The sequence below is a fragment of the Bufo bufo genome, chromosome 2 (genome assembly GCF_905171765.1).
Source record: "Bufo bufo chromosome 2, aBufBuf1.1, whole genome shotgun sequence".
Taxonomy (NCBI): Eukaryota; Metazoa; Chordata; class Amphibia; order Anura; family Bufonidae; genus Bufo; species Bufo bufo.
In genome coordinates, this window is record NC_053390.1 from 442,901,202 (window position 1) to 442,973,290 (window position 72,089).

General features: G+C 43.5%; 1 protein-coding gene and 1 long non-coding RNA gene across 2 annotated transcripts; both read right to left on the minus strand.

Annotated features, from left to right (window-relative positions):
• Positions 1-8,240: 8,240 nt before the first annotated feature.
• LOC120989414 (guanine nucleotide-binding protein subunit alpha-11) lies at positions 8,241-50,063 on the minus strand. Its single transcript, XM_040417497.1, has 7 exons — positions 49,928-50,063; positions 25,126-25,310; positions 22,809-22,963; positions 21,556-21,684; positions 12,350-12,479; positions 11,255-11,408; positions 8,241-9,606 (listed from the first exon to the last, which is right to left on the minus strand). The coding sequence occupies exons 1-7, from the start codon at positions 50,061-50,063 to the stop codon at positions 9,416-9,418; spliced, it is 1,080 nt and encodes a 359-aa protein (XP_040273431.1). The 3' UTR covers positions 8,241-9,415.
• On the minus strand, positions 45,090-45,768 carry LOC120989416. Its single transcript, XR_005776262.1, has 2 exons — positions 45,736-45,768; positions 45,090-45,181 (listed from the first exon to the last, which is right to left on the minus strand). It is a non-coding gene; the product is annotated as an uncharacterized LOC120989416 (long non-coding RNA).
• Positions 50,064-72,089: the final 22,026 nt, after the last annotated feature.

The window sequence follows — 72,089 nt, forward strand, 5'->3', positions numbered from 1 at the left end:
AGCGCACGGCGTCATAGCAACCAATGACGCCGTGCGCTCCTGCTCTGAACAGGAATCCAGCCCGGCATACCACGGACCGCTCTTGGCCGCAGCACATAGCCATGTGCATTCGGCCTAACTTGCACAATGTAAGGATAACATTATATGGTTAGAAATTCCTCCTGTGTAAAGAAAACTTGTTGGGAACTTGGGAAGGCAGGGCAACACTTCCTTTAGTGTCAATGCCCTGGTACTGTAAAGTATACCTGCACAATGCCAACTCTTTCACATGCTCTGTACAGGCACTGAGCCACTCCCTTTTGTCAATGCCATGCTAGACCAAAATTGGTCCCCTGCCCTGCTAGGTTAGAACTTAAACTGCTATCTATATCAGCTTGCAGTTGTTTTGTACAGCTAAAAACTGTATAAACAATTTTTATACTCATGCTTTTTTTTTTCTAGTTTCTCCGACTTTAAAACCAAATTTTTTACTGCTTCATCATATTCTAACAGCCATAACATTTTTATTTTTCCCACCAAAGCAGCTGTGTACGGGCTTATTTTTTTAGCAGAATGTGCTGTGCTTTATATTGGTACCAGCAGGGGTTTCTATATGGCTTTTTTATCACTTATGTCATATTTGGAGAGGTGAGGCAGACAAATAATAGAAACTGTCAGTTTTCAAGTGTTAGGGGGGTTGACCATGGGGTTTAATTTACATCATAGCTTACTCTGATGTGACGATCCATAACTTTTTTTTTTGTTGCCTAAGCTGTACAAGTGCTTTTCTTTTTTGTGGGACGAGATGTAGCTTCCATTGGTACAATTCTGGAGTATAATTGTCATTGTGACCACTTTTCCTCCCAAATAATGGAATAAAAAGTGTCCAAATAATAGCAATTATGTCAATGTTTTTATATGGTTCAACATGCACGGTAAGCAATATGACGATTGGACAGCTTGTGGCCATTGTTGTCCAACTAACCATACCTTTTCATTTCATGTCAGATAAACACTATATGCTTAAAAAAAAAAAAAAAAGCCACAGCAGTTCCTCAATATGCTCAGGCATGCCATTGCCAATAATATATAAATTGACAAATGGTTACCTCCTCAGCAGCTGCTTTTGTCCAGAATCTTTCTTCACTAACACAGACCATCATTGTGCTCAGGCCTCCTTCATATGAATTAAGGGTTATGTGCCCGTGCTGCGGTCCTCAATGCAAGGGCAGCGGCCGTGTGTGTACTCTGTGATGTGGACCCATTGGGTCCATGATCCGCAAGATAGGACATGTCCTATCTTTTGCGGTACAGACACGAAAGCCCTTACAAGTGTTTCAGATCCGTGCCTCAGCTATGCAAACATAGGACATGTTCTATCTGTCGCCATATCTTGCAGATCCCAGACCCATTCAAGTCAATGGGTCTGCATCTGCAGCACGGAGTGCACACGGCCGGTGCATTGCGGACTGCTATTTGCGGTCTGGCACATGAGCCCTTAGATTACAAGATTAAGGAAGAGGGAAACTTATTCTGTGCTAATGAGGAGCAAACAAGGGAGAAACATCAATTTCTAGCTAGGTGTTGCCATTGTGGGTGATAACCCGAGTTTAGGTGGCACTTGGCCATGACAATTTCATCCTTTCTAAAGGAAAGCTATTTGACAAGGCCAATCAACGAAACATGAAAGAGGGGCTAGGTAAGCCTTAATCAAGCTTTCCCTTACTGGAAATGTGTAAAATTGACCTGAGATGTATACAATATAGAAAAAGCCCACAATGAAAATCTCACAACACTATAGAAACAAATAAATTCCAATTTCAAACAATTTATTTTAAGGAGCACAGTATGAAAATCAAATTCCAGTGTGCATCTGGCCAATAGGGAGCACATGGGACACAAACCAAAGCATTTAGGAAAAGTGAAAATAAGACAAGGATGGGGGGGGATCATCAAGTGGCTAACAAAAATCAAATCTGTATGCGTTAATTTTAAATTAGCTGCAAAATTCTGTTGTTTTATGCCAAAAAGGAAGAAATTTGTGCAAGTTCTTGCCCAGAAAAGTCCTCTTTCTCAGAGGTTATCAAGAACTTTGCCAGTCTGGAAGTTCTGACAGTCTTTAATGGAGACGGCTTCAAATTTGTTGTAGATATAACAAGTGACCCGTATCACATATATATATACACACTCCACAAAACATCAATATTTCTGCCAGGCTTGAAATGGGTAATCAGCCTTGTGCCCAGTTACATGAAATACTATGCCAATATTTTTATGAAATAACTCACTCATTTTCTCCATACAGAAGCCCCCTAACAAAATATTGAAAGAAAAAGGTTGCCTTCACAGAAAAATGCCATGAACACCCCCCCCCCCCTCCCAAAGAAAAAAAATAAAGCAATAGCTACATGTATTATAATAAGATATCTTAGCAAGGATTATAGGATAGAACTGTTGCTTTTGGGAAATAGGAAGTACACTTAGATAGGGGTCTGATAAATATGCAACAGAAGCTAAAGAAAATGGGGATTTCTATAATGAGGAATGTTTAGAAGCATATACAGAAGCCCTCATTGATCCCATTCACTCACATCTTGAAACATAAATTCACAAAAGCAATTAGACTGAATTCATGTATTACATCAAATTCCTTAACAAAGCAGATCAGCTAAACATTTACCAGTGTTCGTGCCTTAACAAAATGAAAAAAACCCGGCAGGCAGGATGAACTATACACATTGGGTGTTCATCCCAGGACCACCACAACTTTGGCACTTTTTACTAAAGTAGAAAAAAAATTAAAAAAAAAGAATGCAATGGCAAAATGTAGTGAGGAATTGGTGAAAATGATGTGGGTAGCAGACGAAGAGCCAGGGCAACAAGAAAAACATTCCACAAGAAAAGCTTTAACTTGGAGCATTTAACAGACACCACTCTCATGCACAAACAGGGATGAAGACCGGGTACTGCATTTATTATTTCATCATTTCTTTACACAGTGCAACAAGAAACTGCAATGTGGGGGAGGGAGCTGGCATTTCACAATAATTACAAGTGCATATTAAAAAACATATATTATATATATATTTATATATATATAATGTACATCATATAAAACAGCTGTGAAACAGAAAACTTATAAGACAAAATGTGATGTCAAAGCCCAAACAGTGCAAACGGGCAGATAGGCAAGTTCTAAAAACATACTTGTGAACATAGTGATCAAATTGGAGGCATTGTTAGTGTTTTAACATTAAGATGTCCCCAACCATTAGCAGGGAGAAAGAATTAAGTGATTGCTTCACAACAAACTGATCACAATGTATCACTGGCCACAAGATATACATGTTGAGCGAGATTTATACTTAAATGGATAAAAACGGAATATTCTAACATAGTCTGGAAGATATGGCTTTAAAAACATTAGCTAAAAAAAAAAAAGTGAATGTAATCGCTAAAATTGTCAAGGACATTCTGCTTCAGACTAACTGGGCTACTGATTATAAAAACAGCTTAGGTCAAAAAATATCTTCTGTACCCTTAAAATGGCCCAATAATGTGTCCTACGGTCTCCTGGCAATGCTCTAGGAGAGAAGAGGCACAGCAAATGTCTACAGCACAAAAGGGTATATGCCTTAAGGTCTTTTACATAGGACAGTCATCGGGGGCGAGTGCTCAAAGGAAAGCTCTTACCCGATAACTAGCTTGTGAAACATGGCACCCAAAAATCGTTCCTGGGCATTATATCGCCCTGCGTAAACAGGGATCTGCTTCCAACAAATGATGAATCGGTATGGGGATGAATGATCACTCCTCCCTACACAGAGGGGATGACTGCTGCCAAGTCAATGAGCTATAACCTCTGCTCAAAGAGCAGTTCATTCCGGATAACTACCTATAAATCGGCCTATGTGAAAAGAACCGTTTGACCTTTAAATATCCAATCTGTGGCTCCCGCCTGTTTTAAAAGGGGTTTCCAGGGCCCAGTGAATCCCACAAACCCATTTTAATTATACAAGGAGTAAGGCTCCATTCACACGTCCGCAAAATGGGTCCGCATCCTTTCCGCAATTTTGCGGAAAGTGTGCGGACCCATTCATTCTCTATGGGGACGGAATGGATGCGGACAGCACACAGTGTGCTGTCTGCAGCCGCAATTGCGGAGCGCGCCCCCGATTTTGGGTACGCAGCTCCGCAAAAAGATAGAGCATGTCCTATTCTTGTCCGCAGCTTGCGGACAAGAATAGGCATTTCAATGGGGGTGACGGGCTGGTGTGTTGCGGACCCGCAATTTGCGGGTCCGCAACACATCACGGACGTGTGAATAGAGCCTAAGTGTGCAATATAGTTACATTTCAGAAGTTGCTTGGGAACCTGGTCAAATGACGCTCTTCTAAAAGCCCAGCTTCTAACAATGTCACACCCTTTTGCAGCTTTCCAGCCTGGGCTATGGACGGGACATTACATCCACCGTTTCCAGAATCAGAACTATTCCTCACCCTGGACAATGCAGAGACAAGTTGGATTCTGGGGTTTGGGTATCTGCCAGGGAGAAGAATAGTTCTGTCTGTCCACAGTAGAATGGAATCCTCATCCATAGCCCAGGCCGGAAGTGTTTTTCCAGAAGAAGTATTTACATGACCGGGTTCCTGTAAGGCTGATCCACGCAACTTTGGACAGATCAGTATATTACAAACTTTGACCTACAGGTGTGTTCTGTGCTATGAATGTGGCTTGGCGGGCCCTGCCGAGTCCTGGAAAACCACCTTAAAACTATAATTTCCAGTATGACCTGACAACTGTGAGGGCATGCAGGGAGATTTGATTTTGGAAAAGTTGGAGAGCCACAGAATAGGAGAACATTGCTTTAGATGTTAAATCAACAGATTATAAATGTGAAGAGTTGACTGGAACAAAGATTTCATAATACAGCTCTGGCTAACCAACTTGACACTTGAGAATTTACAGAAACACTGAGCCATACAGTACGTCCAAATAGAACTATATATATTTGAAGCAGAACTTGCTATCATACATTACTGCCCTCGAAGTGAGAAAAATGACACGTCTAAGGAATAATACTCTTTCCAATTAGATTCATAAGGCACATTAAAACCTTGTAGAAAGTAATAATGTAGTTCAGAACTTGAAGAGCAGTCTTGACCAAATTCAGCAGCAAATCATCAACTTACAGAAAGGTCAGTTCTAGATGGAATAGACAGATATAATGACTTAATTAAAATGGCAACACATTTAATAAGTGCACTAGAGTCCATGGGGTATAGACAGCTCTCCATTGTTCCATGTAGGGAGAGTGGAGTCAGAAAAGCTGCCAGGCTTTCTTACCAAGTACAACTCCTTTAAATGAGCTACAGGGTTCTTAGTTGCAGCAAGGGACACCACATTCATCTAAGCGTGCAAAAGTAGATGCCAGTAGTAAGAAACCATTTTTTATTTAGTGTAAAATAGTGTCTTTGCAAATGTTAAGGTGGCAGTTGTGACACATACAAGGTGAAATAGAAGAAAAAAGGAGAACACTTCTGGATTGAGAATACTCTGTATTTAGTGTTGCAGTATGGTTTCACACATACTGCCTGTTAGTGTTACTGTAAATGGTATGAAAGTGCATTATACAATAGGTATTATCCATCCTGCAGGGTCTGCATTTTGGCAAGTCCTCTGTTTAGTGGCGAACAGGGCAATATGCTGCCTTGAGGCCTATTAATAGGAAGGCCACCCGTTTTATACTGCTCATCTGAGGGCAGCATAAACTAGTAACAGAGACCATGACAGACATGCTAGGTCACTTATTTTTGGGCCGGTTATTCTCTTAAACCACTGGCGAGATTCTCCAGCTTGGCTTGGGCAGAGAACTGGAGTCCCAATAATCATGAGCATCAACTATTCGAACCCTCCAGAGCATGACCGACAGTGTTCTTTCCATATGGTCCTTAGACAAGCTGCCAATAAGCATCGGAGGTGGGTTTGGAGAGAGGTAAGTTCTAAAGAATATATGGACTCTCAAGCTCAGGCATTCTACTGAGCAGACTCCAGCACTCATGACCTCTGCCACCAGTTTAGGCTGCCCTTTAAAGGGAATAATAACTTTACCTAATGCCTGCATTCATACTCAACAGCTCCCCGCCGCTCCGGTTCTCGGTGGTGGCTTACCCATGTCCATATTCCGGTCCTCACAGTGTTTACATCTGGCACCAAATGGGCATAATCATACATGGCACAACATTGCTGGAGCCAGGCTGCAGAGGAGCATGTGACCATGCAGCACTGGATGTAAACACTCTGGGGACCAAAACATGGACATGCGGGAGCCAGAGAGTAGGACCACTGTAGCAGGGAGCAGGCAAGTATGAATAATCTATTTACAGAGGCGGCAGGCATTAGATAAAGTCGTTATTCCCGGAGAACCCCTTTAAGCAAAAAAAATAAAATACAATTTTTTCAAAATGAAACAAAAAAGTGGGCATGGAATGAGTGTATACGATACGTATACACATTACGATACAAACCGCAAAGAGGTAACCGGTCCAAATCGGTCAGTGAAAACTCATGGGATCTCATCAATGTGAAGTAAGTTACCTCAAGAACTATTTCAGCTCTGCTAGATCAGTACATAGTGTTATCTATATCTATTAAGGAATAACGTAGACAGACATCACTGCAAAAAATTAAAAAGGTATTCGTAGCCCTCTATGGCATTGTGCTTTTATGTCACAGAATGCTTTGACAACTTAATATCCTTCTGTATTCAGCATCTACATGCCTCTTTCACACCACGTTTAGTTAAATTGATCAAGTTTTCTTCTCAGGTAGGGCTCATTCACGCGACTGTAGGCAGTCTGCCCGTATTGAGGACCACAAACAGCCATTGACTTGAACGGGTACACAATCTACAAGATACGAAGCCGCGCGAAACGAAGGCATGGATTGGAAGCCCACGGGAAGCTCTTCATAGCACTATGAAGAGCTTCCATGGGCTTTGAGGTCTGTGCTTCTGCACCGCAAAAGATAGGACATGTGCCATCTTAGTGCCCGTGCCCCGCAATTTGCGGTCTGCAGCATGGGGCACACACTTGTGTGAATGAGCCCTTCAGCTGAGGATTTCTGATACATAGGCTTCTATAGAGAATAAAAAAAATAAAAAATAAAATACAAAAATAAAATAAAAACTGATGCAACGCTTTCAGCTTTAATCAGGCAAAAAATAAAAATAAACTAAACTAAAAGGTTATAGGAGAGTCAGGTGAACTGATTACGTACAATAGCATCCATTTTTTTCAATTAGTATAACTTGTCCCTTAAAAAAAAAAAAAAATTCCTCCTAATGATCAAAAAGTCAACCAATCACAGGCCACTTGCCTTGTTCCCCGAGTATATAAAAAAAAAATATAAAATAATAATAATAATAATAATATGGACATACAGATGCTGTCTGCATCCATTTTCCCTGTTCCTGTACTGCACACAAGAATAGGCATTTCTACAATTGTGAGGGATGTGCGAAACGGGAAAGTGCGGGGTGCACACGACTTGCAAAACGGATACGGTCGTGTGCATGAGCCCTAAGTAGAGGGAGTGTCAATACAATACATTCTCCTTAGTATCTAGATAAATCTTCATAAAAATTCAAGAGGAACTGCAAAAATTCTGTATGTCTAGAATACAAAGGCATTGGTCATTTTGTAGCAAAAAAACAAAACCTAAAAGCAAGGAATGTGACGAAATGAAGGGGGGGGGGGGGAGAAAAATAAAAAGGAACCCCACCATTTCAGTGGTCCACGCCACCCTTTAGTTGTCCTGTAATGATTGATGCCTCCAGTCACTGGCTTCAGTAGCCACAGGCATGTACAGAACATCATTGCTTCAGTAAAGAGAACAAATACCAGAAGGACCAGATTATTTATAACTTCTAGCAGGAATAATAAAGGAATGGCACAGCATACAGTCATAAGAATAGATGTTCCAGAACTGGCATAGGGGATGCAAGTAATTACTAAAACAGACATGTCAGGAGAGGGGACAGGTCCTCTTTAAGATCACGAGAAGTGTGACAATCTCTGTTGCTGGCTGAAAATGTACCTCCCATTTCTGCCTCTTAATTTGAAACTCCACCTTTGAGCAACATATGCCAAGTGAGACACTTAAGCTAACAGCAGCTCGTCGGTGGTTGCTGGACGTCGAGATGATGATGGGACAAAGCTGCAACTGCACGTTATAATTTGTAGAAAAAGGTGAACAGATCAATGGTCTGGGAGCAATAATCAGGATGTTAGGACTCTCCCTGCAGCAGCCACCAGTACAATACAGGCTTCAGATCACCGCAGATTACTATAGTGAATCGGGAAAGGCTATTCCCTAAAAGCCTATTTTAGGAACTGCTAGCAAGGCAGAGCTCTAATATAATCTTCAAAAGGGCTCCAAAAACAAGGGCTTTAAGGTAAATTTGGCAAAAACTACTGGAGGTTCTGTCCACAGGAACCAGTACAGCTCAGTGCATATGGCAGAAGCTGTATATGGAGTCCCTGCAGCTCCGAAGTTCTGGTGCACCATTGTTTGTAGGGAAGAATACTTCAGTAAAGGCTCATGCACACATACAACGGATCCACAAAACATGGAGCACATACACATGGCTTCCGGGTGAGATCTATAAAGAAAAAAAAAAATGGAAAAAAAAAAAAATCTAAAAACGGGAAGAGGACCTGTCCTCCTGCTCTGTGTTTTGCAGACTGACCCAAAGACGGTCAGAACACTGCAAAAAGTAGAGATGTGCGCATGAGCCCCCATAACGGCATATCCACAAGAGTACGTTATTTTTACCCGCAAATGTAGCATGGCAGACTGCAGGTTTGAGGTCTTCAATAACACTGCCAAATGTAAGAGTGAAATTACTAGGGAACCAGTTTCCATAGGGGGAAAATATGCACAAAATAAAATTATATATATAAGATACAATATACAAACACATACATACACACACACACAACCGATTCCATCATCCCTAGAAAAAAAAAATACATGTTAGCCCTGTCATTTGTGTAGTCAGTTCTAACCTGCATTGCAATTTAACAGCATTGATAAAACTAAATTATTTCAGTGAGGAATTATGGCAGGGGCAACCCAGTAAAATAAAAGTAGAGAAAAGAACCTGCTGCAGGGAGGGCAGGTAGAAACGGGCATACAGAGGAATGGTCACATTGCCTCTGCTCGCCTCACATATTGAAGACTTTCTGTAGAAACCGGTTAAAATTATATAATGACTTGAATTTCACTACATCTATCAAAGGCAGAGTTACAGCATTATGCTGTATTTACACTAATTTGGCAAAAAAAAAAAAAAAGGGAAGAAAATAAAATGTCAAAATTCTGGTAGTAATAAGGAGGTTACTACGCTGTATAGAGGGAGTTGGAGGGGGTCAGGTCACACCAGGTTGTACTCTTTCAGGTTGAGCTGTAGGATGGTGTCTTTGACAGCAGCGAAAACAAAGCGGATGTTCTCCGTGTCTGTGGCACATGTGAAGTGTGAGTAGATTATCTTATCACTATCGGGATTCAGATCCACAAACATTTTCAGGATGAATTCACGAGCAGTCGTCGCATCTCGCTGAGGACCTAGAGCACAAGAGAAGGAACACAAAGCAGCACATGATTAGAAACCAACTAAATCTCCAACTGATAATGTCTGCACAGAACCTGCCATAGAATTTATAAATGTGCCAAGGCTCCTACCCCAGCCCCTGCCACACCCTCTTTTCGGAAATTGGTGAGGACAGATTAGAAACACCACAATTTAGAGGCAATAGCATTTAACTCCTAGAGGACCTTGTGATTTTCCGTTTTTGTTTTTCACTCCCTGCCTTCCCAGAGCCATAACTTATTTTTCTGTTCACGTAGACTTATAAAAAGGTATTATTTTTTGAGTGACAAGTTGTACTTTCTAATGGCACCATTTTATATTGCATATGAGGTAGTGGGGAGCTGGAAAAAATAAATAAATATAAAATAAAATATACAAATGGGTGTAATTGGAAAAAAACAAAAAAAAAAGCCAGTTTATTTTTTTGTTTTTTAATGGCGTTCCATATGCAGTAAAATTGACCTGTTACCTTCATTTTCCAGGTCAGCACTATTACAAAGAGGCAAGAAAAACTATACAAATGTATTTTAATACTGAAGGAAAAAAAAATAAAAACACACAACCTTGAAAATAAAATAATAATAATAATAATAATAATAATAATAATAATAATAATAAATATATCCATCCCCCTTTCATCGCCATATTCTGACCCTTACAACTTTTTTGTAAAGCTGTATGAGGGCTTATTTTTTGTGGGGCGATCCGTCCCCCATTGACTTTCAATGTAAAGTCTGGACGGATCCGTCTGAACAACTTTCACACTTAGAATTTTTTCTAAACTATAATGCAGACGGGTCCGTTCTGAACGGATCCAAACGTCTGCATTATAGGAGAGGATCCGTCTGTGCAGACAGCAGATGGATCCGCTCTGAACTCAAGTGTGAAAGTAGCCTTAAAAGGGATTCTGTCATGAGATTTTACCCCTATAAACTAAACATATGCTCATGTCCGGAGTAATAATAAAAATCCTAAACTGGCATTATTAAACTACACTGTGGCTCTATTTGCACAAAAAACAGGTTTTTATGACCTGTCAATCACTCACATAAGGTGCAGCGCATCAGGCTGAGCCTAGTGTGCGGGATCTGGCAGAGGGACTGGTAGGCTTGCGGAAGTGGCGGTGGGCACTGCCCGGGCACCCTGTATTAACGGACCTCCCCTTGGGCACCTTATGTGAGTGATTGACAGGTCATAAAAACCTGTTTTTTGTGCAAATAGAGCGACAGTGAAGTTTAATAATGCCAGCTTAGGATTCTTATTATTACTCTGGACATGAGCATATGTTTAGGTTATAGGGGTAAAATCTCATGACAGAATCCCTTTAAGGCTATGCTAATAGGCTGATATGAAGGTATTAGGAAATAAATTTTATACACATTGAGTGCAAGCATACCGGGAATTATATGCAATAAAGTGTAGATTATAACAGCAGCAAAGGTCATGCCAGCTAGCACAACATTGCTTAGCCGAGGTACATACATAGTGGCCAATTATGGGGGATGTCCTTTACAATTTAACAATTGATAGGCATACATCATACTGCATTTAGATGTTTGGGAAAAAATCTTAACCATAATAATTTCTGGAAATGCGGCATTACTTCACTGTTTCTGTACTTACCGTCAAACTCTGGAAAGTAATCTACAAGGTGAGAATACATTATTTTATCTTCAAGAAGGTCCTTCTTGTTTAGAAAAAGGATGACTGAAGAATTTTGGAACCATGGGTAGGTAATTATAGTTCTAAAGAGAGCCTTGCTCTCCTCCATCCGATTCTACAAGGAATTAACGGAATGTCAATAAACATAAATAGTCAGGAATCCAAAGATTAATAAAGTGTACGTAACATTTCATGTCTTGTAATGAGAATAAGTTCAAAATCCTGCCACGGTTCATCTCAGAGGGGTCACAGTACCATTCGCTCTTTCTCTTAGCACAAACATAGTTAATAAATGCCTGCAGCCACCTCTTGGGGGAACTAACTGTATATACCTTTATTTTAATCCGGGAGATCAAAACCCCCTTAAGAACTGGACAATTTTTGTTCTCATTTTTTACTCCCTACCTTTCCAAAGCTATAACTTATTCTTCTATTCCCATAGCCGCATGACAATTTTTTTTGGGGGGGAAAAGTTGTACTTTATCTATCATTTAATATTGTATATGATTTAAAAGGAAGCTGGAACAAAAAAATTTTTTTTTTATTAAATTCCAACAAGTGTGGAATTGGAAAAAAAATAAATAAATCTGAAGAAAAAGAATTTCTTTCGAATACCATAATTTTTTTTAGATTTATGTCTACGGGTCTGTTTTTATTGATAACACTTTAGAGTGTGTATGACCCCCCCCCCCCCTTTAAATTTACTTTTGGGAGGGGAAGTGACCAAAAAGCAAGTTGACTTGAATGGGACCGAGTTGTGTCTAACACATTTGACTGATCAACGTGATTTCACTGGCCCAGGAAGAGGCTGCAGCTCTCACATTAGCTCCACGGCCTCTACAAAACACCAGATCAGCGGGGGATAGACCATTAATATTAAACACCCGGGAAATCACTTCAAGTTTAATGAGAGCTGTAGAAATATGCATCTCGTAGGGGCTTCTAATAGAGGCTAAATTACTTCTTCCATGTGTACTCATTGCCATTGTGCCGGTTCGTGTCTGACTGCTGTTGATAATGTTAATTATAAAAAAAAAAAAAATTATATACACGTACCTCATTATCAGACTCCACAAGGACTTGGTCATATTCACTCAGAGCTACAAGGAACATAATGGATGTGACATTCTCAAAGCAGTGTATCCACTTTCTCCGCTCTGATCTCTGCCCTCCAACATCCACCATTCTTTTAAGCATAAAAAAAAAAAGACATATCAAACCAAAAGTTCACATTACCCCCTTGCCATAAATAAAAAATGTTAACATAATGCCATACATTTTTTTGCTTTGGTACACTCCTCCCCATAACTTTACTTTTCTGTTCACCAGTGAAACTGAATTGCTCTTTGTATTCAGGGGGTCAGTACAATACAGTAATACCAAATGTATCTACTTTCGCTTTACTAGTTGTTGTTTTTTTTATGTTGCTCTGTCACCATATTCATTGACACCTTTAACTGTTTTATTTTTCCATCTACAGAGTTGCATAAGGTTTTTTTGTTTTGTGCAAGTGAGCTGTAGTTTGTATTGGTAACACTTTTTGCTAACTTTTTCATTTTTTTCACAGGGAAAGGTGACCAAAAATGGCATTTAGGCCTTTTAAATTTTCTATTATGGCGTTCACTGTGGCGTGCACGATTGCCAACGGTCTGGAAACTTACAGACAGTCCACAAAAAAGGTGTTTTTTCTGCCCTCTGTAGTGTCTGGCAGAAAAAACACCTGTCATTGACTTACTTTTTCAGTTTCTACTGTGCATGTGCAAATGAGCTCTCAGCAAGCTCTGCCTCTAATGCCACCAGATGTAAAGCAGCTATCCTATAAGTCCATTGCAACATGAAGAGAAGAAATAAAGTATCTTGCGGCACTCACCGAAGTTGAAACAGTGTAAAGCTTTATTCTTCCTCTTTACAGGAAACTTGTGAGCGGGGTGCAGGGGCGGACAGCTGATTACAGATGATCAGCGGCTACGGCCGTTTCGCGCGCAATACCGCGCTTCTTCTGGCCGCTCTAACGTCATCGAGCAAACTTGCGCTTTATAGAGACAACGACCCGTAGCCGTGACTATGAGTAACAGCTGAGCGCCTAAATTAGCGACGTTAAAATCACGTACATGAAAAAGGTTGTTACATACATATTCGTACCATGTTTTTGAATTGTGCAATAATGATGATGCCGACGTGTTCGTTGTGCGGTAATAATACTAAATTAGCAATCTCCACTGGCTACTTAGTATCACATATACAACACTGGTGGACAGAACTATCCAGGAGGGGATCTGCCTCATAAAGGGTCCACTATCTCACCATAACGGAACTTAACATAGGTAGGTTTAGTCATTTCATAGAGGAACACGGACATGTCATTCCTATCATTCAACCCCGCTGCTCCGGTGCGTATGATCCACCTTCCCTCCCTCCGCAGGAGCAGCCGGTGTCAATCCCCTCTCCTGGGGATGGGTCGAACCTGTTCCACTCCTGCAAAGAAAAGGCAGTGCGGGGAGAGAAGGGGCGGACACCTTTTTTGCAGTTTGTGATGAAAAAGATTACATACATGCTATCAGTACCAAAGTCCTGGAATCTAAAATCTTCCAGTTGGCGGATAAAGAAGTAAGACTTTTCTGGACGGTCAAATCTCTTAAATCCTACAAGGACTGTGGACGGGTCCCGAAGGGCCTACGCTTGTTTAAAGAGATAATGCAATATGAAGAGGACCCCACATTTGTTGAAGCGTGGAAAGACACGCATCAACAATTTTCCATGCAAATTATGGATCTTGTGTTGGTACGAGATGAAAAGGAGTATGCGGTCATAACTGATGAATTAAGTAAAGCACGGGAGGAGTTGCAAAAAAGATTAATGGAGTCCCAATTCACCAACTTTGAAAAGAGACTTAACAAGAAACTTTTAGCTACCCAAATGGAGATCAAGGAGAGAAAGAGGGATAAGTTCATAAGGGACAAGTCAACGAGACGGAGACGACAGGTCTCTTGGCGACAGTAGAAACAGAGGGTGAAACGTCCAATACCAATACTATGGACATAGTTGTGAATCTCACCGTATGGTATTTTGTACCGAAAATTCACAAGTCACTGACCCACAGTGGCCGGGATCGGGTCAGTGACAGAGCCACTTTCTGGCTATGTGGACTGGCTCCTTAGACCGCTCCTCTCTAGTACTCCAACATACCTTAAGGACACAGGCGACTTCCTCCGTGCACTCCAGCTCGTCGAGTGGCGGAGGGAGTTTAGCCTGTTGTCCTTGGATGTCGAAAGTCTGTACACGAGGATTCCTCATGATTTAGGACTTCGGGCCATTAATCTCGTACTGAATAAGAGCGACAAGGGAGCCATGTTCAATAGCTTCATTCATGAGGCACTTGACCTAGTTCTTACCAGCAATGTGTTTCAGTTTGAAGGCCAGTGGTACCGCCAGGTACTAGGTACTGCGATGGGCACGCTGGTGTCTTGGACCTTTGCGAACGTGTACCTGGCGGTATTTGAAAAGACATATATATTCACGGTGGGTAACCCCTTCCTGCGGTTTATACATTTATTTTTACGTTATGTCGACAATGTTTTTTTGGTTTGGTCGGGCGGCGAGGAGTTGTGTCGCGAATTCGTGGACTACCTCAACGAGCACAACCGGATGAAGATGCAATTCACTCTGAATTTTGGGGGTGGATCGCTGGACTTCCTAGATGTGCACGTTACAGTAGAGGACGGTGTATTACACACCACAGGCTTTCGTAAGCCCACTGCAACTAACTCGCTGCTCCACCACACCAGCTTTCATCCGCCATCGGTGGTGAAGGGAGCCGTCCCATACAGACAGTTTGTCCGTTTGCGGAGGATCAACGACACCGATGGCGGATTTCATCGGCAAGCCAATGAACTCAGAAATCGCTTGCTGGATCGGGGTTACCCGCCTAGAATAGTCTCGACAGCATTGCAGAGAGCAGCAGCTCTCGATCGAGACACATTGCTGGTTGAGAAAAATAGAAGCATCGAACAACCCCGTTTTGCCTTCGCATTTAAATATAGTCCCGCCGCTGATATTATCAAGCGGGTAATAAATGAAAATTGGGATCTGCTTAAGGGGGATCCTGCCTTGAAGAACCTCACTAGCCAGCGCCCATTGGTTACGTTTAGAAAGTGTTCAACCCTTAAAAAGACAAATTGGTCAGTAGTGTGTTGTACAAACCGACGGCTGAGACATGGCTCACAAGTAGAAAATCAAGAGGAAACTATAAGTGCGGGCACTGCTCTTTTTGCGCATTGAATGTGTGTAGCAAATGGCTACAAATAGGAGGAGTCAAACACGTAGTTAGGGATTTCATGACTTGTCGGACACCCTATGTCTGTCAGTCATTTTTTGTCCATGTAAGAGGTTCTATATTGGCAAGACAATCCGCCCACTCTGAGAGAATACGGGTACATGTCAACTCCATTCGATCGGGCAAGGGATGCCCCCGCTTGATTGAACATATTAGAGCCGCGCATGGCGGCCATCCGCGCTGCCTTTTCTTTGCAGGAGTGGAACAGGTTCGACCCATCCCCAGGGGAGGGGATCGACACCGGCTGCTCCTGCGGAGGGAGGCTAGGTGGATCATACGCACCGGAGCAGCGGGGTTGAATGATAGGAAAGACATGTCCGTGTTCCTCTAAGATATGAATCATGAAATGACTAAACCTACCTATGTTAAATTCCGTTATGGTGAGATAGTGGACCCATTATGAGGCAGATCCCCTCCTGGATAGTTCTGTCCACCAGTGTTGTATATGTGATACTAAGTAGCCAGTGGGGATTGCTAATTTAGCATTATTACCGCACAACGAACACGTCAGCATCATCATTATTGCATAATTCAAAAACATGGTACGAATATGTATGTAACAACCTTTTTCATGTACGTGATTTTAACGTCACTAATTTAGGCGCTCAGCTGTTACTCAGTCACGGCTACGGGGCGTTGTCTCTATAAAGCGCAAGTTTGCTCGATGACGTTAGAGCGGCCAGAAGAAGTGCGGTATTGCGCGCGAAACGGCCGTAGCCGCTGATCATCTGTAATCAGCTGTCCCCCCTTGCACCCCGCTCACAAGTTTCCTGTAAAGAGGAAGAATAAAGCTTTACACTGTTTCAACTTCGGCGAGTGCCGCAAGATACTTTATTTCTTCTCTTCATGTTGTATTGGATTTTACTCTTATACTATTACGGCTTGCTGAGCACCACATACGAAGATTTTGTGCCGTGTCGTACGCATTGGCCTGAGGGGATTGTCTGATATAGTACTCAATGTAATAGCAGTGCCACCGTATTCTGCTCGCATACGAAAATTTATCCTATAAGTCCATGTTCTACCTTTTAGGCTCCATTCACACGTCCGTGGTGTGTTGCGGATCCGCAATTTGCGGGTCCGCAACACACCCGCCCGGTACCCCTATAGAAATGCCTATTCTTGTCCGCAAGCTGCGGACAAGAATAGGACATGTTCTATCTTTTGCGGAGCTGCGGACCTGAAGATCGGGGCAGCGCTCTGCAAATGCGGATGCTGACAACACACTGTGTGCTGTCCGCATACATTCCGTCCCCATAGAAAATGAATTGCGGAAGAATGCGGACGTGTGAATGGAGCCTTAGGGTGCTTTCACACACTGAAAATCAGTTCCATTCACCTGAATGGGGTTTGCAGTAATCCATGCGACTGCTGCCCCATTCAGGTGAATGGAACAGATTTTCAGTTGCGGAAATTTCTGCAACAAAATCTGCAGCACGTGAAGGCAACCTTAAAAGGGCCTCAAGACATGACTTTAATAAGAAAACCAGCACCTCATCTGCAGACAGCTGTTTTGGGGAGATTGCCCCTCATTGGTGCAGAGCAGAGAATACTGGCTTAGGGTGCATTCACAAGACCATATATTTTGCGGTCCATAAAACGCAGATCTCCAAAAAAAATTAAATAAAAAAATATATATGGATGTCGTCTGTGTTGCATCAGTTTTTTTTGCAAATGCATTGCAACAATGTCTATCCTTGTCCGCGAAATGGACAATAGGAAATGTTTCTTTTTTGCGGGGCCGGGGAACGGACATAAGGATGCAGACAGCACATGGTGTGCTGTCCGCTTTTTTTTTTGCAGACCCACTGAGATGAATGGGTCAACAACCTATCCAAAAATAAATGTGGATTGGATGCAGACCAAAAAGAAGGTCAGGATTTGGTGGCACTATATCTCCTTATGGAGAGCGCCTTAAAACAGCATTAGTAATCTGTGCCAAAATTTGACATGGATAGCACAAAACAAGCTCAGCCTTTTCTGCTTTCAGGGGTATGAGTTAGGCCTCAGGCACACAACCCTGGTTTTGGTGCGCATCCAATCCACATTATTAGTGGATCAGATGCGGACCTATTCATTTCAATGGGGCCGCAAAAGATGCGGACAGCACACTGAGCTTAATGCTAGAGATCCGGCAGGTCTCAATATTAAAACTGATGTTACATACTATATCGTACACGCTGATCACAGAATGTCTATAGTCATGCTTCGTGTTTGATCAAGAGTACCTGTTTTATAAGGAGGAGTTTTTCCTCAGGAATGTTTTATGCTATGACTAACAGTGTTGCATGCACTCAAAACATGTAAGCAACATGTCTGATTTTTTAATTATTATATATTTTTTTTAATCTTTTAGCCCCAGTTGATTTTCCATTTTTGTGAGCCATAACTTTGAAATTTTTCCATTCACATATATGTGCCGCAAATATCCGTCCGGGCCTGTGCTGTATGAAATAGCAGAAACCAGGCGGCTATGGTATTCGGTCACGCGTATACAGCAGAGATCACCAAGGATTTCCAGTAGTATATGTTAAAATAATCTATATGTATTTCTCCTGTAACTGAAGTAAAAAAAAGTGTAAAATAAAAATTAAAAAATAAAGAGTTAAAAAAAAAAAAGGGTTCACATGTAAAAAACAAACAAAAAAAAAAACCACCACATTTGGTATTGCCGCGTCCGTGACATTCGGCTCTATAAATATATCACATAATCGACCCAGTTCAATAAACACCATAAAAAAAATATAAATAACTGTAAAAAAAAAAAAGCCATTTTTGTCACCTTACATCACAAAAAGTGCAACACCAAGTGATCAAAAAGGCGTATGTCCCACAAAATGGTACCAATAAAACAGTCACCTCATCCCGCAAAAAATTAGCCCCTACATAAGAAAATCTCAAAAAAAAAAAAAATACAGCTCTCAGAACATGGACACATTAAAACAATTTTTTGGTTTCAAAAATGCTATTATTGTGTAAAACTTTATTAAGAAAAAGTATACATATTAGGTATCGTCACGTCTGTAACAATCTGCTCTATAAATAGGTCACTTGACCGAACCGCTCAGGTGAACGCTGTAAAACTAAATAAATACTGTGCTAAAACAAACAATTTTTTGGTCACCTTGCCCTATAAAGTGTTATAATGAATGATAAAAAAAAAATAAAAAAAAAAAATCATATGTACCCAAAAAATAGTACCAATAAAACTGGCACCTTATACCCTAGTTTCCAAAATGGGATCACTTCTTGGGAGTTTCTACTGTAAGGGTGCATCAGGGGGGCTTCAAATGGGACATTGCATCTAAAAACCATGTGGAGTTTCTTTTCTTCTGCGCCCTGCCGTGTGCCCATACAGCAGTTTATGACCACATGTGGGGTGTTTCTGTAAACCGCAAAATCTGGGTAATAGAGTTTTGTTTGGCTGTTAACCATCGATATGTTAAAGAAAAAATTGGATTAAAATGGAAAATCTGCCAAAAAAGTGAAATATAAAAATTTGATCTCCATTTTCCTTTAATTCTTGTGGAACGCCTAAAGGGTTAACAGTTTGTAAAATCTGTTTTAAGTAACTTGAGGGGTGTAGTTTCTACAATGCGGTCATTTATGGGGGTATCCACTATGTAGGCCCCACAAAGTGACTTCAGGCCTGAACTGGTCGTTAAAAAGTGGGTTTTGGCAATTTTCTTAAAAATTTTAAGAATTGCTTCTAAACTTTTAAGCCTTCTAACGTCCTAAAAAAATAAAATGACATTTCCAAAATGATGCCAACATAAAGTAGACCTATGGGGAATGTTAAGTAATAAATATTTTATGATGTATCACTTTCTGTTTTAAAGGTAGAGAAATTGAAATTTAGAAAATTGCGAACTATTCAAAATTTTTTGTAAATTTGGGATTTTTTCATAAATAAAAGGTGAAATATATTGACTCAAAATGTATGACTATCATGAAGTACAATGTGTCACGAGAAAACAATCTCTGAATGACTTGGATAAGTAAAGGCGTTTCAAAGTTATTACCACATAAAGTGAGATATGTCAGTTTTGCAAAATTAGGCCTGGTCAGGAAGGGGGCAAATGGCCCAGATGGCAAGTGGTTAAGGTCAGTTCGGCACTGCAGCTTCAGTGCAAAAATTTTGCAAACATTAGAAATCTTAGCTTCCTGGACCAATTTGGGAGGGCTGCACCGTGGAGTTAAGCTCTGACTAGGCTGTACAAATACACTATAAACAGCTACAAACAGGCACAGCTCCAGTTTGGGTCAGGTATGAAATCTACAGCAAATACTAACAAAAGACTGAAAGCATAGAAAAGGTTGATACTCCAAAGGTCAAAACTGTAGAAAACTAAACCTTAATATATTCAGTGTACATACACCTGTTTAAAAAAGGATAGAAAAATAATGGAAGTAAGTAGAAAACAAATCCAATGACCAAAGTCATTAGCTCTGATGAACCGAAGTTATTGCTTTGCAAAGTCTGGCGAAACTTTGTACAATAACTGAATTAATTTGTACTGTAAAAAAAATAAAACATTTCCTAACTTGGGGGTTCGGTTCCAAGGGTTCCACTTGGAACCGAACCAGACTTCGGAAAATGTTTTTTTTTACAGTACAAATTCATTTATATTGTAAATTCTCACGAGACTTCGCAAAGCAATAACTTTGGCTCACCGGAGCCAATGCATTCTAATACTGTACAGAGCTCCTGCTCGTACAGTATTAGAACGAAAGTTTTATGCGAATAGACTTCGGTTGTTTCATCCGAACTCGATTCGCTCATCCCTAGAAATCACTGACCAAACAATTAAAGAAGCATTCCAGTTTTTTTTGTTTTTTTTATAGTTGCTCCCATTAGTACAGAGGTACAGAGTAGTGCAGTCAGTCATTTTACCAGCTGCTTTAGTTTAGGTTCACATAGAAATTTCTGGAGGAGTTTTTAAGGCAGATTTTCCTGCAGGTTTTTCAGCCAAAGCAGATTTAAAAAGGAATTAGAAATATAAAGGACTTCTGCTTCTTCCTGCTGGATCCCCTTCTGTCTTTGGCTGAAAAACCTGCCCAAAAAGTTCCTCCAAAAACAATGGGGGTTATTTACTATCTATGCTACTCCAGTTTTTGGCATGAATAAAGTCCAAGACCCTGTTTTGCAGCCATTTGACAAAATAAGTGCGTAAAATAAACAAGTCTATGTGACAATATTTTGTTGCACGGGTGTTTTTGCACTGTGCTTGCCACTTGGGAGAGAAGGGTGCCAAAGGGGCACAAAGACGCTGGTCTTTTTAAGTGACCACCAATCTGTAAAGCTAATGTTATGGTAGAATTATGAACTCCGGTCTGGATCCACAATTACATCACATGACCCGCAGGTTATTTGTGCGGCTATCTGTGACTTTTCCCCGCACACGCCAGTTCTAAAAAGTGGGGGTGGCGGGGATGGGTCGGCAGACCCATCTCATTTATCATCAAGGAAGCTGTCTTACATTTAGACTGGTGCTGGATACGCTGAAGTTATCGTATGTAGAGGCCGGCACCTCTTCATAATTTCGACTGAACCACCACCAGCTATAGGGGTTATTAACAATCGGTCTTAATAAATGACCCCCTCAATTTTAGTTTTCAGATTCAAGTTTGCAAACACTAAAGGGAAAATCCGAGATCCGGGCATAAAACTCCTTTACTGTACAGGATTACATACAACAAAAATTTCACACTGGGCCCTTCATAGGCAAAAGCCAAGTCTAGTCTACGTGTTGTCCGAATGGTTGTGATGCCACTGCCCAAAGAACAGGCCGAGCAAGAATCAGACCACTCTGCGGGAGAATGAATATCCTGCACAAATAGAACGGCTTCCTGAAAAACCCAAATCTCAGAAAAGCACTTTAAATTTTTTTTAAAAAAAACCCACAGTAACAGGCAATATTGCATTCACCTAAAAATAATGTTTTCCAAGTCAAAGGGATACTCAATGATACCAGTAGTTGGCACTCTAACTCTCAGAACATCTTGCTGGGTGGGCAGGTAGCCTGGCTTGGAAATACGATCCACATCTGTCAAGTAACTGGAAGAAGATACAAACAATCATTAAATGCTTTTTGTGGGTATACATGAGGAACAGAAAATGCCACTGGGTCCATGTGCTTTGTTTTTATTTTACAGACAGTACAAAGAAACTTTTGCGGTGAGACTTCCAAACTGACAACTCCAGTCTATGTTGCAAGTTGAAGGGCGGCAGGAGGCCCGTGCCCCTTTCAGAAAAGCTACCAACTATAGATGAGTTAATTGATCTGTACTGATCAATTCATTCATCAAAAAAAAAAAAGGTTCTTGAGCAGCGAGGGGCTGAAGCAGCGACTGTTTATGTGCCGCTATACGGAAGTGTAGCAGTGCATGCACAGTCACTATTCTGGTAGTGACAGCAGAGGCTCTCCCTTTCTGTCGCTAGTCGGAGTAGAGGCGCAGATGAGAGACTGTCAGGGCCGGAAGAGTTGTCCAGCCCTGTCAGTCGTACAGCAGGGGGAAGCCTCTTGAGCGGTGGGGCCAGCCTCTCACTGCTCAGCAACTCTTTTTGATGAGCAAAGCGATCAGTACAAAGCTCTACTGCCAAGATAGAATACATTTCTAGCAAACCTTTGGTAATTAGGTAGAAAGTCTTCAACTTTGGCACAAGTATAGTTAAAGGGGTATTCCCACCTCTAGGATCTAGCGTCCCAACTCTCTCCTAAGGGCAGGTTTTTGGAGAAATAAGAATCTGACCTTACCAATCCTTTCTTCTCACGGTAGATGAGCGGCTGCTAGCTGTCAGTGGCTTATTCTACTCGAATAAGCAGAGTATGCATGTGTATGGCCACCATTAATGCCTACAGCATGAAATTAGATCTAGTTGCACCCACATTGTTCTAGGGCTAGTGAAATTAAGCACGTACGAATGCTGTTCTATAGTTACTCTGCCTAAGATGAGAAATACACTACCAGCTTAACTAACCTGCGTGCCCAGTACATCCTGCGGGGTGACTGGGGGACCATCACAAAACACTCCTTTGTGTGGGGAAATATATATATATATAAATAAATAAATAAATAAAATGGAACTGGGAGATAGATGTTACATTAGGATACTAAAATAAAATCATCAGAAGAAGAAAGCATGTCAATAGTCAAAAGGTAAATTCTACAAGAACGTACTATTTGGTTGAATCTGACAGTTGATATTCCCGTCGCCGATCATAGCATTCCTGGATACCTGGATCATTCCACAGATTTTTGATTGCATTGATATATGGCTGTTCAAAAGTGCAGACCCTTTCCACATCCACTTCTCGTACAAGTTGCGCATAGGCCTGCAGAGAAAGACAACTGTGTGGGAGCATTCAGCACACAACTCCTGACACTCAACAACATACTTCTACCAGTTCTAAATAGGAACACAACTACATACAATTGTTAAGAATACATAAATAGATTTATTTTTGCCTTGTTTTCTCCTCTTCTACGGGTTAATGAGGTGTACAAAAGCAACAGTCAATTTCCAATAATAACCAATCAGGCATAACATTAAAACCACCCGTCTAATGTTATGCAGGTCCTGATCCTGCTTCCAAAACAGCTCTTAATTTGTCTAACACCTCTGAAAGTTCCCCAAAGTTCTTAAAGTTGTTGTCCCATCTCCACATTTATAGCATATCGCTAGGATATGCCACAAATGTAAGACTGGAGTGAGCCCCGACTCTTGGACCTGCTCCAATCTCCAGAATTGGGCCAGCAAGTGAAGGAAGAGCAACCAGACATTTATGGCCACTCTCCAGTCACTGATATGGGAGTTCCAAATATAGCCAAGCTCAGTTATTTCTGGTAGTCCCATAGTGATGAATAGAAACAACGCCACACATGCGTGGTGCACTCTCCTTCACTGTGGAGGCGTCATTCTGGAGATAGGAGCAGGTCCCAGAGGTAGAACCTGCACCCGTCTGACATCTTCTAGCGATATGGCCTAAACATCGAGATGGGACAATCCCATTAAGACCTGTAAATTGTAAGCTGGGGTCTTCATGGCACAGACTTGTTTTTTTCCAGCATATGCTCAATATGTATAAAAAAAATAAATAAATAAATAAATAAATAAAAAAAAAACTGATAGACAAGCAGGGTCCGTAAAAACGTCCCCTAACACATGACATACTTAATGACCCGAATCAATTTAATCTTCCACGAACTGGTTTTATATGAAGGATCTGGATTAAGACTGCTCTATTCTTTATTTCAACCTTCTTATGACATCTCACATATGCGTGATCAAATTAAGATCTAGGGAACCTTGAGACCAGGTCAAGTCCTTGAAGTCTTTGTCTTCCACAAACCATTTCTGAACAATTTCTGGGGCACTGTCCTGCTGAAAGAGGCTGTGCCATCAGGGAATACTGGTACCATAAAGGGCCTTATTTGGTCTGTAAGAATGTTTAAAGAGGACCTTTCATGGAAATTTGCCACCCTAGTTTTTTTTTTTTTTTTAAATACCCCTTGCATTCCCTGCTGTGCCCCCCTGCTGTTTTCATGCCCAGTATGTTAATCCAAGCATCGGTACAGGGAAGAGGAGATGCCAGGGTTTGTCAAGGGGCATCTCCTTCTCCTTGGCCATGCGGCGGTCCAATCACAGCGAAGAGCGTCACCGGAAAAGGTGAGCTTTTTTTTCCCCTGCCTGGCTGTGATGTGCTCCATTGTGATTGGACCGCCCTGTACCAATGCTCAGGATTAACATACTGGGTGCGTTAACAGTTAAGGTTTCAAAGCAGAACATTGTCCAGAGCTTCACACTGCCTCCACTGGCTTGCCCTCTTCTCAAAGCATCCTGGAGCCATATCTTCCCCAGGTGAGGTACACACAGGTGCTTGTTTATGATGGAAAAGGAAACACGATTCATCAGACTAGACCACTTTCTTCATTTGGTCCATGGTCCAGTTCTGATGCTCACATGGCCTTCAGGATGGCCATGGACCAATCCTCAGCTACACAGCACTATATGCAGCAAACTCAATGCACTGTGTGTACTTCTTATCACAGTCAGCAGTAACTTTCTCAGCAATTTGTGCTACGGTAGTATGTTGTAGGATCAGATCTGACTGCCGTCTTCACTCCCACCCACATCAATGAGCCTTGGGGGCTCTTGTGCCCTTTACCAGTTTCACTCCCTTAGACTATATCTACCAAATACTAACCACTGCATACCATGAACACCCGACAAAACCTCCTGTTCTGAAGATGCTCTGACAAAATTGTGTAGCCATCACGATTTGACCCTTTCCAAAGTCTCCGAGATCCTTATGCTTGCCCATTTTTCCTGCTTCAAATCAATGTCAAACACAGGTCACCCACTTGACAAGTGCCACTGTGACAAGATATTATTCATCTCACATTTATGTGCTTTTAATGTTATGGTTGGTGTATTCATCCCATCTGAATTGGTGGGACCTTTATAGGTATATTCTATTTGTCAACCACATCTTACCTTGTTCTGCTCACACTTATAGAGGATTTTCAATGTTTCCATGGCACGAATCATAGACTGCATGGCAGTAAAGATATTCTGAAACACAAGCTTGGTAAAGCCCTTTTTGTCTTCTTCTGAGTAGCCAGAGCCATGGATTATTCTCATCTGTTTAATGAAAGTGCTCTTCCCACTTTCTCCTGTACCTAGAACACAAGAATAAACGAGAGTTAAACACATGTCCATGGGCAATGTCAGTCCACCAGTCACATACATAATTTTCATGCTATAAGATCTGCCCTTGTGAAGGAATTCATGTTGACACATTATTAGGCAATTCTTTCTTACTCCTCTCATGGCTGTCCATTGTGTTATTCCACTACACAACTGTCATTCCAGTGCCAAAGCTACTTGAGAACAGCTGACCAGTCGACATGCGGGGTGTTGGACCCCCACTGATCAGATACTGATGGCCTTGCCTGAGGATAGGCCATCAACATCAAAGCACTGGACAACACCCTTAAAGCACACCTATAATTAAAAAAATAAAAATAAAGAGATTATATCTGATCAGTCAAAGTTCAGATTCTGAGAACCCCTCACAGAAGTGAATGCATCAGAAGAGCTCTCCAAGCAAGCAGTGTACCGATTCACAGAAAGTCCATAAACCTTCATAAATCTGTACATTGTTTGCTCTGCGCTATGAGGAGATGCGAGCAGGGCCAAAACAGGAATGAAGGGACACAGCATTTAGAGAAGTGCTTCTGCCCCTTCATTCCATCAGTGCTGGTCTCAGCGCCTGGAACCACACCAATCAGAACTTCAAACCTGTTAAACAACAGGTACCCTTTAGTACATAAGACTCACTATTTTGGAGTTCAATCCTTGACTAATAAAGGGTCAATTTTATTTGCAGTATAATGGGTCTATTAACAGCGGTGGTAAAGCATGTGATTTTATCCTTCTGACCATGAAAAAAGAAACACCACACCCTGTTTTCTATACTGTACATTTCCTAACACCTTGCCACACTAGGCTCCACCATAGGTAATGAAGAGAATATTCAGAAACGCCTTAGAGTAAAACTGTATTAGAAATGCCAAGATGCAAAACGACACCTAATTTGGAAAAATGAACGGGAACGGTGTGAAACTGGCATGTCTGAATGTTGGCTGTAAATCAAGAGCACATTTAATAACTGTAAAAGAACAGAGGAGGGCAGAAGCCCTCGCACAAAAGCCTTCACTTTCAAAAATCAACTTTCCACCAAAGTGGCCTTGCAAGGTGCAACCCCTAGATAACCTTAGATATTTGAGGTTTATAGCAGAAGATATCACCCTCTTTTCTGACACTTATAACTACCCAGAATGAACCCTGGACATGGAAACAACCATTTAGGGTGGTATTACACACTTGTGGCTGTGTTACAATCACCAATTACCATGCAGCACCGGTATGTTCCACTTGAAACAACGGCAAGTCCTGGTGCAGCCCAGCCATTACAGTATGTGTTACCAGTGGCTAAACTTATGTAACGGCACCCTTACCGTCTGATGGAGGCCAACATTGCAAGATGTTTCCTGCTGGCAAGCTCAAAGTGGGGCCAGTTTAGACTTTAGTGAGGTTATCTCATGGAGACAACAACTTTCACCTTTAAGTTGGCCTAACAATCATCTGATCATCACAGTCACAGCTTCAGAAACCCATGGCAGCCAGCCATACATTTTCCATACAGTGACCATTGGACAAATTGGAAGCAGAACTCAGAAAGGGGGAGGGGGAAGCCCCAAATGCTGCAGAAAGATTTGCATCTTTGCACTTGGAAACCATGGCCCTGATTTATCATGACGGCGTGTGCAGGCCTAGTCACTTCCTATAGAAGTCCGTGCGTCAGACTGGGATCTACTCCAGTCATTTAAACCAGTTTCTGACGCAAGCGATGACTGTGCCAGGCCGATGGCCCTGCCCACACCCATCCTCGCCATGCCCCCTTTTCGGAAGCTGATGAGAGAGTTATAAAAATACCATTTGCGACTAGATTTACTTTTGCAACTTTTTAAATGGCAAAATAAAATCTGGCGTAGGGAGACGATAGGGGAAGTTTTAGGTTTTTAGAGTTTGCTGCATTATTCAGAGACGGCACCATGATCATATTTTGTAGTTTCTACTACTACACATATGCATCACCTCCTCACTGTATTAAATGGAAAACTATGACAAACTGAGACCTGCACAAACATTAGGCCTTTTACAAGGGCCAATAACCAGAAAAATTATTGGGAAGGAGTGTAATCCAGAATGTTACCTGCCCCATGAAAATGTGCTGCTGATCACCAGATGGATGAGCAAGCACTCACTTGCTGGTTGATCGCATCTTTAACACTGAATCAAAAAAACATTCATTTGCCAGCAGCAGTTTCCCGGTTTACACAGGGATGTGCTAGCAAACAATGAATCTATATGAGGATGAGAGATCGCAGCAATGATCATTCAATCCCATACAGAGTGGTTGGTAAATGCAGCTCTCCCCTCTTCTCAACCATCAGGAACAAACGGTTCGTTCTTGCCAACTGCCTTGTTAGTGGACCGGTCTAAGGGGATCTGCACATGGGTGTGGGTTTAGAAACAATATCTGCCCAACCAGCCGCTCTTTTTTTTTTGTGGGGTTCCAAGGGGGATGGGGTCCCCATTCTTGTGATCTTGGGAGTCCCAGGGGTAGGAACCCCATCAATCCTCTAGTTCTCCCCTGTGGATAGGGGATAACTTCACATAACTGGAATACTCCTTTAACATTGAAGTTGCAACACCAAGGACAAGTTGTAAGGCTAGGCAAATTGAGCACCTAGCTCCAATCTGTGGCATGTGGGAGGGGCATAAAAGCCAGATTGAAGGCAAAGTTTTTTAGCTACCTAAAATTCAGATCAAGTTGTGTGGGATGATTTGCGAGCAGGAGACATTGCACAATGTGCCAGATATCGCCACTTGTCACAAACTGATGGACAGAATCCTTGACGACCTGGTTTATCATTCTGCCAGATTGCCAAGCGCCTAGGTTGAGATGTCAGCACTGTTCAATGTTGTGTCTCCTGGTGTTTGGAAGAACAAGGATGAACTGGAATGACAGCAAAAGGTGAGTGGAGTTGAACCTTTGCATGGATTAGGATTAGAATAATGGTGTATAATGATCCATTCTGCAGGTGAAATAGGATGTCACATCCCAAGTAGGGATGAACGAACTTGTGTTTCAAGTTCGGCATACAAGGCTTGGGTTATCTAAAAATTCCGCTATGGATTCTGCTACTAGGGACCATAACTTATGGTTCGTTGTAGCGGAATCCATAATAAAAATTCTTAGATAACCCGAACCTTGCATGCCGAACTTGAAACATAAATTCGCTCGATACTAATCCCAAGCCAAAGGCGGCAAACAGTGAGTTTGTACACAAACCATCAGTAGGCACTTGCACAACATTGGGCTACAAGCCAGACATCCAGCTACAAGTGTTCTACTGACCTCATGTCACCACTCAGAGGCCATCATAACACACAGCAAAATAGCAATGGGGAAAGGGGGGAAATGGAGGTCTGCACTTTTCAGCATTAAGTCTCGCTTTTGTCCAGACAGCCGGAGATTGGTTTGGAGACCATGGGGGCAACTCCATTATGAGGCCTTCACAAGGGATCACACTGGTCCTACTCCTGGGATTATGGTGTAGGGCAACATAATGTACAGTAGCTGGACCCCTGTTGTCTATGTTTTAGGTACACTGATAGCTTGGCGTTAAATTGAATTGCAGTGTTACGGCCATTTCTCCAAAGTGTCCAAGGAACCGGTTTTTCCAACAGGACAACGCCAGGCCGCTTGTTGCTCGTGCTACTGTGAGCAGCCTGCACATAAGACCATGGCCTGCACGACTGGTCATTGGTCTGCAATCACAAATGGAGCTGCCAACAGTGGATCTTGACAATTTGTGTGGCCAAGTGCATACAGCCATTAACCACCTCAGCCCCCAGTGCTTAAACACCCTGAAAGACCAGGCCACTTTTTACACTTCTGACCTACACTACTTTCACCGTTTATTGCTCGGTCATGCAACTTACCACCCAAATGAATTTTACCTCCTTTTCTTCTCACTAATAGAGCTTTCATTTGGTGGTATTTCATTGCTGCTGACATTTTTACTTTTTTTGTTATTAATCGAAATTTAACGATTTTTTTTGCAAAAAAATGACATTTTTCACTTTCAGTTGTAAAATTTTGCAAAAAAAACGACATCCATATAGAAATTTTGCTCTAAATTTATAGTTCTACATGTCTTTGATAAAAAAAAAAATGTTTGGGTAAAAAAAAAAAAATGGTTTGGGTAAAAGTTATAGCGTTTACAAACTATGGTACAAAAATGTGAATTTCCGCTTTTTGAAGCAGCTCTGACTTTCTGAGCACCTGTCATGTTTCCTGAGGTTCTACAATGCCCAGACAGTACAAACACCCCACAAATGACCCCATTTCTGAAAGTACACACCCTAAGGTATTCGCTGATGGGCATAGTGAGTTCATAGAACTTTTTATTTTTTGTCACAAGTTAGCGGAAAATGATGATTTTTCTTCTTTTTTTTTTTTTTTCTTACAAAGTCTCATATTCCACTAACTTGTGACTAAAAATAAAAAGTTCTATGAACTCACTATGCCCATCAGCGAATACCTTGGGGTCTCTTCTTTCCAAAATGGGGTCACTTGTGGGGTAGTTATACTGCCCTGGCATTCTAGGGGCCCAAATGTGTGGTAAGGAGTTTGAAATCAAATTCTGTAAAAAATGACCTGTGAAATCCGAAAGGTGCTCTTTGGAATATGGGCCCCTTTGCCCACCTAGGCTGCAAAAAAGTGTCACACATCTGGTATCTCCGTACTCAGGAGAAGGTGGGGAATGTGTTTTGGGGTGTCATTTTATATATACCCATGCTGGGTGAGAGAAATATCTTGGCAAAAGACAACTTTTCCCATTTTTTTATACAAAGTTGTCATTTGACCAAGATATTTATCTCACCCAGCATGGGTATATGTAAAAAGACACCCCAAAACACATTCCTCAACTTCTCCTGAGTACGGGGATACCAGATGTGTGACACTTTTTTGCAGCCTAGGTGGGCAAAGGGGCCCATATTCCAAAGAGCACCTTTCGGATTTCACTCCTCATTTTTTTCCTGAATTTGATTTCAAACTCCTTACCACACATTTGGGCCCCTAGAATACCAGGGCAGTATAACTACCCCACAAGTGACCCCATTTTGGAAAGAAGACACCCCAAGGTATTCCGTGAGGGGCATGGCGAGTTCCTAGAATTTTTTATTTTTTGTCACAAGTTAGTGGAAAATGATGATTTTTTTTTTTTTTTTTTTTTTTTTCAAACAAAGTCTCATATTCCACAAACTTGTGACAAAAAATAAAAACTTCCATGAACTCACTATGCCCATCAGCGAATACCTTGGGGTCTCTTCTTTCCAAAATGGGGTCACTTGTGGGGTAGTTATACTGCCCTGGCATTCTAGGGGCCCAAATGTGTGGTAAGTAGGTAAATGACCTGTGAAATCCGAAAGGTGCTCTTTGGAATGTGGGCCCCTTTGCCCACCTAGGCTGCAAAAAAGTGTCACACATCTGGTATCTCTGTATTCAGGAGAAGTTGAGGAATGTGTTTTGGGGTGTCTTTTTACATATACCCATGCTGGGTGAGATAAATATCTTGGTCAAATGCCAACTTTGTATAAAAAAAATGGGAAAAGTTGTCTTTTGCCAAGATATTTCTCTCACCCAGCATGGGTATATGTAAAATGACACCCCAAAACACATTCCCCAACTTCTCCCGATTACGGAGATACCAGATGTGTGACACTTTTTTGCAGCCGAGGTGGGCAAAGGGGCCCATATTCAAAAGAGCACCTTTCGGATTTCACAGGTCATTTTTTACAGAATTTGATTTCAAACTCCTTACCACACATTTGGGCCCCTAGAATGCCAGGGCAGTATAACTACCCCACAAGTGACCCCATTTTGGAAAGAAGAGACCCCAAGGTATTCGCTGATGGGCATAGTGAGTTCATGGAAGTTTTTATTTTTTGTCACAAGTTAGTGGAATATAAGACTTTGTATGAAAAAAAAAAAATAAAAAAAAAAAATAAGCATTTTCCACTAACTTGTGACAAAAAATAAAAAATTCTAGGAACTCGCCATGCCCCTCACGGAATACCTTGGGGTGTCTTCTTTCCAAAATGGGGTCACTTGTGGGGTAGTTATACTGCCCTGGCATTTTCCAGGGGCCCTAATGTGTGGTAAGTAGGTAAATGACCTGTGAAATCCTAAAGGTGCTCTTTGGAATATGGGCCCCTTTGCCCACCTAGGCTGCAAAAAAGTGTCACACATGTGGTATCGCCGTATTCAGGAGAAGTTGGGGAATGTGTTTTGGGGTGTCATTTTACATATACCCATGCTGGGTGAGAGAAATATCTTGGCAAAAGACAACTTTTCCCATTTTTTTATACAAAGTTGGCATTTGACCAAGATATTTCTCTCACCCAGCATGGGTATATGTAAAATGACACCCCAAAACACATTCCCCAACCTCTCCTGAGTACGGCGATACCAGATGTGTGACACTTTTTTGCAGCCTAGATGCGCAAAGGTGCCCAAATTCCTTCTAGGAGGGCATTTTTAGACATTTGGATACCAGACTTCTTCTCACGCTTTGGGGCCCCTAGAATGCCAGGGCAGTATAAATACCCCACATGTGACCCCATTTTGGAAAGAAGACACCCCAAGGTATTCAATGAGGGGCATGGCGAGTTCATAGAAATTTTTTTTTTTTGGCACAAGTTAGCGGAAATTGATATTTTTAATTTTTTTCTCACAAAGTCTCCCGTTCCGCTAACTTGGGACAAAAATTTCAATCTTTCATGGACTCAATATGCCCCTCACGGAATACCTGGGGGTGTCTTCTTTCCGAAATGGGGTCACATGTGGGGTATTTATACTGCCCTGGCATTCTAGGGGCCCTAAAGCGTGAGAAGAAGTCTGGAATATAAATGTCTAAAAAATTTTACGCATTTGGATTCCGTGAGGGGTATGGGGAGTTCATGTGAGATTTTATTTTTTGACACAAGTTAGTGGAATATGAGACTTTGTAAGAAAAAAAAAAAAATAAATTCCGCTAACTTGGGCCAAAAAAATATCTGAATGGAGCCTTACAGAGGGGTGATCAATGACAGGGGGGGTGATCAATGACAGGGGGGGTGATCAATGACAGGGGTGGTGATCAATGACAGGGGGGTGATCAGGGAGTCTATATGGGGTGATAACCACAGTCATTGATCACGCCCGTGTAAGGCTTCATTCAGACGTCCGGATGCGTTTTGCGGATCCGATCCATCTATCAGTGCATCCGTAAAAATCATGCGGACATCTGAATGGAGCTTTACAGGGGGGTAATCAATGACAGGGGGGTAATCAATGACAGGGGGGTGATCAGGGAGTCTATATGGGGTGATCACCACAGTCATTGATCATGCCCCTGTAAGGCTTCATTCAGACGTCCGGATGCGTTTTGCGGATCCGATCCATCTATCAGTGCATCCGTAAAAATCATGCGGACATCTGAATGGAGCTTTACAGGGGGGTGATCAATGACAGGGGGGTGATCACCACAGTCATTGATCATGCCCCTGTAAGGCTTCATTCAGACGACCGGATGCGTTTTGCGGATCCGATCCATGTATCAAGGCATCCGTAAAAATCATGCGGACATCTGAATGGAGCTTTACAGGGGGGTGATCAGGGAGTCTATATGGGGTGATCACCACAGTCATTGATCATGCCCCTGTAAGGCTTCATTCAGACGTCCGGATGCGTTTTGCGGATCCGATCCATCTATCAGTGCATCCGTAAAAATCATGCGGACATCTGAATGGAGCTTTACAGGGGGGTAATCAATGACAGGGGGGTAATCAGGGAGTCTATATGGGGTGATCACCACAGTCATTGATCATGCCCCTGTAAGGCTTCATTCAGACGTCCGGATGCGTTTTGCGGATCCGATCCATCTATCAGTGCATCCGTAAAAATCATGCGGACATCTGAATGGAGCTTTACAGGGGGGTAATCAATGACAGGGGGGTGATCACCACAGTCATTGATCATGCCCCTGTAAGGCTTCATTCAGACGACCGGATGCGTTTTGCGGATCCGATCCATGTATCAGTGCATCCGTAAAAATCATGCGGACATCTGAATGGAGCTTTACAGGGGGGTAATCAATGACAGGGGGGTAATCAATGACAGGGGGGTAATCAGGGAGTCTATATGGGGTGATCACCACAGTCATTGATCACGCCCCTGTAAGGCTTCATTCAGACGTCCGGATGCGTTTTGCGGATCCGATCCATCTATCAGTGGATCCGTAAAAATCATGCGGACGTCTGAATGGAGCTTTACAGGGGGTTGATCAATGACAGGGGGGTAATCAATGACAGGGGGGTGATCAGGGAGTTTATATGGGGTGATCAGGGGTGATTAGGGGTGATCAGGGGCTAATAAGGGGTTAATAAGTGACGGGGGGGGGGTGTAGTGTAGTGTAGTGGTGCTTGGTGCTACTTTACTGAGCTACCTGTGTCCTCTGGTGGTCGATCCAAACAAAGGGGACCACCAGAGGACCAGGTAGCAGGTATATTAGACGCTGTTATCAAAACAGCGTCTAATATACCTGTTAGGGGTTAAAAAAAACACATCTCCAGCCTGCCAGCGAACGATCGCCGCTGGCAGGCTGGAGATCAACTCTCTTACCTTCCGTTCCTGTGAGCGCGCGCGCCTGTGTGCGCGCGTTCACAGGAAGTCTTGCGTCTCGCGAGATGACGCGTATATGCGTGACTGTGCGCAGCGCTGCCACCTCCGGAACGCGATCCTGCGTTAGGCGGTCCGGAGGTGGTTAATAACCACACTGATAACATGCCAAGGTGTGTAAGTGCATGTATTTCTGCGCATTGCACTTATACTCAATACTGAAAATCCAGATGGTATGAATATTTTGTTTCCATTTTTTATGATTAGCATGTCTATTGATCCAGTGATCTCCATAATTCCATGACTTTTCCTTCTTGGTGTTGCAATTTCAATGTTCAGGAGTTTATATCACCTGCTCTGTACAATGCTCATAAGTAGTTCAGACAGACATCTGCATGATATTCCCCACTTATACTCCGAGTCCTAACCACCTGAATGGCCGCCATGTCACAAAACTTCCCCCCTGGCTGAAAACAGCTTCCAAAAAAAAAATCTGCCATTTGCCATGCATGTCAGGAGCCGGATCTGACCTCTCCAGCGACCTCATTCTAATGACACAACCTCTTCAAAGGGTTATCCTGGTGACAGACTGCCTAAAACTAGTACACCACTAAACAGCATCTTAAGGAGCAAAACCACTGACTGAAGCCTCTTTCACACGAACGTGTGCGCTCCGACGCCTTATGGCGGGCCACATTTGCGGATCTGCTATAGACGGGCACCGTTCCGTGTGCATTCCGCATCACAGATGGTAACCATTCACTTCAATGGGTCCACAAATCCAGAGATGCGGAACGGAACACTATGGAACCACTACAGAGTGCCTCCATGGGGTTTTGTCCCGTACTTCCATTCCACAAAAAGATAGGAAATGTTCTATCTTTTTGCGGAATGGCCGGATCGCGGACCCATTGAGTGAATGTGTCCGCTGCAGCTGCCCCACGGTGGGTATTTGTGCATTGTGGCCCGCAATTTGCAGGCCGCAGCAGGGCCACAGGGCGCACACATTCGTGAGCCTTTAACCGCTTAGGGATTGGATATTTAACCAGTTCTCTATACATTCTCTCAGGTTCAACAAAGGTGAGCCTAAGCTCTAATGTCCCAGGGCTCAGCAGAAGTTTACCCTAAATGTATTCAGCAGCAAAGTAAATCACAAATAGGAAGATAAATGTGGGATGCCTGGCTGTCAAGGTCTGCATCATGCTGTCAGTGTCAGTAAGGCTACATGCACATGGCAGAGTAGTTTATGTGAATTTTTCTGCAGATTTCGCTATGTTTCCACAACAATCTGCAGATTTTATTGCGGACTTGCCCCAGATCTTCCCCTTTGCAAAGGGTGAAATTTCCACTGCAAATCTATACAAACAATTGATATGCTGTAGATTGCAATATCCTCAACATAGGTTATTTACCTCACCATGTAAATGAGACTTGGACATTTTTTAGCAGACCTGATGCAGAGCCAGTCACTTCAATGGGGCTGCAGAACACCATGTGCTCTCCACATCCATATGCTCAGCGGCCTAGCAAAAATTAGAACACACCCTATTCTTGTCTGTTTTTTGGACAAGAACAGGCATTTGTAAGAAAAAGGCAGGACGTGCTGATCCGCAAAATGCACACAGCTGGTATCCGTGTTTTACAGCACCGCAATTTGCAGACCGCAAAATGGATATATTCTTACGAATGTACCCTCAAGCTCAGGATTTTCTGTGTGTAAGGCTACATCATACGTGCGCGTGACAGCCATTGGACTTCAAACCGTGGATCCACAAAAACATGGCCACTGGCAGTGTGTACTCCACATCGCAGTGCGAATCCGCGATCCTATCCATTGTGGCACAGAGGCACAAACCCGGAAGAACATAGAAGGGCTTCCGGGTCTGGACATTTGCATCACCAAATCTAGGAAATGTCCTATCTTTCGTCGCATCTTGCAGACCCATTGAAGTCAATGGGCCCGTACCACAATGTGGAGTGCACACGGCCGGTGCCCATGTTTTGCGGGCATAGCTGTGCCACGGTCATGTGAATGCGCCTTAATACACACACTGTGCTCGTGGCCTAAAGCTGCAGGCACAGTGACAGAACACGCCTGATATATAAGAGCTCTGTGTGCCCCTTCAACATGTAAAAAGGGGCTATCCAGGTAAACATAATGACGACCTATCCCAGTGATGGCTACCTCCGGCACTCCAGCTGTGGTGAAACTACGACTCCCAGCATGCTCCATTCATTTCTGTGCAGTTCTGAGAACAGCCAAGCAAGTGTGCATCTTGGGAGTTGTAGTTTTACCACAGCTGGAGTGCCAGAGGTTAGCCATCACAGCCCTATGCTCACAATAGCCAAGCCCCGCGCGTATTGTTATTCTAGCGATACGGATTTGGTGAACACAAGCACCAAATCAAGCTGATTTCACAGCAAATTTAGTTAGTGAAACACTGACGATTTGCCGCAGATTTCACCCTCTGCATTCACCTGGGGCCGCTGATGACATGGAGCCCCTTATGTGCCAAGATTCCACGGTTGCTATTTACTGCGGCATCTAGGGAGTTAAATGGCTGGGATTAGAGTTATTTCCATTACTGAGGAAGTCCTACTACAGTCAGCAACGAGGTCCAGCAGTGATCCGGAAAAGCTGTATCAGTGCAGCCTGGTTCTTGAACCCCTGCCGCCTGCGCAGAGGTTAATGTTGCAGACAGCAAGGACTGAACACACAAGACTGCCCGCACCGATACAGTGCTGGGGGGGGCTGGGAAATAAATAAAAATCAGTGTTCTTTAACATTTAAAAAAAAATAAAAAATTGCCAGACTGAAATGTATAATTCATTACAGCCCGCTTACTACTGAGGACAAGCTCTGTGGAAACTAGTGAAATGTAGTCCCTGAACCCTGTGCCAAGCAAAGAAACACAGCAATTCCATTCATGGTAGTGCCATGCACAGGTATCACAGCACGGATTGCATCACCTTAGTCCTACACAGGTTTCAACAGCTGCCGAGCGAGAATCACAAGCTTTAAAAGGATATATCTAGAATCCAACACTACTAGCCCCTCTGGAAGTGCAAAAATGGCAGCTAGCAAATGTATCTTTATCCAGTCCCACAATCAGGAGTCTGTATGCATTACTGTTATTCCACTGCTCGGCATGATCTGCAATCAAAGTGTAAAATGCACCGACATTCATTTCAATTCCGACATGTGACCCGGATGGTAAGAGGGAGAGGGCAGCAGATACAGGCTGATCTATGGCAGGAGCACCAGGAGACGAACCTAGGAGGAGATGCACAGGTCTGCACAAAACAAAGACCATTCAGAAAGTTCCCCAATTTTAGATTTAGAAAGCAGTTTACAGTATAAAAAAAAAAAAAAAACTGCAAAAGGTGACCATAGTTTTTACATCTAAGGAACAATAAATGGTTTGCCCCTCCTGCACGGCAGCACTGAAATGTTGCAGTGCCGCCAATATTGGTGTGGGTTGGAACTAGTGGGGTCATCTATTGCCCATAGCAACCAGTCAGATTCCACCTTTCAATTTTGACAGCTCCTTTGGAAAATGAAAGGTGAAATCTGATTGGTTGCTATGGGCAACTAAGCCAGTTCTACTTTACACCAGTTAGATAAATGACCCCATACATCTTTAAACCCACTTCAGACAACAGGTTGTCAAACCCCAGGGAATCAGATGGTGATTGCTGATCTGGACGATTCGGTACCAGAAAACCGAAATCTTGTCAAAAATGTAATATCACATACAACAGCCACAATCCATAAAATCAGAGTCACATGTCCAGCCTTAAAGAGGACCTTTCACCAGGATACATGTATTGAAATTGTCATATTACCTTACAGTGTGGCCCCCAGTGATGTCTCTCCGCTTTTTTCTAAGAACCCCACTTTCATCCGCTGTGGTCCCTGTTTGTTTTGGCGCCTTATATGGTAATGAGGCGATTCGGTTCAACTAGGAGGGGACTTGAATTTGTCCTGGGCGCGGTTATCTTCTCCCTGGCTGTGAGCGCATCCAATCAGAGTGCCCCGCTCTTAGCCAGGGAGAAGGAGCTCAAGTTCGGAGAATCACAGTTCCTTCTCCCGCAAGAACTTGAGCTCCTTCTCTCTGGCTAAGAGCGGGGCACTCTGATTGGATGCGCTCGCAGCCAGGGAGAAGATAACCGCGCCCAGGACAAATTCAAGTCCCCTCCTAGTTGAACCGAATCGCCTCAATACCATATAAGGCGCCAAAACAAACAGGGACCACAGCAGATGAAAGTGGGGTTCTCAAGTCCCCATCTAGTTGAACCGAATCGCCTCATTAGCATATGAGGCGACAAAACAAATGGGGACCACAGCAGACGAAAAGGGTGTCCTTTTAAAAAAAAAAAAAAAGGAAAGACATCACTGGGGGCTGCACTGTAAGGTAATATGACTATTTCAATACATGTATCCTGGTGAAAGGTCCTCTCTAAAGGGGTAGTCAACTCAGCCACTGATCGCACATCGCTAGGAAATGCCATCAATGTCAGACGGGTGCGGGTCCCACCTATCTCCAGAATAGGACCCCAAAAGCAAAAAAAAAAAAGAGCGCACTGTGCAAGCCTACGTACACAATTATGGAAGTTACAAAACTAGCTGAGCACTGGCAGTCCTGTAAAGATGAATGGAGAAGTGGCAGGTCCCAGAGGTGGGATGGCGTATCCTAGAGATGGGTCAACCCTTTAGTCATGCGATTAGAGGTCGACATGGTTGGCTTTGTTTCTAGGGTACTATCCGCACCCAGACTTGCTACAGTGAGCGCTCCCTGCTGCCGCTAATGTGTCTCTTTAAGGGCACCCTTGGTGAAGTCCTGTTTTCACTGACCAGTTTACATAATTCACTCATACCAACAACTGCTCAATGGAAATGAAGTATCACTGATCATACGCTGATCGACTGTGCAGCTGATATCAGTATATGTTACTTGTAGGCAATGCTGCTTAGCATACATTTCTTCTCAGAACCATCACTGGACAACAATGATGATCTTCACAGCGATCATCAGATCCTCGTCTGTTGGTGGTTTAAAAATTCGTCCTGTGTAAAGGGACACTAGAGTCCTCAATAAATACTTCATCCAGCTTCAGAGAATGGTGGAGTTTGGAAATACACTGCTCAAAAAAATAAAAGGAACACAAAAATAACACATCCTAGATCTGAATTAATTAAATATTTTTCTGAAATACTTTGTTCTTTACATAGTTGAATGTGCTGACAACAAAATCACACAAAAATTAAAAAATGGAAATCAAATTTTTCAACCCATGGAGGTCTGGATTTGGAGTCACACTCAAAATTAAAGTGGAAAAACACACTACAGGCTGATCCAACTTTGATGTAATGTCCTTAAAACAAGTCAAAATGAGGCTCAGTAGTGTGTGTGGCCTCCACATGCCTGTATGACCTCCCTACAATGCCTGTGCATGCTCCTGATGAGGTGGCGGACGGTCTCCTGAGGGATCTCCTCCCAGACCTGGACTAAAGCATCTGCCAACTCCTGGACAGTCTGTGGTGCAACGTGACGGTGGATAGAGCGAGACATGATGTCCCAGATGTGCTCAATTGGATTCAGGTCTGGGGAACGGGCGGGCCAGTTCATAGCATCAATGCCTTCGTCTTGCAGGAACTGCTGACACACTCCAGCCACATGAGGTCTAGCATTGTCTTGCATTAGGAGGAACCCAGGGCCAACCGCACCAGCATATGGTCTTACAAGGGGTCTGAGGATCTCATCTCGGTACCTATATAGCAGTCAGGCTACCTCTGGCGAGCACATGGAGGACTGTGCGGCCCTCCAAAGAAATGCCACCCCACACCATTACTGACCCAATGCCAAACCGGTCATGCTGGAGAATGTTGCAGGCAGCAGAACGTTCTCCACGGCATCTCCAGACTCTGTCACGTCTGTCACATGTGCTCAGTGTGAACCTGCTTTCATCTGTGAAGAGCACAGGGCGCCAGTGGCGAATTTGCCAATCTTGGTGTTCTCTGGCAAATGCCAAACGTCCTGCACGGTGTTGGGCTGTAAGAACAAACCCCCACCTGCGGACGACGGGCCCTCATATCACCCTCATGGAGTCTATTTCTGACCGTTAGAGAAGACACATGCACATTTGTGGCCTGCTGGAGGTCATTTTGCAGGGCTCTGGCAGTGCTCCTTCTTGCACAAAGGCGGAGGCAGCGGTCCTGCTGCTGGGTTGTTGCCCTCCTACGGCCTCCTCCACGTCTCCTGATGTACTGCCCTGTCTCCTGGTAGCGCCTCCATGCTCTGGACACTACGCTGACAGACACAGCAAACCTTCTTGCCACAGCTCGCATTGATGTGCCAACCTGGATAAGCTGCACTACCTGAGCCACTTGTGTGGGTTGTAGACTCCATCTCATGCTACCACTAAAGTGAAAGCACCGCCAGCATTCAAAAGTGACCAAAACATCAGCCAGGAAGCATAGGAACCGAGAAGTGGTCTGGGGTCACCACCTGCAGAACCACTCCTTTATTGGGGGTGTCTTGCTAATTGCCTATAATTTCCACCTGTTGTCTATCCCATTTGCACAACAGCATGGGATATTGATTGTCACTCAGTGTTGCTTCCTAAGTGGACAGTTTGATTTCACAGAAGTGTGATTGACTTGGAGTTACATTGTGTTGTTTAAGTGTTCCCTTTATTTTTTTGAGCAGTGTACTATGCAATGGTTTATATCAGCAGACCTCAGACATATCTCCTGGAAAGTTGGTCACCCTTAGTGCATTTTTCAAGGTTAGGCTACTTTCACACTAGCGTTTTTCTTTTCCGGCATAGAGTTCCGTCCTAGGGGCTCTATACCGGAAAAGAACTGATCAGGCATACCCCCATGCATTCTGAATGGACAGTAATCCGTTCAGGATGCATCAGGATGTCTTCAGTTCAGTCATTTTGACTGATCAGGCAAAAGAGAAAACCGTAGCATGCTACGGTTTTATCTCCGGCGAAAAAAAACGGAAGACTTGCCTGAATGCCGGATCCGGCATTTTTTTCCATAGGAATGTATTAGTGCCAGATCCGGCATTCAAGATACCGGAATGCCATATCCGTCCTTCCGGTCTGCGCATGCGCAGACCTTTAAAAAAATGAGAAAAAAATAAATACCGTTTTGCCTGATGACACCAGAAAAACGGATCCGGTATTGCAATGCATTTTTCTGACTGATCAGGCATTTTTCAGACTGATCAGGATCCTGATCAGTCTGAAAAATGCCTGATCAGTCAGAAAAATGACATGCGTTTGCAACGGAACTGCCTGCCGGAATCAAACAACGCAAGTGTGAAAGTACCCTTAGATGTCAGACCAGGGAGGCAAATCTCCCTCTGGGTTGATAATGACCACTTCTGAACCTAAAAGGTGGCCATTCACAGATAGGAGTTGGATGGTTGAACAAACATCTGGTAAACGTTTACTTTACAGATGCCGCCATACACATTTTGGTCCATATTGGCCATTACAGATGTTCAAACTGCCTATACATCTTCAATGAAAAAAAAGGGGGGGGGGGGGGGGTTAGTCAGCACATCCCAATGCGTAGGTGCACGTCGCTATGGCTGAAAACAAACAGAACAACACAGTGCAACAGCACTCTACAAACCAAATAAAGTACAAAGACATATTACACTGCAAGTGCTATGCTAATAAATTAGAGATGCTTGGCAAATTATATTTTGTACAAAATTATTTCGGCCCGTCCGCCGCACGCCAAGGCGATCTCTATAAGACGGGTTCTAACACTAAACTCACCTGTTATGTGCCATGACAGCGACCATGAAATTCAGGAAGTGTAGGTCCCACATGCATGCTGGGCCCCTTTTGGTTTATATCTCTGTGGTGCCAGAATGGCCTCCATTGAATCCATGGACTACAAATACCAACATGCATGCTGAGCAAACTATGTACTCATGCTAATTAAAATCAGCCTGTGAGGCAAAACAGGCTCAGCATGCATGTTTATATTTGTAGTCCCTGGATTCAATGGAGGCCATTTTGGCACCACAGAGATACAAACCAAAAGGGGCCCAGCATGCATGTAGAACCTACACCTCCTGAACTTCATGGTCGCTGTCATGGCACATAACAGGCGAGTTTAGTGTTAGATTCCCGTCTTATAGAGATCGCCTTGGCGTGCGGCGGAGGGGCTCAAATAATTTTGTACAAAATATAATTTGCCAAGCATCTCTAATTTATTAGCATAGCATTTGCAATATAATAGGTCTTTGTACTTTATTTGGTTTGTAGAGTGCTGTTGCACTATGTGTTGTTCTATATACATCTTCAATGAATCCAAGCGACAGCCGACTTGTTTTCAAACGATATAAGTCTACCATCTATTGACTAAAATGATTGTTCATTGTTAAAGTGCAACCGACGAACATTTGTTTTAGTTGAAATCATCCATTTTTGATCAACTTTAGACTAATGTGTATGGCCACCTCAAGTGCTCAACAATTAACGCCCCTCCAATGCACGGCCTGATTGCACTAGCATTCATTCTTCATGATCCTGCATCACTTAATCACACCCTGGCATCCATGGAAGGCTTGAAGTACCTCCTTTATAAAGGAAATATCCACATAACTAACGATCGGCCGCATACATATAATACGGAGAGTTATTTTTGTTGGGATCATTCGTTAGACTGAGCTCTTTGTATTAAGGAATCTTAGAGTGGGTGCAGATGTTGGATAAATGTCAGATTTTTTTTTTTTTTTTTTTTTTTTTTTTTTACAGATTTTAAAAGTCTTGTTCTATCACTTAAAATGTGGGGATGATGAACCTGTCCCCACTCCTGACATGCCCGTTTTAATAGCTTTGTGCATTCCCCATGTAATAACAATTCTGGAGTATCTAGTGTTATGGCTCTATGTTGTGCCATTCCTTTATTATTGCTACTAGAAGTTGGGAATGAATTGCTAGCAGTCTGCAGTAAGGGTACTGAGGGGTGGTAACCAGTTGGGGTGTGTACCTGCACAGACTCACTCTATCCAATCAGTGCTGCCATTCTCCGACTGTGCAAGGACACATCCCCAACTGGTTACCACCCCTCTGTACCCTTACTGCAGACTGCTAGCAATTCATTCATTACTTCTAGTAGGAATAATAGAGGAATGGCACAACATACAGACATAAGAAAAAGATGTTTCAGAATTGTTATAACATGGGGAATGCATGAAGCTATTAAAACAGACAGGGGAGGTGAAAGGTCCAACACGCCCATCTTTATGATGGATACAAAATTGTAACATACAACACTAAACATTATAAAAATAATAATAATAATAATAATAATAATAATAATAATAATAATGATCCCGCTTCTAATTTACATGAAGGAGACTGGCTGGTCGTCAGAGGAACAAGGTGTTCTACAAGCACACTTTTCTAAATTAGCAGGCCCCGATTCAGCTTGGGGACGCAGTTAGTGGGCGCTATAAGTTTAGGCTACTTTCACAAAGCTCTTGGTACATACATCATATGTATCCATTAACTTGGCGGCCCAAAGCATCCTTTTAGCCTCTTTCAGCCCTGTATATATCAGGTTTTTTTCTGTATGGAGTAGCACAGCACACCGCACTAGTCAATAAAAATGCAGCAAGCAAAAATAAAAAGTATACTGAATGGTATCATTTTTTTTCTAAAATGGGAGCCTATAAGCAATAAATTCAACTGCAGAGGTACAACCAGGAAGTCCTCTCAATAGATACCTCCAAAAACACTTAAAGGGGTTGTCCGGGATTGGGGACATTGTTGTATTAGTACCAGAGTGACATACATATGTCACACATGCAAGTCCTACCTGCACCACATATTTCTGAAGCCCCGTTTTGATACTGCAAATTATTGGCCGGAAGTGACTATTTTTGTAAAATGAGTGACGTACCGGGTCCCTTGCAGGCGAGCGAAGCCTCTTCTTCCGGCTTCGCAGGGAGCCCGGTGACGTCACCGTCAGCCTAAGTCATTATGCAGAGCGCACGGAGGGGCGGTAACTAGGCTTGCAGACATGGTGTTAAGCCACGCCCCTCCGGTCCGGTGACGTCACCGGGCATGGATCTTTCTACTGAATGGAGGCAGAATGAAGACAGAGCTAGGAGGAGTTTATGGGTGTAAATATGGGGGAGGAATATGTGCTGCTGGAGGCGGGATATGTAGGAGGGGCGCGGATCGATGAGGGAGAGGACGATGTGCAGCAGGAGAATATGTATGAGGGGGCGGGTGCAGGGACGAGTTGAAAGACAGTAGAAACCAGGAGATGCCGCGCTGCGCTGGGACCCACAGTGCAGTGCGGCAGGAAGTCGTCACAGAAATAAACATCCATGTCAACAATCTGTGGGGGACCGTAGGAGCCATGCAGCAGGTTAAAAAATACATAAAAACATCGGGGGAATCTTGACTCGCCTAGTAATAGTGATTAAACTATATTTGAAAAAATTATTTTGATCCCGGACAACCCCTTTAAGGGGGCTCTACACACACACACACACACATCTGCAAGTCACCTTGGGGGGGCTCTAAAAACACAATAACCAAATACTTTGTTTGCAAAATACGCCCCAAAAGGTGGGGCAAGTGGGCAGTGTATTTTCCCACTAGCGTTTACATGCCGTTTTTCCCCTAGAGAAAGTGATGTAAGAACACCCTTTTACAAAAAAAAAAAAAAAAACACATTCCCCATAGACCTTCAGCTAACATCTGGAGCTAATGTTTTTACAGCACAAAAAATCTACATGCGAATTCTCCCCTAGGCTATATTCACACAAAGTTGAAGATAAAAACGGTCAATTTTCAAGGCCATTTTGCATCCATGTGTCACAAATAGGGATGAGCAAAACAACTTCAGGTGAAACAGCCGAAGTCGATTCGCATAAAACTTCATTCCAATACTGTACGGAGCAGGAGCTCCGTACAGTATTAGAATGTATTGGCTCCGATGAGCCAAAGTTATTGCTTAGCAAAGTCTTGTGAGACTTCGGGTAATAACGTAATAAATTTATTTCTACAAAAAAAAAAAAAAAAAAAAAAAAAAAAAAAAAACATTTCCCCGAACTCGGGTTCTGTTCCAAGTGGTACCTTGGAACTGAACCAGAGTTTGGGAAATGGTTCTTTACAGTACAAATAAATTTATTAAGTTCTTACCCAAAGTCTCAAGACTTCGCAAAGCATTAACTTCGGCTCATCGGAGCCAATACATTCTAAGGCCTTATGCACACGACCGTTGTTTGGGTCCACATCCGAGCCGCCGTTTTGGCGGCTCGGGTGCAGACCCATTCACTTCAAAGGGGCCGCAAAAGATGCGGACAGCACTCCGTGTGCTGTCCGCATCTGTTGCTCCATTACGCGGCCCCACAAAAAAAAAAAATATAACATGTCCTATTCTTGTCCGCGCTTTGCGGACAAGAATAGGCATTTATATTGCCGGCGCCCGTTCCGCAAATTGCAGAAGGCAACACGGGCGGCTTCTGTTTTTGGCAGATCCGCGGTTTGCGGACCGCAAAAAACGTCACGGTCGTGTGCATGAGGCCTAAGGGTTCATTCACACGTCAGCAGTGTTTTTCAGATCCGCAAAAAACCGGACCAGCACCCCAATAGAAATGCCTATTCTTGCCCAAAGCTGCGGACAAGAATAGGACTGTGTGCTGTCTGCATCTTTTCCGTCCCCATTGAAAATGAATGGGTCTGCACCAGTGAGTGCTGTCTGCACCAGTTCCACATAATTGGGGAACGGATCCGGACGTCTGAATGGAGCCTTATACTGTACGGAGCTCCTGCTCAGTACAGTATTAGAATGAAGTTTTCGCTCATCCCTAGTCACAAACTTTCATTTCATCCATTTCCCAGCCGTCTAAGGGCTGTTTCACACAAGCGGATGCCGTGCGTGACATCCGCTCCGTGAATGACAGCCAAGACCCGATGCAGACTGCAGAAGCACAGAGCATTAACATGATTGATAGTGCTCCGTGCCTCTCTGTGACCTCTTTACTACGAAATCACAGGGAGATAAAGTTGTCACTGTGATTTCGTAGTAAAGAGATCACAGAGAGGCACGGAGCATTATCAGTCATGTTAATGCTCCGTGCTTCTGCAGTCTGCATCGGGTCTTGGCTGTCATTCACGGAGCGGATGTCACGCACGGCATCCGCTCGTGTGAAACAGCCCTAACAGTTTTAACGGCCATCTATCCACTCACCATTCATTTTCAACTGCCTTTAAAAAAAAATAATATAATATTTCATGGGCCTTTTCTCTCTCCCGACAACACATACAGGATGGTAACATGATGGGCCAGCCACCATTTTATCTGGCTTCTACAGCATAGGGGGGTATCTTTCTGCCTCTCCTCAGCATTTTCTAGCAACCAACCTGTTTTTAACTGTCGTCAGACGGACGCCATTATGTAGAACGGCCTTTAAAAAGTAGTCCATTGACCATTATAATAGGGTTTGTCATAAATTGGGCACCTCCCATTTTTTGGCAGGTAGTATTCGCAGTCAGTTGCACCACAGCCCATAGACACGTGGCCAGTCATGCGATTATAGTCTTAGAGCAGGGATCAGCAACCTTTAGCGCGCCAGCTGTGGTAGAACTACAACTCCAAGCATGCACAGTTGCTCGGCTGTACACAGAACTCCTATAGAAATTAATGGAGCATGCTGGGATTTGTAGTTTCTTAACAGCTGGAGTGCCGGAGGTTGCTGAACCCTTGCAGCTTTGGTAAGCAAACACATTTTAGGAATATTTTAGAAATTCCCCTTCAAAAACGTCTATCCGAATGCTCCCAATGACAGAGCAGAGCAGTAAAAGGACATCCCCTCTCCACCCCTCGATCCATCACAAGGGAAGACATAAGAGAAAGTAGATTCCCCAGCGTAAAGTGTAGGCCCAGAGAGGAGGAATCTGGGACCTTCTGTCAGTCTGACATTTGTCGCGCGACATTTTGTTGCACTGCAACATGCTGCGACTGCGACGCAACAGTCGATTCGATTGCATGTTGCAGTGCGACACCATAGACTGCCATTATAAAAATTGTCGCGTGACATTAGTGCAACAAAATGTTGCGCTACAAATGTTGCAGTGTAGTTGTGCCCTATCTGTCACGCGACAACTGTCGTCGTGTAGACGTAGCCTAAGGCCCTGTGTGAACTGGGACAGGCTCTGCTACTCTCACATAACCGGCTCGGAGGTGTAGTCCTACCCACGTAATAACGGATTAGCTCATTTATTTTATCAGATACAACAGGTTTCTTGATTACACAGACCATCTCCGAACAATGAGAATATCCTCGACAGCGGGTTGGATGGCAAATGTCCTTTTGGAGCCATAATTATTACCGCCATTGAAGGGCAATAATCATGGATTAGGATCCTGGTCACACCACCCAAATCTCCTCTGGTCAGAAGTTTTGTGTTCAGTGGAGTGTTGGCCCCTGAATTGTGACAGAATACAATACCGTCACAACACACTTACCTCTGCTCCACCACTTACATGTGAGCAGCGCCAGTCTACATTACGTATGGAAAACCCACCTTATAATACTGTAGTGCATACAAACCTCATGTTACACATTACCTTTTACGAGCCCTGCCCGTAGCAAGTCAATCATTTCTGCAGATTTTGGGGAGGATTTTGCCCTTTACAAGGCAAAGGATGAAATCGGGGAAAAACCGCATCAAAATCGGCAAGCGAAATGTTTTTGGTGAGAATTTGTGCCCACAATGGTACTACAGCAGGAACTTGATCATTACCCAATAGATGCCAACAGCAAAGGCTAGGGGGTTTCCCTAGAGCAGTGTTGGCGAACCTATGGCACGAGTGCCAGAGGCAGCACTCAGAGCCCCCTGTGAGGGCCCCCACGCCCTATGGTGTACCAATATGCCTTAGACTTTTCCTGCCATTCATCAGCGGAGGGCGCACTATGAACAGCACACTGAATGCAGGCAGGATATTATAGCTAAATGATAAAGTACATGGAAGATATACTATATTTGTATTCAGGGTAAATTGCCATGTTGGCACTTTGCGATAATTAAGTGGGTTTTGGGTTGCAGTTTGGGCACCTGGTCTCTAAAAGGTTCGCCATCATTGGTCTAGGGTATGGAGGTTATTTTAGGGATGGGTCGGGTAGGGGGTCCCTTATAGCATGGAGGTTATTTTAGGGATTAGTCTGGTAGGGGGTCCCTTATAGCATGGAGGTTATTTTAGAGATGGGGCTGGTAGGGGGTCCCTTATAGCATGGAGGTTATTTTAGGGATGGGGCTGGTAGGGGGTCCCTTATAGCATGGAGGTTATTTTAGGGATGGGGCTGGTAGGGGGTCCCTTATAGCATGGAGGTTATTTTAGGGATGGGGCTGGTAGGGGGTCCCTTATAGCATGGAGGTTATTTTAGGGATGGGGCTGGTAGGGGGTCCCTTATAGCATGGAGGGTATTTTAGGGATGGGGCGGGTAGGGGGTCCCTTATAGCATGGAGGTTATTTTAGGGATGGGGCTGGTAGGGGGTCCCTTATAGCATGGAGGTTATTTTAGGGATGGGGCTGGTAGGGGGTCTCTTATAGCATGGAGGTTATTTTAGGGATGGGGCTGGTAGGGGGTCCCTTATAGCATGGAGGTTATTTTAGGGATGGGGCTGGTAGGGGGTCCCTTATAGCATGGATGTTATTTTAAAGATGGGGCTGGTAGGGGGTCCCTTATAGCATGGAGGTTATTTTAGGGATGGGGCTGGTAGGGGGTTCCTTATAGCATGGAGGGTATTTTATGGATGGGGCTGGTAGGGGTCCCCTATAGCATGGAGGTTATTTTAGGGATTAGTCTGGTAGGGGGTCCCTTATAGCATGGAGGGTATTTTAGGGATGGGTCAGGTAGGGGGTCCCTTATAGCATGGAGGTTATTTTAGGGATGGGGCTGGTAGGGGGGTCTCTTATAGCATGGAGGGTATTTTAGGGATGGGGCTGGTAGGGGGTCCCTTATAGCATGGAGGGTATTTTAGGGATTAGTCTGGTAGGGGGTCCCTTATAGCATGGAGGGTATTTTAGGGATTAGTCTGGTAGGGGGTCCCTTATAGCATGGAGGGTATTTTAGGGATGGGGCTGGTAGGGGGTCTCTTATAGCATGGAGGGTATTTTAGGGATGGGTCGGGTAGGGGGTCCCTTATAGCATGGAGGTTATTTTAGGGATGCGGCAGTTAGGGGGTCCCCTATAGCATGAGATTTTAGAGATTTGGGGGGGGGGGGGGTTGAGGGTGTCCCCCTATAGTATGGAGGTTATTATAGGGATGGGCACTGGTAGGGGGCCCCCCTATATTATGGAGGTTATTTTAGGGATGGGCGCTGGTAGGGGGTCCCCCTATAGTATGGAGGTTATTTTAGGGATGGGCGCTGTTAGTGGGTCTCCCTATAGTATGGCGGTTATTTTAGGGATGGGAGCTGGTAGGGGGTCCCCCTATAGTATGGCGGTTATTTTAGGGATGGGCGCTGGTACGGGGTCCCCCTATAGTATGGCAGTTATTTTAGGGATGGGCGCTGGTACGGGGTCCCCCTATAGTATGGCGGTTATTTTAGGGATGGGCGCTGGTACGGGGTCCCCCTATAGTATGGCAGTTATTTTAGGGATGGGCGCTGGTACGGGGTCCCCCTATAGTATGGCGGTTATTTTAGGGATGGGCGCTGGTACGGGGTCCCCCTATAGTATGGCAGTTATTTTAGGGATGGGCGCTGGTACGGGGTCCCCCTATAGTATGGAGGTTATTTTACGGATGGTGTGACTGGTAGGGGGTTGTACGGAGGTAATTTTGGGATGAGGGCTGGTAGGGTGTCCCCCTTATAGTATAGAGGTTATTTTAGGGTTAGGGGCTGGTAGCATGGAGGTTAAGCATTAGCCCTCCCCATGCCCAGGATGGGCAGTGCACACCTCAGCTCCCACATATGTCACCTTCGCCCCCGCCCCATAGTACCTAGCAGCAGCAGCTTCAGCTCCCGCCGAGATTCCTTCTTGTCCCTCTTGATTTTCTTCTCGATCTCAGCGTTGATCCTCTTGGATTCCTTCACCTCCTCACTCAGACAGCAGGCCATCATGGAGTCCAGAGTCATCCCTTCCCCCGGCACCAAGGCCCGCACCGGGGGCCTCTCCCACCCGGGGAGGGGGGGGGAAGGGAACACTTACTTACCGCCCCGGTCTCCGAGCCTCCTCACAGGGCGCCTAGCATCCAGCCGAGGATACAGGAGGAGGGAGGGGGCGGACACCAAGCACTTCCCCTCCCAGCCTGGCCGTGACCGGGGTTTCCGCTTTCTGAGCCCCGGAGCAGCCACAACCTAACTTCTCTGTCAGAAAACAGGCCGTAAAAGGCAGCCGAAGCGACCAATCAGCGAGCCGGTTGTCACACGACGTCAGGCTGGGGGGAACGTCCCGCACGTCAGGCTTGGTTGTTCTCTTCCCGTAGATGCTGGGGCGTGGGTGCGGGGAATTCTGGGTAGCGTAAGGATGGCGCTGTACTTATACGGTTACCACAGCAACGACGGCCTAGCATTTTGGCCTAGCCTAGCTTTTCATTAGGGTCTCCCATTCCCCTCCTTCTGGAGGAATAACCCCCTTCTCCACTGGGCATGAGGGGCAGTGGAAAGATGTGGTACACAAAGTGTGCCATGACAAGTGGTTTCAGATAGGTAACCCCACACCTGGGCAATGTTTACCTGATCCAGACAATTCTCATGCTAGTCAAGGCAGGTTGTAGCCAAAATATGGCCCTGGGCACCACAGAGATTAATTGTGGCCTTGTATCTGTGTTGACATATGGGCACGTTTACCAATTGTTTAGGAATTTCCAGAAAGGATGTCTGCTAGACACCAAGAGCCAGGCAATTGCCCCTGGCACCAAATCGGAAGGAGGTGCCCGGCTGCCAGGGCACTGTTACTCACTGTGTCACAGGCAGCTCACTGCACGCATCCATTGCATTTTCAGTGACTGAGTCACTAAATGATGATGGCTGGATGCACACACAGAGTGAATGGCATTCACCCAGTCGCATGTGACACACTGCACGCAGACTGGCACATGCTTACGGACTACGAGAGCGCCATCAGAGGGCACACCTAGCTCTGTGGTAGGCTGTGCTCCTGTCCACAGTCCAAGAGCAATGCTTAGTTTCTGAAGGAAATTGAATATGGATTGGGATTCACCTGATAATGGAACGTTATTACTGTGGGGGCTTAACTGGTGATGGCCCATGGGAATTTTAATAGTACTAGTCAGAGTCTAACCTTTCCCAATTTTATGTTCCACTAGTTTAAAATGTGCCTGCAGAGATTATTCCTAGGATGCCAACTGGAAGTATCTCTGACGAATCCAGTCAATCTAAGGTTGCACCCATTCTAAGGCTCCATTCACACGTCCGCAAAATGTGTCCGCATCCGTTCCACAATTTTGCGGAACGGGTGCGGACCCATTCATTCTCTATGGGGACGGAATGGATGCGGACAGCACACAGTGTGCTGTCTGCAGCTGCAATTGCGGAGCGCGACCCCGATTTTGGGTCCGCAGCTCCGCAAAAAGATAGAGCATGTCCTATTCTTGTCCGCAGCTTGCGGACAAGAATAGGCATTTCTATGGGGGTGACGGGCTGGTGTGTTGCGGACCCGCAATTTGCGGGTCCGCAACACACCACGGACGTGTGAATGTAGCCTAAGTCCTTATTCAGATATGAGTGAAAATGTGAGATTTCTAGCATCATTTTATGATGTATGAAATCTGCTGCACCCAGTAGTAATATCAATTTTGCCACGATGTGTAGAATTCCAGAGGACTAACTTATAGAATTAGTTAAAATATAGAGAGTTTTCTCATATTGGTGAGATTTGGAAAATGTAGTCCAATGTAGAGCTGGGGATTTAATGCATAGGGAAGATCATTGAGTCTGGGAGGAAGCATTTAGGGGATTAGCCTGTCACATTGTCTGAATATGCATCAGAGGACGGAACAGAAAGTGTGGAAAAAGTTTTCACTAGACTCCAGGAAAGTTGGGTGGATTTGGATTTTTGAGCTTACCTTAGATATGCATGAGAAAATCCTAAATGCTGCCTTTGTGGATGGTCTTAAGAATCATCTAGAAAGGTCTAGTATAAGCTAGGCCTAAGTAAAGTTCATTTTGTCCCTCTATGTTGTTAAAGGTGTATTGAACAAAGGCCTAAAGCGGGCATGGCTGCCTATCAGTCCTCGCCACTAGAGGGGGGAAGGAAGACTTTGTATGTACTTGCCCACTTCCTCGTCTATGGGAGGAGCTACAAATGTTCAGCCTTCAAATGCAACGCCCATAGGCAATTAACAATCCAGAATCAAATGCTGGATCCCTATTATCTATACAATCCTTAGGATCTAATTCCATTGCCTTTATAGCAGACATGTTCCATGATCTCTCATGGCTAAGGGTAGTATCACATGTGTAGGAGTAGATAGTAATGCAATTCTTACTCCTCTTACCAATTAATCACCGTCTTAAGGGTGTACAAAATTAGATCCGACTACTCTGCTGCGGCTGGAGGGGGGAGGGACTAGTAGTGCTTTCCCACCTCTATGCAGGAGGAGTAGTAGTAGTAGGGCCTTCTGGGAGTAGTAAATAAAAATACTTTCCCACCTCTGATAATAAAAATAAAAAGTGCTTTCTGGAAGTAGTAAATAAAAATTCAAATTTACCTGACTGTCTCCGTAAATAAAAATTCAAATTTACATCACTGTCTCCAATTAATAACCAAATTTTTAAGTTTATGGTAGATAATTTCAGGTTCTTGGAAGATGGATCATCTCGGACAGGATATGCTGTTCCTACTTAATCTGATGTTGTCAAGAAAGAACCACTCCCTCCAGCAATGTTAGTGCAGGAGACAGAGCTGAAGACACTTGCTGAGGTTTGTAAGATGGCTGAGGGTAAGGCCTCATGCACATGACCGTTGTGTGCATCCGTGGCCGTTGTGCCGTTTTCCGTTTTTTTTTTTCGCGGACCCATTGACTTTCAATGGGTCCGTGGAAAAATCGGAAAATGCACCTTTTGCAGCTGAGACCGTGATCCGTGTATCCTGTCCGTCAAAAAAATATGACCTGTCCTATTTTTTTGACGGACAACGGTTCACTGACCCATTCAAGTCAATGGGTCCGTGAAAGAACACGGATGCACACAAGATTGGCATCCGTGTCCGTGATCCGTGGCCGTAGGTTACTTTTATACAGACGGATCCGAAGATCCGTCTGCATAAAAGCTTTTTCAGAGCTGAGTTTTCACTTCGTCAAAACTCAGAACCGACGGTATATTCTAACACAGAGGCGTTCCCATGGTGATGGGGACGCTTCAGGTTAGAATATACTAAAAGAACTGTGTACATGACTGCCCCCTGCTGCCTGGCAGGTGCTGCCAGGCAGCAGGGGGCAGCCCCCCCCCCCCCCTCTGTAGTTAACACATTGGTGGCCAGTGTGGCCGGCCCCCCCCTCCCTCCCCTGTAGTTAACTCATTGGTGGCCAGTGGGCCCCCCCCTCCCCTGTAGTTAACTCATTGGTGGCCAGTGCGGCCGGCCCCCCTCCCTCCCCTGTAGTTAACTCGTTGGTGGCCAGTGGGCCCCCCCTCCCTCCAATGTAGTTAACTCGTTGGTGGCCAGTGGGCCCCCCCTCCCTCCAATGTAGTTAACTCGTTGGTGGCCAGTGGGCCCCCCCTCCCTCCCCTGTAGTTAACTCGTTGGTGGCCAGTGGGCCTTCTCCCCTCCCTCCCCCTCCTAATTAAAATCTCCCCCCTATCATTGGTGGCAGCGGAGAGTACCGATCGGAGTCCCAGTTTAATCGCTGAAGCTCCGATCGGTAACCATAGCAACCAGGACGCTACTGCAGTCCCGGTTGCCATGGTTACTTAGCAATTTGTAGAACATAGAAACATAGAAATATAGAATGTGTCGGCAGATAAGAACCATTTGGCCCATCTAGTCTGCCCAATATATCTGAATCCTATGAATAGTCCCTGGCCCTATCTTTTATGAAGGATAGCCTTATGCCTATCCCATGCATGCTTAAACCCCTTCACTGTATTTGCAGCTACCACTTCTGCAGGAAGGCTATTCCATGCATCCACTACTCTCTCAGTAAAGTAATACTTCCTTATATTACTTTTAAACCTTTGCCCCTCTAATTTAAAACTTTGTCCTCTTGTGGTAGTTTTTCTTCTTTTAAATATGCTCTCCTCCTTTACCGAGTTGATTCCCTTTATGTATTTAAAAGTTTCTATCATATCCCCTCTGTCTCTTCTTTCTTCCAAGCTATACATATTAAGGTCCTTTAACCTTTCCTGGTAAGTTTTATCCTGCAATCCATGTACTAGTTTAGTAGCTCTTCTCTGAACTCTCTCTAGAGTATCTATATCCTTCTGGAGATATGGCCTCCAGTACTGCGCACAATACTCCAAGTGAGGTCTCACCAGTGTTCTGTACAGCGGCATAAGCACTTCACTCTTTCTACTGCTTATACCTCTCCCTATACATCCAAGCATTCTGCTGGCATTTCGTGCTGCCCTATTACATTGTCTTCCCACCTTTAAGTCTTCTGAAATAATTACTCCTAAATCCCTTTCCTCAGATACTGAGGTCAGGACTGTGTCAAATATTCTATATTCTGCCCTTGGGTTTTTACGCCCCAGGTGCATTATCTTGCACTTATCCACATTAAATTTCAGTTGCCAGAGTTCTGACCATTCTTCTAGTTTTCCTAAATCCTTTTCCATTTGGCGTTTCCCTCCAGGAACATCAACCCTGTTACATATCTTTGTGTCATCAGCAAAAAGACAAACCTTGCCATCGAGGCCTTTTGCAATATCACTTATGAAGATATTAAACAAAATTGGTCCCAGTACAGATCCCTGTGGAACCCCACTGGTAACATGACCTTGTTTTGAATGTTCTCCATTGACTACAACCCTCTGTTGTCTGTCACTCAGCCACTGCCTAATCCACTCAACAATATGGGAGTCCATGCTCAATGACTGCAGTTTATTGATAAGTCTTCTATGTGGGACAGTGTTAAAAGCCTTACTAAAATCTAGATATGCGATGTCTACTGCACCTCCACCGTCTATTTTTTTAGTCACCCAGTCAAAAAAATCTATAAGATTTGTTTGACATGATCTCCCTGAAGTTAACCCATGTTGTTTTTCATCTTGCAATCCATGGGATTTTAGATGTTCCACAATCCTATCCTTTAATAGGGTTTCCATTAATTTGCCTACTATTGATGTCAGACTCACTGGTCTATAGTTGCTCGATTCCTCCCTACTATCTTTCTTGTGAATGGGCACGACATTTGCCAATTTCCAATCTTCCGGGACGACTCCTGTTACTAATGATTGGTTAAATAAATCTGTTAGCGGTTTTGCCAGCTCACCACTAAGCTCTTTTAATAATTTTGGGTGTATCTCATCAGGCCCCTGTGACTTATTTGTCTTCACCTTAGACAGCAAACTTAGAACATCTTCCTCTGTAAAGATACATGCATCAAATGATTTATTAGTCATCCTTTCTAGTGGAGGTCCTTCTCCTTTTTCTTTTGTAAAAACTGAACAGAAGTATTCATTAAGGCAGTCAGCTAGCCCTTTATTCTCTTCTACATACCTTCCGTTCTTTTCTTTTAATTTAGTTATTCCTTGTTTTAATTTCCTTTTTTCATTTATATATCTGAAGAATGTCTTATCCCCTTTTTTCATAGACTGAGCTAGTTTTTCTTCTGCCTGCGCTTTAGAAGTTCTTATAACTTGCTTGGCCTCTCTCTGCCTAATCTTGTAGATTTCCTTATCTTCATTGCTCTGTTTTTTTTTATAATTACAAAATGCTAGCTTTTTATTTTTAATGATTTGGGCCATTATACTTACCTGCGAGCTGCGATGTCTGCGTCCGGCCGGGAGCTCCTCCTACTGGTAAGTGACATGACCTGTCACTTACCAGTAGGAGGAGCTCCCGGCCGGACGCAGACATCGCAACTCACAGGTAAGTATAATGGTTCTACAAATTGCTAAGTAACCATGGCAACCGGGACTGCAGTAGCGTCCTGGTTGCCATGGTTACCGATCGGAGCCTCAGCGATTAAACTGGGACTCCGATCGGTACTCTCCGCTGCCACCAATGATAGGGGGGAGATTTTAATTAGGAGGGAGGGGAGAAGGCCCACTGGCCACCAACGAGTTAACTACAGGGGAGGGAGGGGGGCCGGCCGCACTGGCCACCAATGAGTTAACTACAGGGGAGGGGGGGGCCCACTGGCCACCAATGAGTTAACTACAGGGGAGGGGGGGCCGGCCGCACTGGCCACCAATGAGTTAACTACAGGGGAGGGGGGGTCCACTGGCCACCAATGAGTTAACTACAGGGGAGGGGGGGGGCGGCCGCACTGGCCACCAATGAGTTAACTACAGGGGAGGGGGGGGGCTGGCCACACTGGCCACCAATGTGTTAACTACAGGGGGGGGGGCCGCACTGGCCACCAATGTGTTAACTACAGGGGGGGGCTGCTGCCTGGCAGCACCTGCCAGGCAGCAGGGGGCAGTCATGTACACAGTTCTTTTAGTATATTCTAACCTGAAGCGTCCCCATCACCATGGGAACGCCTCTGTGTTAGAATATACTGTCGGATTTGAGTTTCACGATGTAACTCAAATCCGACGGTATATTCTAACATAGAGGCGTTCCCATGGTGATGGGGACGCTTCAAGTTAAAATATACCATCGGATTGGAGAAAACTCCGATCCGATGGTATATTAACTCCTGACTTTACATTGAAAGTCAATGGGGGACGGATCCGTTTGAAATTGCACCATATTGTGTCAATGTCAAACGGATCCGTCCCCATTGACTTGCATTGTAATTCAGGACGGATCCGTTTGGCTCCGCACGGCCAGGCGGACACCAAAACGACTTTTTTTTTCCTGTCCGTGGATCCTCCAAAAATCAAGGAAGACCCACGGACGAAAAAACGGTCACGGATCACGGAAAAACGGAACCCCGTTTTGCGGACTGCAAAAAAATACGGTCGTGTGCATGAGGCCTAAGACTGCTAACATCAATATTAAATCCAGGTATGCCTTCGGTATCACTCATTATTATGGTCTAATCTGGTAAAGCAGAGATTTTGTTTGATCCATGGGTAAGCCCATCAATGATGAATGCTGAGTGTATGAAATGTTTAATGCCTTGATGCTGCCTGAGAAGGTAGAGGCTAAACTATTACCTAAAGTCTACGCTAAGTGGAAGTCTGTGTGATACAGGATGGCTTAGGGCCAGTAGACTTCCAAAAAGTTTGTCTTTTTCAGATACAGGCTACTGAGGCTGAAAGGAAACATCAAAGGACAAAGGTAGAAGTGATGATTGGACTCTGGAGAGTTGGTAATAAACTCTTCCTTCAGAGGGCACTCAACCTAAAGAGGATGGATTTAGAACATGGGCAAATCAAGAGAGAGAAGGTGTGATTGGGTTCTGTGGTGGATGGCTCCTGGGTTCAACAATGCTGCCACTAGGTTAGTTGAAGGTGAATGCTGTAATAATGATAGGAGAACTATGGGAGTTCCAGGAAGGCATATGCGAAGGTCATCTTACCCATTTCAAAGACTGCGGATTGACTACATTTAGAACAAAGGTGGAACAGTATCAATGTGTCTGTATTGATCTCGATCCAGGATATTCGGAGATTTGGCCTGTAGCAAAGGCTACAGCTAAAAGATACTGACTGAGGTGAAAGTACCTACCCCTGGGGCTTTTCTCCATCCGCTACACATCTATCCAGAAGATAGGCCTAATTCCTTATGAAGTACTCTTTGGGAATGCCCCTGGATTAGGTCTATTTCCCCAATAGTTCCAGATGCAGCATAGTATTTTCCAAATTATGTCCTCTGTTGCACAAATTGTCTAATGTGTATTTCCAAGTTTTAGTTGTTTCCTAGAATCCAGACTGTATAGAAGCAATTCATTCTTTACAATCAGGAGATTGGGTAGTGGTGAAACAAGAGACATGTGGAAAGTTCTAGAGCTATGGTTTGAAGATCTACATCAAGTCCTGATAATCGCCACCACTGCTGTCGAATCGAAAGAAGGGCCTGATTGGGTCTACGTCTCATATTGCAATCAAATGCCAGGACTATAAGAGCCATGATGTTGTTTCATGCCTTATTGTTCATTCTATATTGCACAGAAGGAAATCATAGTCAAATCAAATTCCAACAGTATTATATTATCAAGATGAGCCAGGAACAACTAAGTTGACTTTTGCAGTATAGTGGACTGTAAGACAGAGGACACATAGGACACTTGGTTTTGGTCTGATAAATACATCTGTGTGACTGGAACTGACCCAGTCTATGGAAATTGTGTTTAGATATGACCATACCAACTATGAATATTGGAGATTAACAGAATGGAGTACTAGTCTGAAGTGTTGGGAATATAAACCAGTGGAAACTACCTCTAGAGTCAGTGAAGGTTTGTCGCAAAGAATGATTGTCCTGAAGGGAACACCACCAAACAGTTGTAAAAATACAAAAAATTAGTGTAGACCTCTGTTCCTGTACATTAGAAATCCTATCCAACAAGATTCGGGGATATATGTTTTAGGAGCATGTGTAAGTGACAAAAATCCCCTAGGCAAATTTAGAATGTTGGTAAGGGAAAAATCTCAAAGTTCAGTTGCATCTGTGGCTCCTACATCCTTATCTATAATTGGCATAAAATATTTGGCAAATTTAAAAATATGACAAACTGGCCTTAGAGACAGGATTATATGCAGGAAAGCCCTTTTGTGTTTTCCCTTCAGGATATTGTTCTTACTTAATTCAGCTAAAGAAGACAAGTAGTGACTCTGATAGTTCCCGACAGTTGGTTTATCAACCAAAATTATCAAAACGCAGATATCTGGTGATTGTGTGGAGATTTGAAACTCCGACCCAGGATGCAGGTAGAATGAAGTGGCCAATGTACCCTGATCGGGTACTAATGCCATTTGTTCTATTCTCATGTCCTGAGTGAGATCAAATCAGTAGGTAAAAACAATGTCCGGTCACGACTAAGGAGGTCCCTCCCTACATCTTTTGACTCACATGTATACATACAGTTGCAAGAAAAAGTATGTGAACCCTTTGGAATGATATGGATTTTTGCACAAATTGGTCATAAAATGTGATCTGATCTTCATCTAAGTCACAACAATAGACAATCACAGTCTGCTTAAACTGATAACACACAAAGAATTAAATGTTACCATGTTTTTATTGAACACACCATGAAAACATTCACAGTGTAGGTGGAAAAAGTATGCGAACCCTTGGATTTAATAACTGGTTGAACCTCCTTTGGCAGCAATAACTTCAACCAAACATTTCCTGTAGTTACAGATCAGACGTGCACAACGGACAGGAGTAATTCTTGACCATTCCTCTTTACAGAACTGTTTCAGTTCAGCAATATTCTTGGGATGTCTGGTGTGAATCGCTTTCTTGAGGTCATGCCACAGCATCTCAATCTGGTTGAGGTCAGGACTCTGACTGGGCCACTCCAGAAGGCGTATTTTCTTCTGTTTAAGCCATTCTGTTGTTGATTTACTTCCATGCTTTGGGTCGTTGTCCTGTTGCAACACCCATCTTCTGTTGAGCTTCAGCTGGTGGACAGATGGCCTTAAGTTCTCCTGCTAAATGTCTTGATAAACTTGGGAATTCATTTTTCCTTCGATGATAGCAATCCGTCCAGGCCCTGATGCAGCAAAGCAGCCCCAAACCATGATGCCCCCACCACCATACTTCACAGTTGGGATGAGGTTTTGATGTTGGTGTGCTGTGCCTCTTTTTCTCTACACATAGTGTTCTGTGTTTCTTCCAAACAACTCAACCTTGGTTTCATCTGTCCACAGAATATTTTGCCAGTACTGCTGTGGAACATCCAGGTTCTCTTGTGCAAACTGTAAACGTGCAGCAATGTTTTTTTTGGACAGCAGTGGCTTCCTCTGTGGTATCCTCCCATGAAATCCATTCTTGTTTAGTGTTTTACGTATCGTAAACTCGCTAACAGGGATGTTAGCATATGCCAGAGACTTTTGTAAGTCTGTAGCTGACACTCTAGGATTCTTATTCACCTCATTGAGCAGTCTGCGCTGTGCTCTTGCAGTCATCTTTACAGGACGGCCACTCCTAGGGAGAGTAGCAGCAGTGCTGAACTTTCTCCATTTATAGACAATTTGTCTTACTGTGGACTGATGAACAGCAAGGCTTTTGGAGATACTTTCCAGCTTTATGCAAGTCAACAATTATTAATCGTAGGTCTTCTGAGAGCTCTTTTGTGCGAGGCATCATTCACATCAGGCAATGCTTCTTGTGAAAAGCAAACCCAGACCAGGTGTGTGTTTTTTATAGGGCAGGGCAGCTGTAACCAACACCTCCAATCTCATCTCATTGATTGGACTCCAGTTGGCTGACACCTCACTCCAATTAGCTCTTGAAGATGCCATTAGTCTAGGGGTTCACATACTTTTCCCACCTGCACTGTGAATGTTTACATGGTGTGTTCAATAAAAACATGGTAACATTTAATTCTTTGTGTGTTATTAGTTTAAGAAGACTGTGATTGTATATTGTTGTGACTTAGATGAAGATCAGATCACATTTTATGACCAATTTGTGCAGAAATCCATATCATTCCAAAGGGTTCACATACTTTTTCTTGCAACTGTAGATGCCATAGGAGTCTGTAGAAGAGTTTCTGACGAATTTAAACTAAAAGTCAGATAGCTGCAGGATTTGAGTCATTAATTCCCACGATTAGTAGTATATAAAAAAAAATGTATATATTTTTTTAATCCAATAAATATTTTATTTTCTTCAATAATAGTAACAAAACATTTAAACAAAGCCGAAAAAAAGAACACACAAAATGGGCTTATACATATATAAAGAAGATATTACTATCGTTTAAACATCATCACAAACCATGACATTAAGTCCAGCTCTGTAAACTCAAGCCTAATACCTTTAATCCCGAATATTCCCCCCCCTTCCCTTGGCTGCTGTTGCTGATAGCCCGAACCCCATACTTCCCCCTCGTACCCGTCCACGTACACAACCCAACAGAGCGAGGTAATCAGTCCACCTCGCTGCTACAGATAGAGGGATATCGCGTACCTTGCCTTCTCCGCCTCTCAATCTCCTCATACAGCTTTATTTGGGACATAATCCGTCTCCACTCCTCAAATGCGGGGGATATGGGGGAACCCCATCTCTTAACTATCAGAACCTTTGCTATCAAGCAGCCCTTCAGCCAGATCAAATGATGTACGGAAGAATTTGGCTTTTTTGGTATATAGGAACCCAAAATCACAGAAATCATATCCGGTACACAAGATTGGGGGGAATCCCCCTGAAGTGCTGTAAATACCTGCTCCCAAAACCGCTTTATTACGCGACATTCCCATAAAAGATGGATATATCCAGCATTGGGGCTGCCACACTTTCGACAAAAAAATTCACAAACTCTGTTATTAGCAAACTTAGCCTGCATTTGCGGTGTATAATATAACCTATGCAAAATTTTAAACTGGATCAATCTAGAACTGGTTGCAGATATTACCTTTTTCGTATTTTGAAAAATCTGTGGCCAGGGGAGGGGGGAAGTTTTCAGTTCCTGCTCCCATTTAGGTATACTTTTAAAAGAAATCACCGTGGACAGTGAAGCTTGCATTTTCGAATAAATCTGTGCCATTTTATTCTTTTTCCCTAAGTGAAAAAACGATAATCAAAAAATGAGTGTTGTTGAGTAATCATATATGTTTTATTAAGTGTAGCTTCGTATGCATGTTTTAAACGTGTATACATAAATTGGTCTAAAAATGAGATATTTGTGAAATTAAAGTCCCCTAAGACTTAAAAACGATCTGCGACAAACAAATGTGCCACTCTAGTGATACCCCTACGACTCCAATAAGTGTGATCAGTTATTTTCAAAAATTCTGGTAAGTTCTGATTCTCCCACAACGGGGTAAAATGAAGCACATGTGACACCTGCAGAGTCGTTTTCAATATATCCCAGACCCTCTGCAGAGTTCTCGGGATTAAACAACTAGTGTCCAAATCTCCAAACTGTGCTGTTTCTAAGTGCATAAAAATATTATCAAGTGACCTACCAGTTATCCTAGTTAAAGGGTTTCTGTCACCCCATTAAACCGTTTTTGTTTTTTTTTCTTTACTAATAATCCCTATAGTGCGATCTCATGATACATAAGCAAATTAATCATTTTGGTTCAGTAGAATTTGCTAAAAATCGATTTTTAAAATATGCTAATTACCTTGCTACCAGCAAGTAGGGCGGCTACTTGCTGGTAGCAGCCGCATCCTCCGATGGTAATGACGCCCCCTCGGCATGCTGATTGACAGGGCCAGGGAAGGGAATCGTTTTTTTTTCGGATCTGCAATTTGCGGACCGCAAGACACATACGGTCGTGTGCATGTAGACTAAAGCAGAGGTATTTGTGGCTGGCTGAGTCAGAGGGGGGATTATCACTTCCTTTCTTTCAAGGGTATTTTTTTTTCTGTGCAGCTACAAAGATGCTGTAATTTTAGAGAGAATGCACTTGGGTAATATTTAAAGGGTTTCTGTCACCCCATTAAACCGTTTTTTTTCTTTTTCTTTACTAATAATCCCTATAGTGCGATCTCATGATACATAAGCAAATTAATCATTTTGGTTCAGTAGAATTTGCTAAAAATCGATTTTTAAAATATGCTATTTACCTTGCTACCAGCAAGTAGGGCGGCTACTTGCTGGTAGCAGCCGCATCCTCCGATGGTAATGACGCCCCCTCGGCATGCTGATTGACAGGGCCAGGGAAGGGAATCGTTCTCTGCTGGCGCTGTTAGAATTTGAAATCTCGCGCCTGCGCCGTACCTGTCTTCAATCGGCGCAGGCGCACTGAGAGGCGGCCGCTCGCTCGAACGGCTCCATCCTCAATGCGCCTGCGTCGATGACGTCATCAAGTACACCCGGAAGAGAAGACGCCGGCATCGCTGGAAGGAGGCGGAGAGTCTGGTGACGTCGCTGGATGCTCGAATCAGGTAAGTATGTACATAATAAGCATGCTGCCACAAAAACCACCAACGAAATGGGAATAAATAATTTTATAAAAATGACAGTTATTAACACTATACCACCAACGATTATTAATAATAAATCTCTTCCGGGTGTACTTGATGACGTCATCGTCATCTTTGTGTGTTATTAGTTTAAGCAGACTGTGATTGTATATTGTTGTGACTTAGATGAAGATCAGATCACATTTTATGACCAATTTGTGCAGAAATCCATATCATTCCAAAGGGTTCACATACTTTTTCTTGCAACTGTAGATGCCATAGGAGTCTGTAGAAGAGTTTCTGACGAATTTAAACTAAAAGTCAGATAGCTGCAGGATTTGAGTCATTAATTCCCACGATTAGTAGTATATAAAAAAAAATGTATATATTTTTTTAATCCAATAAATATTTTATTTTCTTCAATAATAGTAACAAAACATTTAAACAAAGCCGAAAAAAAGAACACACAAAATGGGCTTATACATATATAAAGAAGATATTACTATCGTTTAAACATCATCACAAACCATGACATTAAGTCCAGCTCTGTAAACTCAAGCCTAATACCTTTAATCCCGAATATTCCCCCCCCCCTTCCCTTGGCTGCTGTTGCTGATAGCCCGAACCCCATACTTCCCCCTCGTACCCGTCCACGTACACAACCCAACAGAGCGAGGTAATCAGTCCACCTCGCTGCTACAGATAGAGGGATATCGCGTACCTTGCCTTCTCCGCCTCTCAATCTCCTCATACAGCTTTATTTGGGACATAATCCGTCTCCACTCCTCAAATGCGGGGGATATGGGGGAACCCCATCTCTTAACTATCAGAACCTTTGCTATCAAGCAGCCCTTCAGCCAGATCAAATGATGTACGGAAGAATTTGGCTTTTTTGGTATATAGGAACCCAAAATCACAGAAATCATATCCGGTACACAAGATTGGGGGGAATCCCCCTGAAGTGCTGTAAATACCTGCTCCCAAAACCGCTTTATTACGCGACATTCCCATAAAAGATGGATATATCCAGCATTGGGGCTGCCACACTTTCGACAAAAAAAATTCACAAACTCTGTTATTAGCAAACTTAGCCTGCATTTGCGGTGTATAATATAACCTATGCAAAATTTTAAACTGGATCAATCTAGAACTGGTTGCAGATATTACCTTTTTCGTATTTTGAAAAATCTGTGGCCAGGGGAGGGGGGAAGTTTTCAGTTCCTGCTCCCATTTAGGTATACTTTTAAAAGAAATCACCGTGGACAGTGAAGCTTGCATTTTCGAATAAATCTGTGCCATTTTATTCTTTTTCCCTAAGTGAAAAAACGATAATCAAAAAATGAGTGTTGTTGAGTAATCATATATGTTTTATTAAGTGTAGCTTCGTATGCATGTTTTAAACGTGTATACATAAATTGGTCTAAAAATGAGATATTTGTGAAATTAAAGTCCCCTAAGACTTAAAAACGATCTGCGACAAACAAATGTGCCACTTGATGACGTCATCGACGCAGGCGCATTGAGGATGGAGCGGTCGAGAGAGCGGCCGCCTCTCAGTGCGCCTGCGCCGATTGAAGACAGGTACGGCGCAGGCGCGAGATTTCAAATTCTAACAGCGCCAGCAGAGAACGATTCCCTTCCCTGGCCCTGTCAATCAGCATGCCGAGGGGGCGTCATTACCATCGGAGGATGCGGCTGCTACCAGCAAGTAGCCGCCCTACTTGCTGGTAGCAAGGTAATTAGCATATTTTAAAAATCGATTTTTAGCAAATTCTACTGAACCAAAATGATTAATTTGCTTATGTATCATGAGATCGCACTATAGGGATTATTAGTAAAGAAAGAAAAAAAAAAACGGTTTAATGGGGTGACAGAAACCCTTTAAATATTGCCCAAGTGCATTCTCTCTAAAATTACAGCATCTTTGTAGCTGCACAGAAAAAAAAATACCTTTGAAAGAAAGGAAGTGATAATCCCCCCTCTGACTCAGCCAGCCACAAATACCTCTGCTTTAGGCTACATGCACACGACCGTATGTGTCTTGTGGTACGCAAATTGCAGATCCGAAAAAATAAAAAAAGGATGACGTCCCGTATGGCATCCTTTTTTTTGCGGATCCGTTTTTTTTGGCGGGTCCATTGTAATAATGCCTATCCTTGTCCGCAAACTAGAAAAAAATAGGACATGCACTATTTTTTTTGCGGAACGGACATACTGATGCGGACAGCACATGGTGTGCTGTCCGCGTTTTTTGCGGACCCATTGAAATGAGGTCGAGTGCATGAGGCCTTATACGAACCCTCTTCCTCCCCCAAATTAGGTCGTTTATTAAAGCTTCGAGTCTATAAAAGAAGGCATCCTCTATTCAGATGGGGGAGGCACAGATCGGATATAAAACCAGAGGTAGTATGATCATTTTAACTAATGCCAGTCGATTGGATTGGGATATTAACAATTTTTGCAAGGCTCTGATTTTCCCCTTTACTTTATCTATTACCGGGGAAAGATTTAACTCGTAAAATCTACCTATAGGGACACCTATCTTTATCCCCAGATAGTCCAGAGAGTCATCCAAAGACAACATCCGGACCCAGGAACCCCCTTGGGGGCATTTCGATTTAGCGGGAGGAGTGAGGACTTAGCCCAGTTGATTAAATAACCAGAAAGTAGACTAAACTCCTCTATCACCCGCATAACATAGGGGACAGCTTTCCAGCCCTGATCCAGAAAGAGGATAACATCGTCTGCATAGAGCCTAATTTTATCACTCTCTCCCGCTGCCCCGAATCTGACCATTCAAACGGATCCTACAAGCCAACGGCTCCATAAATAGCGCAAATAAAAGGCGAGAGAGCGGGCAACCCTGTCTTGTACCGCGTTGAAGCTCAATAATAGAGGAATTAACCCCATCAATGTTAACTCGGGCTATTGGTTGAGTATATAACAGTTGAGTCATTGCGATAAAAGTAGTCCCTAATCGAAAATGTGACCACTCCACCCGTGTCAAACGCTTTAGCAGCATCCAGAGACAGGATGGAGTGGTCCGGTCCCCCCCCCCCCCCCCCCCCCCCTACCGACAGGTTCAAATACACCCCATAGAGATTCCCAGGAATAAATCCTGTTTGGTTAGAATGAACCAGGGCTGCAATTACTCGTTTAAGACGGTTTGCTAAAGATTTTGCAAAAATCATATAGTCTGTATTAAAGGATAACTGTCACACTTAGACTCTTATTTCAATTTTCATATATGTAGCTACTAATAACATGATATTCCAGAATCAGTTACTATTAGACTGACTTACCCCATATTTAATAAGATTCAGCCCTTAGCAACCAGTCTGCATAAAACTGCAATTTCACTATTCAGTTAAGATGGCCGCCACTGCCCTCAACCTGAGGCTAATCCCGCCTGCGCTCACTAGCCAGTAACAATAGCCCCCCAAAAGTGTCAGTAACCAGAGCCCTCCCCCTAAAGGGTTAATCTCCTGCAGCACAAAGGGGTCCTCTTACCACATGTTGCTTTCATTTATACACTGAGCAGATGGAAGATCTCCCTTCCCTGGTCTGCGCTGATTCAACTCTACTTCTCCAGCTTTGCTGAGTAAGGGAGCGTCTGCCAAGTGCAGGGACAGGGAGAAGTGCACACAGCCCAGGCACTGTTATCAGCTGCTGGGGAGGACCTGGCTTTAATCATTTACTTACAGTCCCTGGCTGTCAGTAATCTGACCCTGCAGCAGCCTGCTTCTGCGTCCTCAGGACAGACCATGCCTAGCAACCCTATTTTAAGCACAGGTAAAAGTAGGCAGTACAGGGGACAAAAATGTGGAATTAAGGGGTAATTGAATACACAGTGAAAAGTTGAAATAGGGCCACCAAGGAGATATTAATCACCACAATCCAATACTCTAAAAAAAATAAAAATACGACAGTTATACTTTAAGGAGTGATATGGGCCTGTAAGACCCAACCTCACTACCATCCTTATCTTTTTTTTTTTTTATTAAAGTGATAATTGCCTCTCTGAAAGATGGAGGGAGAGATCCATATCTACTGTATATGATTCATTTAGAACCTGTAGCAGAATAGGGAGAAGTGCCTTAGCGTGGTACCTATAGAGTTCAAATGGCAAACCATCCGACCCGGGGGAGGAGTTTTATTTAACCGAGCAAAGGGCATCCTCTAACTCTGCTTGGTGTATAGGATGATCGAGTGTTTTGGTTTCCTGAGGCGAAAGAAAGGGCATTTCTAATTGATCCAAATAATCATCAATTTTTGAGGGACTACATACCGTTTCAGATCTATATATATCAGAATAATACTCGGCAAATTCCTGTCTGATCTGCTCTGGATCCTTGACTATCTGGCCCGAGTATTTCTAATATACCTAATTTTAGTCCCACCCCTTTGATTTGCGACCAGTGCAGCTAACAATTTCCCTGTTTTCCCCTCCTCAGTGAAACGTCTCTGTCCTTGAAAAAACAGTTTTTGTTGGGCCGTGTTTACCATAAAAGTCCTATATTGTTGGTTGGCATCTTTCAATTCTATGCGTAGTGAATCCGTACCGTGTTTCGTCAAAGCCCCTTGCAACTTCCTAACTGTCTCCCTCAATGCATTTTCCTGCTTATGGAACTCCGCTCGTTGTCTTTTTATTTTACCGCAATAGAGGCCTCTAATGTAGGCCTTCAAAGCGTCCCATACAAAATGAATATGGGTGGAGCCCTCATTCCGATGCCAAAATTGAAGAATCTCCGCATTGATTAAATCCCGCTCACCAATGACCTCCAACCAATAGGGGTTCAGTCTAAAGGTTGTATAGGTTCTATTGGGGCCCGTATTTACTCCCACTCCCCTGAGCAGAAGCAATACCGGAGAATGGTCAGAAATTCCATGCAGTTCATATTTCATCTTCACCACTTGATTCAGACATAGCCCCGTTTGCGAACGCTAAGTCGATTCTTGACATTGACCTGTACGTCCGGCCAAAGCATGAATACGCTCTTTTTTCTCCATATACAGTGGGATGCGAAAGTTTGGGCAACCTTGTTAATCATCATGATTTTCCTGAATAAATCGTTGGTTGTTACGATAAAAAATGTCAGTTAAATATACCATATAGGAGACACACACAGTGATATTTGAGAAGTGAAATGAAGTTTATTGGATTTACAGAAAGTGTGCTATAATTGTTTAAACAAAATTAGGCAGGTGCATAAATTTGGGCACTGTTGTCATTTTATTGATTCCAAAACCTTTAGAACTAATTATTGGAACTGAAATTGGCTTGGTAAGCTCAGTGACCCCTGACCTACATACACAGGTGAATCCAATTATGAGAAAGAGTATTTAAGGGGGTCAATTGTAAGTTTCCCTCCTCTTTTAATTTTCTCTGAAGAGTAGCAACATGGGGGTCTCAAAACAACTCTCAAATGACCTGAAGACAAAGATTGTTCGCCATCATGGTTTAGGGGAAGGATACAGAAAGCTGTCTCAGAGATTTCAGCTGTCTGTTTCCACAGTTAGGAACATATTGAGGAAATGGAAGACCACAGGCTCAGTTCAAGTTAAGGCTCGAAGTGGCAGACCAAGAAAAATCTCGGATAGACAGAAGCGACGAATGGTGAGAACAGTCAGAGTCAACCCACAGACCAGCACCAAAGACCTACAACATCATCTTGCTGCAGATGGAGTCACTGTGCATCGTTCAACCATTTGGCGCACTTTACACAAGGAGATGCTCTATGCGAGAGTGATGCAGAGGAAGCCTTTTCTCCGCCCACAGCACAAAAAGTGCCGCTTGAGTTGGGCTAAAGCACATTTGGACAAGCCAGTTTCATTTTGGAATAAGGTGCTGTGGACTGATGAAACTAAAATTTAGTTATTTGGCCATAACAAGGGGCGTTATGCATGGAGGAAAAAGAACACAGCATTCCAAGAAAAACACCTGCTACCTACAGCAAAATATGGTGGTGGTTCCATCATGCTGTGGGGCTGTGTGGCCAGTGCAGGAACTGGGAATCTTGTCAAAGTTGAGGGATGCATGGATTCCACTCAGTATCAGCAGATTCTGGAGACCAATGTCCAGGAATCAGTGACAAAGCTGAAGCTGCGCCGGGGCTGGATCTTTGAACAAGACAACGACCCTAAACACTGCTCAAAATCCACTAAGCCATTTATGCAGAGGAACAAGTATAACGTTCTGGAATGGCCATCTCAGTCCCCAGACCTGAATATAATTGAAAATCTGTGGTGTGACTTAAAGAGAGCTGTCCATGTTCGGAAGCCATCAAACCTGAATGAACTAAAGATGTTTTGTAAAGAGGAATGGTCCAAAATACCTTCAACTAGAATCCAGACTCTCATTGGAACGTAAAGGAAGCGTTTAAAGGCTGTAATTTCTGCAAAAGGAGGATCTACTAAATATTGATTTAATTTCTTTTTTGTGGTGCCCAAATTTATGCACCTGCCTAATTTTGTTTAATTAATTATAGCACACTTTCTGTATATCCAATAAACTTAATTTCACTTCTCAAATATCACTGTGTGTGTCTCCTATATGATATATTTAACAGAAATTTTTTATCGTAACAACCAGCGATTTATACAGGAAAATCATGACGATTAACAAGGTTGCCAAAACTTTTGCATCCCACTGTAAATGAACCTCAACCCATGCAAGCTCCTGGGTAATACTACACAGGAGAGACCGAGTATGTCTCTGCTCAGGGGAGAGAGATATCCTATCCAATCTCGGATCCAATACCGAGTTAAAGTCATCTACCAGTAACAACGGGCACGGGGGTTTACTGCTAATAAACGTAAACAGCAAAGATAGAGCAGTGGAGGCAAAAGAGGGAGGCACATAGACAAAAGCTAAAATAGTCTCCTGTCCACTCCACTGACCATAAAGAACACAAATCGACCCTCCCAACATCCAACGGATGAAAATAAACCCCATGATAAATATACACACACCCCTCGAGTATGATGACAGGTATGAGTGGTATTCCAATTTCGCCCATCGCCTCTTTAATTGGGCGAGCTTATCAGCCGTTGCATATGTCTCCAATAAGGCCAAAATTGCCTGAAGGTACCGAGCCATAACATCAAACACCACTGTCCTTTTAACTCTATCCCCCAAACCTCGCACATTCGAACACAGAACCCTACGAGTCATTCTAAACTATCCGAAGCCAAAGCGCTCTGCAGACCGGCAGGAGAGGGAAGAGGTGCCCCCTAGGCCCAGCGACAGAAGCCAACCCCCCATCCCCTCCCAATCCCTAGTACCCACCCATAACCACTACCCCAACCCACCATTTGACTCACAGAGAATGTTATCCCCATCAGCCTCTTCCACTTCGCCAACCCCACTCCCGATCGAGCCCCATTCCTCACTCCACACGGCCATATAGTCAACATATAGAAATGTAGACATACTTAAAAAATGAGAAATCCCAATGGGGGCTACAAACCGGCCAAATCAAGCCACCGTGCAGCCTCCGTAGGTGTGGGAAAAAATTGCACAGAGTAATTATGAACCACCCTAAGTTTAGCCGGATACAACATCGCATACTTCATGTGTGCGGAAATTAATCTTTTTTTAACGTAAAAAAAAGACCGCCTTTTATTTTGTGTCTCACGGCAAAAATCTGGGTATATTTGAATGTCATTCCCATCAAAACCAATTTTGTGGAGTTCTCTTTTACGTCTGAGTACCCAATCCTGATCCTTGGAGCAATCCAGTCTAGCTAATAAAGCTCTAGGGGGTGCACCTGGGGGGGAGCTTCCTCTGAGGGATTCTATGAGCTCGCTCTACACAGAACGTAGAGAGATCATAATCCGCTCCCAATGTTTGCACCAGCCACTTTTGCACAAAGTCCGCTGGGTTGTCTTGTTCCACCCCCTCAGGGAACCCTACCAATCTTATATTGTTCCTCCGAGATCTATCCTCCAGATCTATAAATTTATTTTTCAACCCAAGACATTCCTGCTCCACACCCTCAAGGCGTTTTTTTGTTAAACCCAACTCCTTTTTCACATCACCTGTCTCCAACTCCAAATCTTTCACTTTTACTCTTAGGCCTCTTTCACACGGACGTTGCGGGAAAATGTGCGGGTGCGTTGCGGGAACACGCACGATTTTTCCGCGAGAGTGCAAAACATTGTAATGCGTTTTGCACTCGCGTGAGAAAAATCGCGCATGTTTGGTACCCAAACCCGAACTTCTTCACAGAAGTTCGGGCTTGGGATCAGTGTTCTGTAGATTGTATTATTTCCCCTTATAACATGGTTATAAGGGAAAATAATAGCATTCTGAATACAGAATGCTTAGTAAAATAGCGCTGGAGGGGTTAAAAAAAAATAATAATAATTTAACTCACCTTAATCCACTTGCTCGCGCAGCCGGCATCTCCTTCTGTCTCCTTCTTTGCTGATTGTAGGAACAGGACCTGTGGTGACGTCACTCCGGTCATCACATGAACCATCACATGATCCATCACATGATCCATCACCATGGTAAAAGATCATGTGATGGATCATGTGATGACCGGAGTGACGTCACCACAGGTCCTGTTCCTACAATCAGCAAATAAGGAGACAGAAGGAGATGCCGGCTGCGCGATCATGTGGACTAAGGTGAGTTAAATTTCTATTTTTTAACCCCTCCAGCGCTATTTTACTATGCATTCTGTATTCAGAATACTATTATTTTCCCTTATAACCATGTTATAAGGGGAAATAATAATGATCGGGTCTCCATCCCGATCGTCTCCTAGCAACCGTGCGTGACAATCGCACACATCCGCACTTGCTTTTCAGCACCTGCCAGGCAGCAGGGGGCAGTCATGTACACAGTTCTCAGTATATTCTAACTTGAAGCGTCCCCATCACCATGGGAACGCCTGTGTTAGAATATACTGTCGGATCTGAGTTTCACGATCTAACTAAAATCCGATGGTATATTCTAACATAGAGGCGTTCCCATGGTGATGGGGACGCTTCAA

Bases quoted from the DNA above. Each gene is read 5' to 3' on its own strand.
- LOC120989414 (XM_040417497.1), bottom strand. From the start codon at position 50,063: ATGACTCTGGACTCCATGATGGCCTGCTGTCTGAGTGAGGAGGTGAAG. The intron at 25,311-49,927 runs GTACTATGGGGC...CTTGTGTTCTAG, and splicing joins GCTGAAGCTGCTGCTGCTAG to GTACAGGAGAAAGTGGGAAG. The intron at 9,607-11,254 runs GTAAGTACAGAA...CTTGTGCTCTAG, and splicing joins TTACTTTCCAGAGTTTGACG to GTCCTCAGCGAGATGCGACG.